This window comes from Mauremys mutica, chromosome 1, assembly GCF_020497125.1.
Source record: "Mauremys mutica isolate MM-2020 ecotype Southern chromosome 1, ASM2049712v1, whole genome shotgun sequence".
NCBI classification, from domain to species: domain Eukaryota; kingdom Metazoa; phylum Chordata; order Testudines; family Geoemydidae; genus Mauremys; species Mauremys mutica.
In genome coordinates this window covers 223900513-223972601 of record NC_059072.1, presented here as the reverse complement: position 1 = coordinate 223972601, position 72089 = coordinate 223900513, and positions in this window count along the sequence as shown.

The window sequence follows — 72089 nt, the reverse complement described above, 5'->3', positions numbered from 1 at the left end:
GCAAAAAAAGACTGGAGTGGGAGGAGGTCCCAATGACAGTCTTCAAATAGGTTAAGGGCTGTTATAAAGAGGACAGTGATCAAATTGTTCACTGAATGTGGGACAAGAATTAATCAACTTAGTTTACAGCAAGGGATAGGTTAGATATTAGGAAAACTTCCTAAGTGTAAGGATAGTTAAATGCTGGAATAGGATACCAAGGAAGGTTGTGGAACCCCCAGGACAAACATCTGGGATGGTTTGGGTAAACTTAGTCCTTCCTCAGCATAGGGGGATGGATTAGATGACCTCTTGAGGTCCCTTTCAGCTTTAATTTTCTATGATTCCGTATGCTAGGAGAGTACCACAATAAAGCAATAGAAATAGAGATTCTCTAGGTTTCTAGGTTTTAGTCAGGAGGAAAGGATAGAAGAGGATAAAGTATGGGCCAGATAAAATGAGAAACATTCACATAAAAAAGAATCTGACACATCAGAAAAGGGCAGACAAATAAACAGGGACAAGTTTTTAAAGTGAAATGCTAGAAGTCTAAATAATAAGATGGGTGAACTAGCGTGCCTCATGTTAAAGGAGGATATTGATATAATCGGCATCACAGAAACCTGGTGGAGTGGGGACAATCAATGGGACACAATCATTCCGGGGTACAAAATATATCGGAAGGACAGAACAGGTCATGTAGGGGCGGAGTGGCACTATGTGTGAAAGAAAATGTAGAATCAAATCTTAAATGAATCCACATATTCCATAGAATCTCTATGGATAGTAATTCCATGCTCTAATAAGAATATAACACCACCTGACCAGGACAGTGATAGTGACAATGAAATACTAAGGGAGATTAGAGAGGCCATCAAAATAAAGAACTCAATAATAGTGGGGGATTGCAATTATCCCCATATTGACTGGGAACGTCACCTCAGGACGAAATGCAGAGACAACATTTCTCAATACTTTAAATGACTGCTTCTTGGAGCAGCTGGTATGGGAACCCACAAGGGGAGAGGCAACTCTTGATTTAGTCCTGAGAGGGGTGCAGGAGCTGGTCCAAGAGGTAAGTATAACAGGACCACTTGGAAATAGTGACCATAATATAATAACATTTAACATCCCTGTGGTGGGAAGAACATCTCAACAGCCCAACACTGTGGCATTTAATTTAAAAAAGGGGAACTATGCAAAAATGAGGGGGTTAGTTAAACAGAAATTAAAAGATTCAGTGACTAAAGTGAAATCCCTGCAAGCTGCATGGATGCTTTTTAAAGACACCATAATAGAGGCCCAACTTAAATGTATACCTCAAATTAAGAAACACAGTAAAAGAACTAAAAAAGAGCCGCCATGGCTTAACAGCCATGTAAAAGAAGCAGTGAGAGATAAAAAGGCATCTTTTAAAAAGTGGAAGTCGAATCCTAGTGAGGTAAATAGAAAGGAACATAAACACTGCCAAATTAAGTGTAAAGTGTAAAAAGAAAAGCCAAAAAGGAATTTGAAGACCAGCTAGCCAAAAACTCAAAAGGTAATAACAAAATATTTTTTAAGTACATCAGAAGCAGGAAGCCTGCTAAACAATGGGGCGCCTGGATGATCAAGATACAAAAGGAGCACTTAAAAACAATAAAGTAATTGCAGAGAAACTAAATGAATTCTTTGCTTCAGTCTTCATGGCTGAGGATGTTAGGGAGATTCCCAAACCTGAGCTGTACTTTGAGGAATTGTTCCAGATTGAAGTGTCACTAGAGGAGGTTTTGGAATTAATTGATAAATTTAACAGTAACAAGTCACCGGGACCAGATGGCATTCACCCAAGAGTTCTGAAAGAACTCAAATGTGAAATTGCGGAACTATTAACCATGGTTTGTAACCTGTCCTTTAAATCAGCTTCTGTACCCAATGACTGGAAGTTAGCTAATGTAATGCCAATATTTAAAAAGGGCTGTAGAGGTGATCCCGGCAATTACAGGCCAGTAAGTCTAACATCAGTATCGGGGAAATTAGTTGAAACAATAGTAAAGAATAAAATTTTCAGACACATAGAAGAACATAACTTGTTGGCAAAAGTCAACATGGTTTCTGTAAAGGGAAATCACGTCTTACTAATCTATTAGAGTTCTTTGAAGGGGGTCAACAAACATGTGGACAAGGGGGATCCAGTGGACATAGTGTACTTAGATTTCCAGAAAGTCTTTGATAAGGTCCCTCACCAAAGGCTCTTACGTAAATTAAGTTGTCCTTGGATAAGAGGGAAGATCCTTTCACGCACTGAGGACTGGTTAAAAGACAGGGAACAAAGGGTAGGAATAAATGGTAAATTTTCAGAATGGAGAGGGGTAACTAGTGGTGTTCCCCAAGGGTCAGTCCTAGGACCAGTCCTATTCAACTTATTTGTATATGATCTGGAGAAAGGGGTAAACAGTGAGGTGGCAAAGTTTGCAGATGATACTAAACTGCTCAAGATAGTTAAGACCAAAGCAGACTGTGAAGAACTTCAAAAAAATCTCACAAAATTAAGTGATTGGGCAACAAAATGGCAAATGAAATTTAATATGGTTAAATGTAAAGTAATGCACATTGGGAAAAATAACCCCAACTATACAAACAATATGATGGGGGCTAATTTAGCTACAACTAATCAGGAAAGAGATCTTGGCATCATCGTGGATAGTTCTCTGAAGACATCCACGCAGTGTGCAGTGGCAGTCAAGAAAGCAAACAGGATGTTAGTAATCATTAAAAAAGGGATAGAGAATAAGATGGAGAATATCTTATTGCCCTTATATAAATCCATGGTATGCCCACATCTTGAACACTGCATACAGATGTGGTTTCCTCATCTCAAAAAAGATATACTGGCATTAGAAAAGGTTCGGAGAAGGGCAACTAAAATGATTAGGGGTTTGGAACGGGTCCCGTATGAAGAGAGATTAAAGAGACTAGGACTTTTCAGCTAGAAAAAGAGGAGAATAAGGGGGGATATGATAGAGGTATATAAAATCATGAGTAGTGTGGAGAAAGTGAATAAGGAAAAGTTATTTACTTGTTCCCATAATATAAGAACTAGGGGCCACCAAATGAAATTAATGGGTAGCAGGTTTAAAAGAAATAAAAGGAGGTTCTTCTTCACACAGCGCAGTCAACCTGTGTAACTCCTTGCCTGAGGAGGTTGTGAAGGCTAGGACTATAACAGGGTTTAAAAGAGAACTAGATAAATTCATGGAGGTTAAGTCCATTAAGGGCTACTAGCAAGCATGAGTAAGGAATGGTGTCCCTAGCCATTGTCAGGGGGTGGAGATGGACGGCAGGAGAGAGATCACGTGATCATTACCTGTTAGGTTCACTCCTTTGGGACACCTGGCAGGATACTGGGCTGGATGGACCTTTGGTCTGACCCATTATGGCCATTCTTATGTTCTTATGTAAGCAATTTGATTTGAATATTATCTATTCCTCTATGTGACACCAGAGGCTCATTTGTGGTTCATGGAACTGTGTTAGCAGCTCATGTCAAGCTTGACATAGTCACTATGACACACACACTGTTGTCATAATCTGTATCTAAAAGGTGGCATATAAGATATCATTGGAAAACTAATAATTCACTGATTATTAACATTCTTGTATGATGTATGCAGAGGATGTGGTACACAAAGTTAGAACTCTATTCTTAAAATGTATTTGGCAAGCAATACATAAACACAGTCTGCCTTAGACAAAGGAATGTGGGTTTACCTCAATTTACATATAAGTAGTAAACGGGATTATCAAACTAACAAGAGGTGGGGGAAATTGCAGGAAACAGAACAATTTCCATTTTAGCAAACCCTCACGGGGAAAGAAAGAGCACGGAGCTTCCTTTACCACCAGACTCCTTGTTGCCTTCCTCACAGCTTGAATTAACTTTCCTTTGAGATCTAACCTTCAGAAGAGTCCATTTCAAAGGTTTACTGGTCTATAAAGACACAGGAGGCTGAACATCAAGTGATAAGCAATTGAATCAACTGATTCTATACAATATTACTCCATTATAAAAGTGTTTAGAGGGAGGTCTTTTCTAAAAGCTAATACACTGATGATTTAATGTCATTGTGAAGTGTATGCATTAACACTATGAGGAAATATGGATACTTAATTATGATATGCTTTAAAGCCTGTGACCAAATAGGGAGAAACTGGTCTCTCCCAGATAGAAAGGGAACGTCACAGCTATCTACCTGTCCCTATGTAAATTAAGCATGATGGAATCAAAACAATGGAAACCCCATTTACATACAAAGGGATGGGAAGCCCACAGGAAGAGAAGAACAGCTTGAGGACATCCTGCTTCTTCAAGCAAGGCCATTGAATTTCAGAAGATATAAGCAAGGACAGAAGCCATCTTGGCATCCATCAATAGACATACACAAGAGGCTAGAACTCCTGCAAGCTCAGAAAGATGGGTCCTTCAACTAAGGTTTACCTGGGGAAGGTTGAAGTCACTGGAAACTGAAGATAGGTGAGAAACTTGCTTATAGAAAGATCTTTTCCTTAGGAAGACAAAGGAAGCCAGCATCTTGTACTTCTGAGGAAGGTCCTGACTGAGGGAATTAGAGAGAGAGAAGAGGAGTGAGGTACTATTTTTTACTGGCCCAATTTCTGTTGGTGAGAGACCAGTTTTCAGGCTTCAACAGCTTGTCTCTCTCACCAACAGAAGTTGGTCCAATAAAGGATATTACCTCACCCACATTGTCTCTCTAATATCCTGGAACCACCACGACTACAACACCACCACATTCTGACAGAGGGAATGCCAGCCATAACTGGGAAGAAGAAGAATTGCTGAGATAAGCCATCTTGAACAAAGTCTGTACTTTGCTAGATTACGTTTTAGACTTTAGATGCATGTTTTCACTTTTATTTGCTTTTGCAACCCTTGCTAATGTTTATTCTTTTTACTTGGCGTCACTTCACCTATGTTCCTGTTTTTAATAAATTTGTTTTATTTTTACTATAAACAATCTAGTGCTGTGTTTGCAGGGAAGGGTGTGTTTACCCCAACTAAAAAGCTGTGATGTGCTTTTGTCTCTTTAAAGGAACAAAATAAATTTCTTATTTCTGTAAACTGCCCAGGAGAGGGATGGACATTACAGAGCACATGGTTCTGTAAAAAAATTGGGACTTGGAGTGTGTTGGGGTTACCCTGTTGATGGTAACCCAGGCTGGTTGAAGCCAGAGTGGGGCTATGGGGCTGTAGAAAGGATGTTGGGGGTCACACCCGCTGAAGCAGGGCTGGCTGCATAGCACACAGACACTCAGGGTGTGACCTGCATGCTTGTAGGCTGACTAGGAGCATCCTAGGCCAGCAGCTACGGTACCAAAATATAGTGAGGCACTCAGGGTTACAGGGTAAGACCCTTGCTAGTCTGGATTGTCCCCTGAATCATGTGACACTCCACTGAAGTATTGCTGACAGAAATATGTTTGGCCAATGGAAGCTTCTTTGGATGAATTTTTCCAGGCAGCATCTGAAGGAATGACAACCATGTGGGATAAAAACATTACAACCTTTTGTTTTTGGCTCAGTTAAACAGCTCCCAGATGGATTAGAACAACAAGCTCACACGGTATTACTTGGTGCCATATTGAGTAGCCTGGGTTAATTCAGCTCTTCCAGATGTTCCTGGGAAATGCTCTCAGCCCTTTTTTTAAAAAACAACAACAACAACAAGGTCCTTACTTTTTTTTTATGATGAGGACAATCTCTTCACTCAAATCTGAAATTAGAAATGTCAGTTTCCTAGAGTTCATGCACTCTGTGATATTTGGATAATGCCAAAAAAAGGTTTCATTACCATGCTCTAGCCTTGGCACAGCTTCAGGAAAATACACATGCCATATTAGAGTGCACATCTGCTCCCCTTCCATTTTCTTTTAATGTACTACATCAGAGAGGAATACTGTTTCCATTGAACATCATTGTTGTGGTGTGATAGGTAATAACTTGCCTTAATCTTTGTGGTATCTGTATGAATTTTTTACTTTGTATTAAGTCCCTACAAAATTTTAAACTCAAATCCGAACACTTTATTGAACATATGGTAACTGCCAGAGAACAGACCAAAGTAAACTCTTCATTTGCATGTTAAATTCTTTCCAGGAATACACTCATCAACAATATGGAGAGATAATTAATTGAAAAATATGCAAAGGCTCTTGATTACTGGAAGAAAGAGATATGATAGGATTTATTATATGTAAACGTTTAAAGCTCAAAGAGCCCAGACGATATGGACTGTCCTCTTCCCTAGACTAATGTAATTTGGAAATAGCTCCACTGAATGGAGCTCTGGGGAAGTGAATGGATCTCAAACAATGGTCAACCTATTTATCCTCTATGAATACCGAAGGCCTTGTCTGAGGGAGCATTCAGCCAGATCCCACTGGAGTCAATAAAGTAAGGTACTACTCAAAATTGCCCCTTAACAAATAGTACATCTGGGCTTGAATCCACTGGAGTCAATGGAAAGACTCCTATTGATTTTGATGGACTTTGGATCAGGCTATGTGTGAAGTGAGATAATGTCCCATACATACATAAATAAAGGACTGAATTATCAAGGAAAACATAACAGAGTGAATATCCAGTATGTATTTTGGAATCATGAGAGAAGGGAATTTTTTTTTCTTCGAATTGCTTTCAGTGGGTTGTCCTTGTGTAACACGAAGCAAAATTTGATTTTTCAGATATCTACCTGCTTTGGAGTTACAGTAATTCACAAAAATTACAATGTTCTTATTTCTTAATTCCAAAATACATATTGGCCATTCATTAAAATGCATCTAATCATGCTGGTTCAGCTCAGACTAACCAGTTCACACCAAAACTCCAGTTCCAAAGAGCCTTGAACTTTGGAGTGTTTGAAATATAGATCTGAATTTTGCAGGCTATTTCTGTCCCAGATATAAACCATCAGAAGAGTGCAGAAGCAAATAGCTGACAGTGAATTTGTAAACCAGGTGACAGGTGTTAAGTGAGAATCCCCATCAGTTTTAAAACAGAGAATGATGTTAGTGTTGGAAATCTCCCTTATACTTTTTCCTCACAAGTGGTTTTGTCCTCATGAGTTGGCGTCTCTGTTTTAAGTGTTGGGTGGAAAGTGACTATATAAGATGACCTAATGAGTCAACAGTGTTCCTTATGAAAGTCACCTGATATCTTCTGTGTCCACAGAGTAACTTATGTCCCTCTTCAGTTATCTCTTTGGAGCAGAGACCACAGCACTTTCTATGGCCACAACTCACCTCAATTCATAGGTTATCTCCTAAAATTTGGTGCATTTGGATCCAAGATTTTGAGTGAAGTCCATTGCTATTTTAGAGTATTTGAATAAATTTGAAACCTACTGTAGAACAACAATTGATCTTGGCATTTAAACAGCATTTCACTTTTTTTTCCTGAATGCAAACTATTTATTTTTTTAAAACAAGGATAAAATACACAATAAATACTCTAAATACTAAATAGACCAAAATATTCTAGATAAATATTTCCCTTGCTGTAATGGGAAAACAACAAGAATATATTTTAATTACTACATGAAAATATATGGTAATCATAAAAATGTCTTTGGCACTGAAAATGTAAAATCCTGCTTCCTGGAGATGTCAGTGTTACCTTAAGACAGGGGTCGGCAACCTTTCAGAAGCGGTGTGCCGAGTCTCCATTTATTCACTCTAATTTAAGGTTTTGCGTACCAGTAATGCATTTTAACGTTGTTAGACGGTCTCTTTCTATAAGTCTATAATACATAACTAAACTATTGTTGTATGTAAAGTAAATAAAGTTTTTAAAATGTTTAAGAAGCTTCATTTAAAATTAAATTAAAATGCAGAGCCCGCCCCCGCCCCCCCGGACTGGTGGCCAGGACCCAGGCAGCGTGAGTGCCACTGAAAATCAGCTCACATCCCGCCTTTGGCACATGTGCCATAGGTTGCCTATCCCTGCCTTAAGACATGATTCTATTCATGTGTCAGGATTCAGGAACTGATCAGAGAACTGAAACTGCAATGGAAATTTCTTATCCGAGAGTTGTGATCAATAAAAACACATGCTCATAAATACAGCAAAGCTTCAAAAGTTTAAATTACTGCTTTTCATTCTGCATTCTCACAAGGAACCCTGAAGTAGCCTATGCCAGGGTGACTGGTGATGGCAGGAAGATGTCACTCTGAAATTAACCTCAATTTAGAAAATGCTGCTGCTCAGTAAGGTTGCATGTAACTAGAACGTACAAGGCACACTGCAATGAGTTGCAGTGCTAGGAGGAATCTATTCATAGTTAAAAACTTCTTAGCAAAAGTGGTGTGTTTACAAAATGTCCATTGAACCCAAATAAATTTGCTAAAAATTGAAAATGTTCAGACAAAATGTGGTAAGGACAAAGCTTCTGCTTTTAGGATGATTTATATTGTGGCACTGCCTTGAGGGCCCAGTCAGGAATCAGGTCTTCACTATGCTAGGCTAACACAAACAGATGAGGGAGAACAAGATAACGGTGAGATTGTTCCGATTAGTGTAATAAGAAGTGATTACAGCACAACTGTCACCTAAGAGTGTTTCTGGGTCTGTCAGACTTCCCTATGTGATCAGGAGAATAAGCAGCATCCCCCTGAGGTGCTGTGCCCCCTGCTGTCAGACACAGGGAATGAGAGTTCTGGGTTAATGCTAGCACTGAGGAGTAAGCACAAAGAGGTCATAGCTAAGTGCCTTGTTTACATGATGAGCTTCACTTTTACATCCATTTTCTCAGATATACCCATTCTCTACACCCTCTTCTGCCATGTGCTCATGAGAGTAAGGGAGAGGGTGTGAAAGGGGCTTAAGGAGCTTCAGATTTTTATGGCTCATTATGGCAGATTGCGCATAGTGTGTGACTCAAACATAGTCTGTATTCACATTTGCACTCCCTGCTGCCCAAGGACTGGGAGGATCAAGATAATAGTGATTAGAATAATGGAGTATCTTTACCAAACAACGCTGGCACTTCCAAGGTCATTTAGGTCCCTCCAGAGCAGTTAAGCACATGTTTACTAGTAGAGTCTATTGACTTCAATAGACCTTTGTTCTCCTGGTGCCACATCCCCTTTGTCATTTCTTGGTGACAACTCCAGTTACCTTAAACAAAGGCAGAGCTTGTTGGCATGATCAATGATAACTGTAAATAGATGCATATAACTGGCTACCACAACACAAGCACCTCAAGATGAGCCAAAGTTTGTTACACAGTATGGGAACACTGAATATGGTGCAGATGGACAAAGTCTCTCTCATCTTGAAGGTGGTCTGGCTTTGCCTAATTTGTCTTGCAATTGTGTGATGCCCTAGATTGTTGTTCTTCCTCGGTTGTCTTTGCATTGAATTCCTTTTCCCTATGATATGACGATTACCCACCCCGGTACATCATTCGTACCATCAATATACAGTAATACTGTGCATCCCTTCCTTGTGCATAATCAAAGATTATCTCTTCAGATAGAACAGGTGTTCTGCACATATTGCTTTATTTTGGCTTCTTCTTTCTTTTCCTGTGTAAGTGTTTACAAGAATACTAATCTGCATTTAATAACCATTTCCCCAGTTTATCAGATAGTTTATATAAAGCCTCATTAACTTGTAAATTGCCTTTCCCACCTCTCTGAGAGCTGGGTTTGTTACCATGCTGGTTTGCATAGCCCTTATTTCCAAGCAGACTAATTGCTACTTACCATAACATAAATAACACAATAATAAACTTCAAGATTTCTGCAATGCAAGTCATATCGAACAGGCAAGACGCTGACTGGCACACCTCAATGTTTCAGTCCTGTTTACCTTTAAGCTAGTTTTTAATTGGCATTTGCTCCTTGTAGTGGGTTGGCTGTCATCCCTCCCCCTCTGGCTTGGAGGGAGGCCACTCCATGTCAGTGGGTCACTGTGGGGTCAGCCAGTCGCAGGGGGAATTAGCAAATCAAGGGCTGCTGTCTAGGAAGCCCTGGGTCTTAAGCAGGGCAGAGTGGCAAACAGTCTAGGGAGCTCAGGTCCTCAGGCAGGGTGAAGCAATAGGCAGTTTTTTGCCTGGCCTCCTGACTCAGGCAGATGGTAAACAAATGCAGGCTTCTTGTCCTAAGGTCCGTAGGTGGCCATCCCAGGGGTGGGGCAGCTGCAGGGAGTGAGGGGACCTGGGCATCCCTACTCCACTGGGTCCCAGCCCAGCGCCCTGACAGTGGCAGAGGGCTCCGCCACTGGGTCAGCCGAGATCCCACTGAAACATGCCGACCTGAGCACCGACAGCAAAACTGGACTAAAGTCTGGTCTCCCTGGGTTATTTCCTACCACAATCCCTGAAAGCAAGGGGTCTAACTTGTCTCTGCCCACCGAGGCACAGAGGGTGGTCCCTCCCCCTCCAGCTCCAAGGGAGGCCACTCCACCTCACTACCCCCCTATACATAGCACAATCAGATCAATGACAAGCACTGGTGTCACCAGCGTAAAACCAATTTTAGGGATGCTATACATCTCCATTGCCCAGACCTTGGTGCCCAGTGGAAAGGACCAGCGATGATAGCTAAAGGTTATATTCTCTGAGCATTAGCTTTGAAACATTATATTTCGGTCCTGTAATTTAGTGTATATAAGTGGTGGGGTGGCATAGGCACTGACTGCGTGGGTGCTCCGGGGCTGGAGCACCCACGGGGAAAAATTAGTAGGTGCTCTGCACCCACTGGCAGCCAAGCCCCCCGTCCTGCCTCACCTCTTCCTCCGTCTCCTCCCCTGAGTGAGCTGCATCCCCCCTTCTCCGCCTACCTCCCAGCGCTTGCCACCACCAAACAGCAGTAGCAAGCTCCGGTAGGGAGGGAGGGAGGAAGGGGGAGGAGCGGGAATGTGGCATGCTCAGGTGAGGAGGTGGGGAAGAGGCAGGGCCTGGGCGGATATTTAGGGAAGGAGTTGGAATAGGGGCAAGGAGGGGATGGAGTTGGGGTGGGGACTTTGGGGAAGGGGTGGAATGGGGGCGGGAGGGGGTTGGGCAGGGGTGGAGTTGGGGCGGGGCCGGGGACAGACGGGGGTCGAGCACCCACTGGCGCCAGTAGAAGTTGCCTCCTATCCCTAAGGGTGGAGAACTACTAATGAACATTTCAAATGCAAGGCACTGGTGAGTGGGTGAGACACACAATAAGGGGCGAGAGAAGAAGTTTAAAGCAATGTCCATTAGCGTGGAATGTTGCTCCTGAGAGAGAGAGAGATGATTCGATTTTTTTTCTAACTTTTTTGCAAACTGTATGTTCAGTCTCTGTTCTGACCTGCAGCCTCGTTGCTTGGCTTTCTTTTAAACATCTCTTTTTGCATTCAAAATTTTAGAATGTAATCATTGTAAGAGCTCCATAGTTGTACGAGTCATCTTTTCTAACTACATTAAAGACACAACTCCCTTTATAATCACTGTAAGAATTCCATTGGGAGAAAAGGACCTGGGAATGAAAGAGCATGTTTCTTACTGGTATGCAGTGAAGGAAGGAGCAAAAGCCTCGGAGCTGCATGGACCATGCTGTTCAGAGTTGGCAGACGGGGCAGATGAGGTCATTTACCCCAAAGCCCACTGAATGGTTTTTGGAGCTGCTCTGTAGAGGCTACTTGAGTCACCTATCATTGTCCCACCATGATGGACATAGCCTACAGAGTACATTGCCAGATTTCAGGATAGTGAGGATATTATACCCAGCAGTAATGCAAGAGACCTACAGACTTCAACCTGTGATACATTAGCTTATGCAGTTAGCTTACACAGTTAGGCCTTTGAGCTTTAGCATAAGCAATTTGACCCATAAGAGGGCATTATATTTGTAGTTTTGCCTATTTTGCAATATGTAGTTTTGCTGAGTTCTTGCATAAAATGCTGACAGGTAACTGCAAGAAGTCAGCTGATACCAGTTTAGGATATTTGGAAATGGGAACATCAGCAGATATACAACTGCAGGGTTGCCATATTAAAAGGTTGACACGCATGCTAATAAGTTTGGGATAACTAATATACTAACGTATAGAATAAGAACATCTCAACATTATTAGGGTGAGGAAGTTAGTTATAGACAAAGGAAGCAGAACACTCCTATGAATATTCATGACAGCCACCAAACCCTATAAGCCGCCCATGCAACCATGATGTAGGCAAAAGACCTTGACCCTTGGACTCACTTTGCATGCCAGAAAGACAGGCTAGGACCCCTGTGGACCACCAGTTGCCTTCCAGACCTTAGTCCATGAGAATTGTAGGAGTATGCATACGGGATGATGTGGGACACCAGACTGATACTGCACTATAGGACTGAGAGACTTCTGTTTTTATTAACTGTGTTGATAAAAATATTAAAAGCTGTGCTTTGCCTTCAGTGAGTACTGCCAATGTGCATGTTAGGATCCCCAACCAGACAGTAATTGTGAATCTGTTGTGCCTGATTTGACCAAATCTCAGAGGTCTAATTGCTTGCTAGATGGGGATTTTAAATAATCAATATAATCAATAAATTAGGCAATATGGATTATTCACACTTCAACCCACACACACTTAGTAGAATTACAATGGTTCTGCTGCCAGGGTGACCTCCATGACTGTTGAGATGGGGGCTGGATTTGCCCCTGTAATAAACTGGTCATCAGTAGGTTAACTGTGTTACTCAGAGTATTATGACTTGAAGCCATGCTCCGCCCCTCCCTTACTTCCTGTTTACTTAGTGTGTCTCCCCCACCCCCACTCTCCTCACTGTTATGTAGTGGAATAAAGCAGCACATTACTTATCAGACTGTAGGCTGGGAAAGTCTGTTTCTTGTGCACTAAACGGTCCTATTACAAAAGCCTCGTACTGCACACTGTGTGACCTAGCAAGGTTGCTAATATGGCTCAACAAGGTTCAGAGTATTGCTGAGGTGTAGTTCTCCTTAGTGCTGTCTTCCTCCTTCTGCACAGATATTGGCAGATGGGTGTTTACACTCAATTCAGGTTGACACAAAATACAGATTTAGAGCAGCCTTTGTTCTGGCTGCTGTAATGCTGTGGTTTGGGGCCTAGCTTTAGCTTTTTTAGTTTTTAACCACTATTTCATGGTTATACAAATTTATAAGAGAAGTTTTAAGTGATGGTCCCAAAGATTCCATTCCTAAACTAGACTCCCATATTTTTAGCTTCTGTGACAGACCCAGACCAGTGGGGTACAGGAGTCTGGTAGAGGGCAAATATACTGACCACTGGATAAGCAGTTTTCTGTTCCCTGAGTGACCAGAGCAGGGGCTGCACTAGAGTAATCAGGAACCTGCTAGAACCAATTCAGGTAGACAGGCTGATTAGATCACCTGCAGCCAATCAAGACAGGCTAATCAGGGCACCTGGGTTTAAAAAGGAGCTCACTCCAGTCAGACAAGGGGGAGCCAGAGGAGAGGAAATGCGTGTGAGGAGCTGGGAGTAAGAGGCGTAAGGAGCTGAGAGGGAGAGGGAGGGTGTGGGTGTGGGTGTGGGTGTGCTGCTGGAGGACTAAGGAGTACCAGCGTTATCAGACACCAGGAGGAAGGTCCTGTGGTGAGGATAAAGAAGGTGTTTGGAGGAGGCCATGGGGAAGTAGCCCAGGGAGTTGTAGCTGTCATGCAGCTGTTACAGGAGGCACTATAGACAGCTGCAATCCACAGGGCCCTGGGCTGGAACCCGGAGTAGAGGGCGGGCCCAGGTTCCCTCCCAACTCCTGATCAGACACAGGAGGAGTTGACCCAGACTCTGGGGAAGATCACTGAGGTGAGCAAATCTGCCAATAAGCGCAGAACCCACCAAGGTAGAGGAGGAACTTTGTCACACTTCCCAAAATTGTCACATTAGATTTAATCAGTTTCTTCAGCTGGAAGCAGTGAAAATGCCTATCCAATTTAAAGTCATTTTCTAAAGTGCTAAAGAGGGTTCAGAGAAGAGCCACAAGAATGATTAAAGGATTAGAAAACATGCCTTATAGTGATAGACTCAAAGAGCTTGATCTATTTAGCTAAACAAAGAGAAGGTTAGGGGGCGACTTGATCACAGTCTATAAGTACCAACAGGGGAACAAATATTTGATAATGGGTTCTTCAATCTAGCACAGAAAGGTAGAATGCGATCCAATGGCTGGCAATTAAGGCTAGACAAATTAGGTTGGAAAATAAGGCATACATTGCCCAGGGTCATGGTGGATTCTCCACCATTGCCTACTTTTAAATCACAATTGGATATTTTTCTAAAATATTATTTTGGGGGAGTTGTATGGTCTGTGTTATACAGACTGGGTGATCACAGTTGTCCCTTATGGCCTTAGGAACGATGAATAAATTAGAATACACTTGTCATGGTTACAGAGGTAGTTGCACCTGCTCTGTCTGAGTGCGCCCCCTCAGGTGTCAGGCCTTGTGAAATTCCACAGTTCTCCCACTCTTAGACCAGGCCCTGTGTGTCAACTGGGATTACCCCAGTAGGCCCAACTGAATTTGGGTACCTGCAGTTCTTCCCTTTGAGGGGGTTTGTGACCAGTGGTGTACAGTGATCAGACAGTGTCTTAAAGACCAAGGTTTTGTTTAATCTTAACAGCACGACAAAGCATAACATAATAGAAAGACTGTTTTAAAAGAGTCTATCTACCTTCCTATCTTACCGAAAGGCTTTACCATCCTTTGGGAGATATCCTAGGCAAGCCTCACTTGCCTAGTCACCCCTAACCTCTGGAGTCTGGGTGTCAATCTGTTACCTTAACTCTTCCCCCACTCGCCCATGCGCCTGCTTAAGGGAGCACCAGGAACCGTTTAAATCTCGTCAGGGTCTTTGTTAACCAGTGTTCTCCTCTCAGGGCTTGTCTACACTGACAGTTTACAACGCTGCAACTTTCTCGCTCAGGGGTGTGAAAAAACACCCCCCTGAGTGCAGCAAGTTTCAGCGCTGTAAAGCACCAGTGTAAGCAGTGCACCAGTGCTGGGAGCTACGCCCCTCGTGGAGGTGGGGTTTTTTAGAGCGCTGGGAAGAGCTCTCTCCCAGCACTGTGCCACAACCACACAAGCCACGTTAAAGCGGCGCTTTAGTGTTGCCAGTATAGCCTAGCGCTTAGTAAGCTAGTCTCCTGAGCACTGCAGGGGGTCAGAGGTGGAACATAAAAGCAAATGGCTCTTGCATTGTCCCTTAAGTTTTGGGAAATGGGTCATTATCTTGGGCCATTGTTCTGTTTCTGCTTAGTTTTTCAAACAGCCTGCTATTAAACTAAAACAATACTGTATATTTATACAGTAAACCTCCCACAGCAAAATGAAGTTATTTACCCAAAGTCACACAGCAGATTCATTATACAGCTGGGAATAGAAGCTAGGTCCTAGACTGGTGGCCTTTCCATGCACCATGCTCGTTCTTGTCTCTCGTGCATATTATTAGTTACCTCAAAAACTGAGCTGTTGTTCAATATCAAAATCAAATGCTGTATGAAAACAACTGTATGTTATGACTAAAGATGTGTACAATAAATGTTTGTCGAAAATATTTACATATTAGCAAGTCTGGATTTAAAAACTCTATTTAACTGCACTGTGGAGATAAAGGTATGGAAGAAACTGTATATGTTTGTTTCTCAAAAAGAGAAATTCAGTAATTGTCAGAGCTGATATGGTCTGATCTCCTGTGTGTACAATCAGTACAATTTGAAGGTTTATATGTAGGCAGCAAACTTTATATTTTGTTTGGCTTACATATGCCTTCCATCTCGGAAAGATACGCTATGAATAGTAGCTTTTCTTCACTAGCTTAACCAAATGTGTATCTCTTCACAGTTGCAGTGTGCCTCTGACACTTGATTTATCTACACTGTCAAGTCATTATTTGTATACAAGATGCTACTGTATCAGAGGGTTCCATTCTATGCATCCGAAGAAGTGAGCTGTAGCTCACGAAAGCTCATGCTGAAATAAATTTGTTAGTCTCTAAGGTGCCACAAGTACTCCTGTTCTTTTTTTAGAAGGAATCCTGACATTTCCACTGATGGATGTATACTTGTAGCTCAGAAAAATGATGGGAGATTGTATATGGTCAATCTTTAAATAAGTCAGTCCCACTTTCATGCATAAATGCATGCATGTTTAGCCATATATATGCAAATATACTGTATAAATACATACAGGTATGTTTTTAGATGACTACCCTTTTGTTCATTTGTGCACAATCATGGTAAAATCTATGCACAAATAGAGGCATGCAAGTGTGCAAACATTTCTGCATATGAACCTTGGGCCTGTGTCTTTGAAAATGTGGCCATTTAATCTTTTTTGTAAAGATGCAACAGTGTCATGCTAAGCTCTCAGTCCTATCATTCAATCTACATTGGCTGTCTTAAGAATTAACTGCCGTGTTGCTGTGTCTGAGTTGAGTGGATGACTTTCCAAGACATGTAATGATGGCAGGACAAGTCTTATGTGTCTGTGTTAAGAAACTGTATTTTTCTAATGATGAAATTAATGCTGAACTTTTTACAGCATTAACCCTTTAAAGATTGTGAACATCTATATCCTTAGTATAATTTACTGGGAGTCAGAAAAGGCCAGCACGTGGAGGTGTTAAAGCAATACACAAAGAATCTCTACTTTCCAAGCTCCTAAGCCTTCAGTACTCTTCACAGGTACCTTGTAGAGCATAATATTTGACCGAATGACATACACCAGATTGAGCTTCTCTTAAAAAAACAAATGTTCCCTGATTCAGCAACTGCAGATAAGTATGTCTGTGCCACGATGAAACAAATTCTATTATTACCCCTGTACTGGCACCTCACAGCAGGGAGGAAATGATTAATATTATTTGCCAGCAGAAAGCAAGGTATGTATGGTACTGTAGGCATCTTTCATTTGTGGAAGACATGACAAGAGAAACAGATTGTTTCCAATCCCGTTTCAGTACATGAGTCCCAAACTTTTATTTCTAAGATTTTTTTTACATGCTATAGCAAAGAAAATGTAGAAAATATATGGTAATAGATGGATCGTTTATTTCAGAGATGTGGCATATAGTGAGTAAATTGGAGAAGTTTGCTAATTGACAATTCAAGTGCTATGAAAGGACATAGCATCAGCAGTCTTATATGAGAGCCGTGGACGGTTCCTGTCTTTTGAGTCACTTTACTGCAGATTATGATAGATTATGATAGATTAATTCCATCATTACGGCAAGAGTTGAATGCAAAAAAATCTGCCTTAAAGGAGTTTCGGGTACTTTGTGGGGCTAGAAGAGAGACCACTGAAACATTCTTCGACAGCTTAGGCTAATGAGATGTATAAATAAAGACCTTAGATATATTATTTAAAATCTCCTGCATTTACAGTATTAATGAATATCTATTAAGGAAAACACTAACACAAGGAACAGACTTCTCTTTTCTCCTGTTGATAATATTAGCTTGGTTAAATGTAACTGTGGCCCCCCCCTTATTAAGGACTTGCCGGATGTGAGTACTTTATGGTGTTCCAGTTATACTGCAATGGGAAATTTTAGATAGCCAAGAACTGATAGACAAACTTTTTCATGACTCTCATCCCTTACAGCTAAGATTTTTTTTGTTATTTATTTGACAGCTGAGCCTAGAGGCCCCAACTGAGATCAAGGCCCCACTGTGCTAGGCACTGTACAAACACATTGTAGGTGACAATCCCTGCCCCCCAGAGAAATTACTGTTTAATCAGGCAAGATGAAAAAAGGGGAAACAGAGGTTGAGGTGACTTGTCCGAGGTCACCTAGCAGACCAGTGGCAGAGCTGGGAAGTGCACCTGAGTCCCAGTCCAGCACCCCTTCAAGATTACTTTGCCTTTTTCACTCTTTTTTTTTAAGCACTTGTTTAGTAAAAGACAATGAAAAGGTGACTTTTTTGTTTTTTTTTTGGAAATTGACTTATTAAAGGTCCTTTAGAAATGGCCCACAGAAAAGAAAAGAATTGAAAACTCATAGAAGTAGAATATTATCAGAAAGATTTATAGCTTTCTGAAACTGACTGTAATAGAGTTGGCAATGCAGTTATTTAGTGACTCTATTTCCTGTGGGTTAGAAAACACAGAAGAAGTTTTTTTCTACTTTGATAAAAGTTAATAAAATTAACAGCATCCTCTCACGCAGTTGCTGAGAATCTGACAAAGAGGCGGAATTGTTTTTTTATTTCATACACTGCCACTGGTATCTCCTTATAAACAAGGTCTTCCATGGAACAGGAGCTATATCTATTCACACCAGCTGAGGCTCTGGCCCCATATGCCTTGTTTCTTTTGGTTTCTTTTAACCATCAATTGCTCTTGTACATTTTCTTAGGCCCTCATTAACGAACTATTACATGCAATGAGGTAAGAAAATAGGAGACAAAATCGTGAGCTTATGTTTTAGGCTCCACATAGGTTCACAGTATGTGGCCTACAATGAATGAATAGGTGAGAGATGCTCAGTGCAGACAACAGTAAATGAAGCAGTGAGGGATCCTGAACTAGTGACGGACAACCCTCCACAAAATATAAAAAAGTTCCAAGTACTGCTTTTGATAAATGTCCAAATGCTTAATTGCTTATCTGAATTATCCACCTATCTGACTGTCTGCCTCGATCTTCTGGGGCAACTACCTTTTTGAGGAAACAGTTGAAAAATTTGCTCACTATTTTGCAGGAACACCAGCCAGTTGACTCACTTCCAGCTAACACTTTCAGTGACATGCTGTTTGGACCGAGATTCTGCAGCTGTGGATCCCAGGAAAGCGTTGCTGGATTCTGTTACTCCTATTGCTCCTGGTGCCTTAAACATCTAAACGATTAAATCCTGGCAGAAACTCTGTGATAGGACTGCACTTCACGCCATCCCAAATGCAAGGTGTCACTTTAAATAATATCATGGTGGGAGTGGGGGAAGTGAAAGGCTATAAGCCAGCCTGGGCTGAGAGTCTTACATGGCTGGAGTATTCAGGTTTGCTTTTATTTTCTTTCTGTTCTATAACTTATAGGGTGCCAGTTTCAAAATCAGAGTCAGAATTTCCTAAAATTGACACATGATTATTCCCTCCCCCTTGGGTCATATACATTCTGTCCCTTGCCTGGCATTGAATATTTGAGAAATTCAAGGTTTATCGAAGTTATGATTAGCATTGAGAGGCCCCAGCTCAAATCAGAGTCTCAGTGTGCAAGGTACAGTTGCTGGCTGAAAATTTTCCAATGAAGCAGTTTTCTATTGGAAAATTCTGATCTGGCGTTCTGTGGCAGCATGTAGGTCCTGTTGAAACTTTTGATGGAAATCAGGTAGGCTGGCTGCCCAGCTTACCTGCTCCCAGGCTGCCTTGTTGGCAGAGGGGCAGGCTGCTTGGCTGGTTTGCCAGCTGTACAGCCTCCTGGCTGACTGGTGGGTAGGCTGCCCAACCAGCTGCCTGGCATGCTACTGGCCAGCATGCTGACTGCTTGACTTCCCAGCTGTTGATGGGTGGGTGAGCAGGATACTTAGCCAGCTCCTCAGCTGCCTGGCTAGTGGGTAGGCGGGCGCCCAGCCAGTGTGCCACTGCCCAGCTGGCCAGCTGTATTTTTTTTAAATGTATTTTATAACATTTGTTATATTATACCTCTTCCAATAAGAAACTGAAAATTATCAATTAGAATATAAATTACAATGACCAGTTAAAACACCAATTACCATTGAACAAACCAGTAACCCATTTCCGTAGTAATTTACCATTACCAAGTAAAAATACTAATTTTCAATAGCCAATTGCAATACCAATCACCATTTTCTTTTATAGGCCTTGTCTACACTACAAGACTATTTCGAATCAACTTAGTTCGAATTTGTGGATTCGACCTTATGAAGTCGAATTTGTGTATCCATACTAAATACACTAATTCGAATTTCTGAGTCCACATTCACGGGGCCAGCGTCGACTTTGGAAGCGGTGCACTGTGGGAAGCTATCCCACAGTTCCCGCACTCCCCGCTGCCCATTGGAATGCTGGGTAGAGCCCCCAATGCCTGCTGGGGGGAGAAATGTGTCGAGGGTGGTTTTGGGTAAGTGTCGTCATTGAACCGTCAATCACAACCTCCCTCCCTCCCTCCTTGAAAGCGCCTGCGGGCAATCTGTTCGTGCACTTTTCTGGTCAGTGACAGCGCGGACGCCACAGCACTGCAAGCACGGAGCCCGCTGCGATCATCGCCGTTTTCTCCTCCTCGCACTTTATCGTCCACCTCTTCCACAGTCAGCTGCTGAGAAATTGGGCTACTTTTCAATGGTGCTGCAAGCACTGGGGGACCATTGGGGACGTTTTACAAACATCAACGTCGGGTGGCCGGGCAAGGTTCATGATGCGTGTGTTTTCAGGAACTGTGGGCTGCTCAGACGCCTGCAGGAAGGTAGTTTCTTCCCGGACCACGAAATAACTGTTGTGGATGTGCAGATGCCTATAGTCATCCTCGGGGACCCAGCCTGCCCGCTAATGCACTTGCTCATGAAGCCCTATACAGGCGCCTGGGACAGCGACAAGGAACTCTTCAAATACCAGCGAGCAGCGAGCAGCGTGACCTGTGACTGTTCAGTTTCTTTACAGAGAAGCTGAACCTGCCCCTGTTTCTTTACCCAGTTACTGTTGACTCTCCTCTTCGGTTACATACCCCGTTCACCCCGTTACCCCCACTTCCAGCACACGTGTAAAAATAAAATACATGTCCCATTATTACTTAACAAAGGTTTCTTTATTCATGACTTTTCGTGAAAGGGTTGAAACTGGGACGCAGGCTGTGCTGGGTAGGGTGTGCGGTGATGTAAAGACCGCCTCTAAACTCAAGGAATGACAGGCTCCTGCTCCTAGAGCGGTCCGCAGTGCCAGAATGCTTCTTTCAACGGAGCCTGCCATCCCTCTTTATGGAATTCTGTGTGCGGGCGGATATGTGACCTTGTGGTGGAGGAGGACGGATACAGATTCCTCAGCTGCGTGACTCAGCGGTCCAGGACAAGGACCGCTGTATAAGATCTGTAACCGCCCTCCCCCGCTGCAAAGTCACATCTCCCCCGCCCACACAGATCCTGGAAACCACCTCCAAAAACCGACCAGGTTGCCTACTGACTGCACCGTGTGTGTGACCCGCTGCTGATCCTGCCCCCGTGTCTGTACCCTGGGAAAGGTGACTGTCCTATGCAATTAACCACCCCCTTCCCCACGCCCCCCATTCAAACACAGTCTTCTTTGAAAAAACATAACGGAAACAGTAATTAACAGCAAAGCATTTTTATTAATTAAGTAGACAGTTAGGGGATGGGACTGGGATTGGGACTACTGTGAGTCTTGAAGTGAAGGACTTCGGCAAATATAGGGTATGAGAGCTTTTGGGTACTTGAGCACTGTGCTGTGGTGCAGTGACAGTATTCACGTCCCCGGCTGCCCCTCCTCCTGATTATTTTCGGTGAGGGGGGTATGGGACTTTGTGGCGGGGGAGGGCGGTTGCAGATACACTGCAGGGGGGCTCTGTCCTCCTGCGGTCCTGCAGAACATCCACAAGGCGCCTGAGCGTGTCCGTGTGCTCCCTCACTAGTCCAAGCATTGTTTCAGTCGCCTGCTTGTCTTCCTCACACCACCTCTCCTCCCGTTCGCTGTGTGAGCGCTGGCACAGAGAGACGGTCTCCCTCCACTGGCTCTGCTGGTCCGCCTCTGCTAGGTAGCAGCCCATACGTTCCTCGAACATCTTGTCCCTTGTCTTTTTCTTTCGCCGCCTAATCTTCGCCAGCCTCTGCGAGGGGGATGCTGTGGCAGGTCTGGAGACAGTGGAAGCTGTGAGATGGGAAACAGGGAGTGAATTCCTTGCAAAGATACATTTTTGCGAACAATTAACTGAGTCTAGGCTGTCTCTGTGAATTCTGGGTTGAGACCCCTGTGCCTGCTGGGGCAGAAATCATTTTCGCGGTGGATTCTGGGTAAATGTCGCCAGTCATTCCTTCCTCCAGGAAAGCAACGGCAGACAATCATTTCAAGCCCGTTTTCCCAGAATTGCCCTGGCATACGCCATAGCGTGGCAACCATGGACACTGTTTTGCCTTTTGTGTATGTCACCGTATGTGTACTAGATGCCGCTGACAGAGGCGGGCCAGCAGCGCTACACAGCAGCATGCTTTTGCTTTTGCATGACAGCAGAGATGGTTACCAGCCATATTGTACCATCAACCATACCATAAATTGGTAATAAGATGGTAATAAGATGGGCATGGTTACCTGTCCTTTTGCACTGCCCCGTTTGGGGCTGTCATAAGTGCCCCTGGCCGAGCAGCCAGGGGCGCAAAAGCAAAAATTGGGAATGACTCCCTGAGTCAATCCCTCCTTTTTGGTACCTAAAAATAGAATCAGTCCTGCCTAGATTATGGGCAAGTGTACTAGAGAACCACTGTATCATAGAACCAGAGAGCACAGCTGCTCTGTGTCCGATCCTGCATAAATTATGAGCTGTATGCTATTCACAGGGGGTGCTCCTGCAACAACACCACCTGTTCATTCCGTTCTTACCCCAGCCTTCCTGGGCTACCATACCATTGTCCCCCCACTTGTGTGATGAAGTAATAAAGGATGCAGGAATAAGACACAGTGACTTGTTTGTGAGAAATGAGTGGAAGGAAGCCTCCAGCTGCAATGATAGTCCAGGCAGGACATTAAGGAGTGTGGATGAAGGAGCCCATCATCCCTGTGCTAGTCCAGGGGCAATCGAATCTTTTATTTACAATGAAGGGTGGGGGCTGATGGAGCTCAGCCCCCTGTTGCAATGATGAGGACGGTTACCAGCCATATTGCACCATCTGCCATCAAAAATTAGGGACAGGCGCCCTTGATCGACCTTACTGATGCTAGTCGGCATGGTTACCAGCCCTTTTGCACTGCCCCATGTGCCAATAGGCTGATGATGAGGACGGATTTCCATCGTTTTGTACCATCAGCCATCCATAGCGTGGGGGGAGCAAGGATGTTGGTGTTGAGTGCTGCACCATCGCGTCTATCTGCAGCATTCAGTAAAGATAGGGTGACATGTAAAAGAGTCAACAGAGGATTGTTTTCACTTCTGGTGGTGGGTGGGGTGTGTGCGCAAATTGCCAAACTATGCCCTGACCCACCGCAGACACTGTGTTTGACCCTAGAAGCATTTGGAGCTCATCCAAGAATGCAAATACTTTTCGGAGACAGCAGGAACTGTGGGATACCTTGCGTCCTCATTCCCCCCTCCCTCCATGAGCGTCCATTATATTCTTTGGCTTTCCGTTATGCTCGTCACGCAGCTGCGTGCTGAGTCTGTGCTATGCCGTCTGTCCGTAGATTTTTTAAAAATACTTTGGACCAGGCGTAAAATTACAGTAATTACCCTAATTAGATGCAGGAGTCTCCGAGCGAGATCACCCTGAGGAGGGTCACTGAAGGAGATAGAGAGCGCATGCTGCGTGAAAGCTAGCACGAACCAGGGCCCGATACAGCCGTGCTCGGGGAGGCAGTGCTCCCTGAGTACCTCATGAAAGCCTTGCGCGGAAAACTGTGCTACCACGGAGCACCCAATAAGGCAGCTCTCCTCAGGAACCTCCTGCTGATGCTTTTCAATTAATGCAAGGAGAGCTTCGTGGAGATCTCCAAGGATGATTTCTGTTCTATCCCCATATCTAGAGAGACCTCCTTTTCACACAGTTAAGATTCCTGTTATATTAAGAATAAAAGTTAACATGGTTAAAGCACTTACCGACTGCTCCTTCCCCTGATTCAGGGTCCGGGTTAATGGCCGGGGAGGGTTGTTGGGTGATCTCCGTGACGGTGATGAATAGATCCTGGCTGTCGGGGAAACCAGCGTTGTAAGCGCTCTCGCCTGCCTCGTCCTCCACAAACCCTTCCTCATCTTCACCGTCCGCGAACATCACCGAGGAACTGGCCGTCAACACTGTCCCATCGTCAGAGTCCACGGTCACTGGTGGGGCAGTGGTGGCAGGCTCCGTAGCGTCCGTTTGCCGCTTTGATTTTTTGGTAGCCTTGTCTGGGGTCCTTGATTTTCACGCGGCGCTGCGTTGCATCCCGCCTGTATCCTCTGTCTCTCATGGCTTTGGAGACCTTCTCGTAGGTCTTCGCATTCCCTGTTTTGGAGCGCAGCTCCGAAAGCACAGACTCCTCGCCCCACACACCGATCAGATCGAAGAGTTCCCAGTCAGTCTATGCTAGGTCCCTCTTTCTATTCACAGATAACATGAACTCCTCTGCTGGAGAGCTCTGCATCGTTGCAGGTGCTGCGGAGCTCGCCCCAATGTCCAGCCAGGACGTCAGATTCAAAGTGCCCAGACAGGAAAATGAATTCAAATTTTCCCGGGTCATTTCCTGTATGGCTGGTCAGAGAATCCAAGCTCTGACTGCTGTCCAGAGCGTCAACAGAGTGGTGCACTGTGGGATAGCTCCCGGAGCTACTAAGTTCGATTTGCATCCACACCTAGCCTAATTCGAGCTAGCCATGTCGAATTTAGCGTTACTCCACCTGTCGGGGTGGAGTACCAAATTCGAACTAACGAGCCCTCTAGTTCGAATTAAATGGCTTCCTGGTGTGGACGGTTGAGCGGTTAGTTCGAATTAACGCTGCTAAATTCGAATTAAAGTCCTAGTGTAGACCAGGCCATAGTTTTAAATTTTAAAGTAATTATAATTTTAAAGTAATTTAAATATAATTAGAAAGTATAAAATAAAAACTTTGATAATGTAAGTCAAAATGTTTGACTATGTCACATTACAGTAGTTGAAATGCTTAAACTAAGATAATATATATAGAAAGTCAAGTTAATAAAGTCAAATACAAATGATTTGACTTTATTGACCGGAAATATTTTGATAAGGTGAAAACAAAATGTTTGTTAGCCCTAAATGAAATGTCAGATTTTCATACCACTGGAAATTTCAAAATTTAAATTTTCCACTCCTGTTTGGAATGAAAAAAATGTGAACTTTCCCACAGAACAGGAATTCCAGATCCTGACCAGCTCCAGTGCTAGGTACTAAATGTGCACATAGTGACAGTTCCTATCCCAAAGAGCTTGCTTTCTAAATAGATAAGACAGACAAAAGGAGGGAATCTAAATAAAATTAACCCTCCCCTTGGGTTCATTGATATGCAAAGATGGGGACATATCCTGTGTTGTGTTGCCTTTTTTCACATGTCAGTCAGAATACCTCCTTAGTACACAACAGCAGAGAAGAAGATGGGCTTGGTTAATGCATTGCCCATATAGTATATCCTTAGTGGAGCTTGCTTTATGGAGCCCTCCCAAACTATCAACAGCAAGCACTAGCCAATAGATGGTGGGCATGCACCACAGGGGAATAGAAAAGTGCTCTCCAGAGTGCAAAAGGCTGACCTTCTCTGTGTTGTGTCTTGGCTAGCAGAAACCTTAGAGTAAGTCACTCATCTGGCACTCTTTCTGTTCCCTGGTGCTAGATTTGGCCCATAGTATATATGTAATGAAATACCTCAGTGGTGATGTCATTTATTTTTGTAATATTCTTTATTTGTCTGATAATATTCTCCTTCCCCCCCCCCTCACTTTGGTAGCATAACAGGGTCTCCATAGTGCCCCTGCATATCCAGCCCCTTGGCCCTGCTCCTCAAAGACTCAGGGACACTCCAGGCTGGTGCAACTCCAATGCTCTTTATTTATGTCCATTTCCCACCACTAGTTTTCTACTATATACAGGCTATTTACAATAGCTTGGCCTAACACAGATCTGGTCAGCAACAGAGTAGCAGGCTCAGGTCTCTCCCTGAGCCTCCCAGCCTTTTAGCTCCTACCTAATAAGGCTGGCAGGTGCAGTCAGTGATTAGGCAAACCTAGACTATTTACCCAGCCCCAATCCATTTCCTCTGATTGGGGCTGGAGTGGCAGGAGCTGATTGAGGCTCTCCCAGCAGTGCTCTGCCACATGTAGCTTCCTATTGACTGCACATTGTTGTTTTTTAACCCCTGGGCTTGGATTTTATCTGTTTCTCTCTTTCTGTGGGGAGCTTCTCTTTTGCTTCTTTAGCACAGACACTGTGATTTTTAGCAATTCATCCAGTTTCAGACTAAAAAAAGTATGTCACCCAGAAATATCAGCTCTCTTAGTGTGCCCAGAATTAATAATTGTATTAGAAGACCCATGATTTTTGAGTGAAGAAAGTGAACATCAGTGTCTTAAAGGAGAGGCAACTTGTACTGGGTGAGGCAGGTAACTTGCAAAGAGAAGAGTTAGCACTGCTAATAGCATTGGGGGATGAGGTCAGTAGACATTTTCACCAATAAATCCTTGGGATGTGAAGGAACAAAACGTTTTATGAGAATCACGGGATAGGATTGCTCTGATGGCATTAATCTTTTAAGTAGACAATTCTGATTTATTATGTTGTTCTTAACTTATGATGGGCACACTACTGATACCTTATATATTCCAGGGTGCATATGGGATACAATTCCAGATCTGGTTCTCCAGACCTCTAAAGGTTCTGAGATAGGAGCATTCTGTATGCTATACAAGATGTTGAAACTATTGGATATTATTTATGAGTCCTTATTGTACTAGGGCATTGTCAAACACACAGAAAAATTCACCTAGAGCAGAGAGCCAGTGAACTCACACACACTGGTTGGAATTTCACTCTAGAAATATAACCCATTAAAGAACCTATATTTTCACTTGACATGTAATTCAATTTAATATTCAATCTCATTTTACATAATAAGAAACTTGTGATTAAAGAAGACTAAATGGTTCTATGAAAGGACAGTGAGATGTTCTTTCTGTGTTCAAGGGTGAACAAGATCAGACATATCACTATTTCATTGGAACAGATCTGACTGGGAATCAATAATTCTGCAGCACAATACCAACAATTGCTTCAGAAATGCTGTTTGGTGTTCAGACCATGATTCGCTGTTTGGATTTAGCTGAACTTCACAGGCTTGGATCCACAGTGGTCATTAGCAGCTATTTCATTACCCCCAAATGCTTAGCCTTGTCTAGCTTGTTTTCTACATTCTCTTCCTCCTATTCTCCATTAACTTGTTTACATTTTCAAAGTTAAAAAAATGCAAGTTCAATTTTGAGATTACTATCATTCTTGTTTGTTTATCAAAGCAAGCATACAACTTTCATATTATTGCTAATTTTGCTTGGAACTGCAATAGCTCATGTGTAACAGTCATATAAATCAAACTGGCGAGGGGCACAATCCCGCCACCCTTCCTCACATGAACAAATCTGTTGACTTATGTGGCAACTCCTTGAATGAGCTAGGGGTGTGATGTAGCATTGGTCCACACCCCTTTTTATTTTTAAGGGTGCCTTTTATACATTCCCACTTGTATCTTTGCAAAGCAAAATTCATTTTCTAGTACGAGTGATTTTGTTTTAATCTGTTTCCTTAGTCTGCTTCACATGAGGCTATGATGCAGCATATCAGTACCACCTATTGATTGGCCCAGTTCTGCTACAAGGATCTCTGCAATACATAGCTCCTACCAAACGTGGCTATGGTTCAAATGGCTGGTGCTGTTACAAGATCATTTTAGCTTACTCTTTTGGATAACAGCTACTCTGCCGAGGAACTTCTTGCCCGTCATGCCAACAGACAGGAACTGGTCATCAACACAGTGATGATTTGGGAAGAAGCAGCTCTCTCGGGAGTTCTAGGCCCAGTCTCTTAAATCCAGTAGAAATTATTAGCAAAAGCAACCCATCAGGAATGTTCATACATGCCACTCTAGACTGTATGTTTTGTTAATGCTTTAAAAATATTTCCATGTTCAAATGGTCCAGATCACTTTGCTGTGAACAATCTGTTATTCATGCATTAGAATTTCTCTGAGATGACATTTCCCTAGGACACCAGGAACTAGCCATAAAATGGAATATATAAAAAGTCTCAGACAGAAACAACAAGTAGACGCGTTTTGCTATAGACTGGGAAGAAACATACGGTAACAAAGGTAGGGTAATGTGCAGTAAAATTACTTGCCTTTGTGAGCTGGCACAAAATATAATTAAAATAAAGAACTGACATCTTATGTGACAGAACCTGAGTAGGCAGCACAGCATTTATCACCTCCTGTTCACTAGCTTTTCTCTTTTAAAATTAGTGAGATTTATCTTATATGACGCCTACTCATAGGTCTTGGCATAAACTAAAAACAAAAAAACCTATGGTGTAAAATAGAACATTAGCCTCCTTTGCCAAGCACACAGTGTTGACTTAAACCAGAAGGGACAAATTTATCCCTAGTGTCACTTAAATGAAGTTATACTAAGGATGAATTTGGCCCCCATAGTTTTTTTTTTTCCCCTGGCCATTCTATTTCTACTGGAAATAAGCAGAATGTGGGAACTACGCACTATAATAAGCTGTTTGCCGGAGAATTAGAACCATTTTTTGATCTGTTTCACTGATGTAAATCCAGAATAATTCCACCAAAACCAGTTGAATTATCCTGGGTTTATGCCAATGTAACCTTAATCAGAATATCTTCCTTGGATTTCAGTGAAGAGGGACCTGTGACATGTGGAAAACAGAAATAGATGCTGCTGTCTGGCTCTTAGGCTGTGCATGCTGATTTGCCTGGTTCTTTGTGCTGAGTTTACCTGATTGTTTGTTTGTTTCAGCCAGTTGCTACAAAAGAGACCCATGGTATTTCCACCCCAGAGCTCCCTGGTCTGGTCTGATTCTGAAAGAAGCGCTATAAAATCATTATGGGGGGGAAATAAAAATGGCAGGAATTGTTAATTGAGAGATTTTGTGATACAAGTGCTGATAACTGTCACTGAGTAGGAGGGCTACAGAAGAAGAGGAGTTGTTTTATAAACATATTTATTAAATCAGAGCTCACAGTAGAGATCAGGTAACAGTACACACTGTACAGTAGCTTTATTTACCATCTTAAAACCCTCTCTTTACATGGGGGAACTGGTGAGAATGTGCAGCTGGGCTGAGTCACTTTAAAATGCCCCTACTGCCACCACAACACAACATCAAATTGGGAGCTCTGAAAGCAGCTGTGAAGTAGGAACAAACATGCAAGGTGATAATGTGCCCATTATGAAGCTCTCTGTATCCCAGATATAAGGACCAGTGGCATGAGCACACCATTTGTCTGCACACTGAATTATGTACTGTACAGAGTGTCCTTTTGCATTTTAGTAAATAAAACACAGTAATGACACATGGCTGGGCAAAGCAAAGATTGCTGATGTTAGGTCTCATGGTGGAGAGAATGTAGCTTGTAAACAGCTGCAGTGAATATTTGGAATAACAATTCCTGGTGACAGGCTCTACATTCAGGAATTAACTAGGGGGTTTGATCCGGCATTGACTTCAATGAGAGTTTGGGGTGAATGAGTACTATGTGATCAGCCTACTATATTTTATGCAGATTATTTGTCCTATCTAATCTATTTAGTAATTTATTAAAAACATAAGAATGGCCATGCTGGGTCAAACCAATGGTCCATCTGACAGTGGCCAGTGCCAGATGCTTCAGAGGAAATAAACAGAACAGGGCAATTATTGAGTGATTGATCCCCTGCCATCCACTCTCAACTTCTGGCAGTCAGATTTAGGGACACCTAGAGTATGGGATTGCATCCCTGACAATCTTGTCTAATTAAATAACCATTGATCGAACTATCCTCCATGAATTTATCTAATTCTGTTTTGAACCCAGTTGTACTTTTGGCCTTCACAACATCCCCAGCAAGGAGTTCCACAGGCTGACTGTGCACTGTGTGAAAAAGTACTTCCTTATGTTTGTTTTAAACTTGCTGTTTGTTCATTTCATTGGGTGACCCCTGGTTCTTGTGTTATGCAAAGGAGTAAATGACACTTCCTTATTCATTTTCTTCGTACCATTCATGATTTTATAGACCTCTGTCATATCATCCCTTAGACCTCTCTTTTCTAAGATGAACAGTCCCAGTCTTTTTATTCTCTCCTCATATAGAAGTTGTTCCATATCCCTAATCATTTTTGTTGCCCTTGTCTATACTTTTTACAATTCTAATATTTTATTTTTGAGATGGGAGGACCAAAACTGCAGGCAGTATTCAAGGTGTGGGCATACTATGGATTTATATAGTGGCATTATGATATTTTCTGTCTTATTACCTACCCCTTTCCTAATGGTTCCTAACAGTGTGTTGGCTTTTTTGACTGCTGTTGCATATTGAGCAGAGGTTTTTCAGAGAACTATCCACATTGATGCCAAGATCTTTCTTGAGTGACAACAGCCAATTTTATATGTATCATTGGGATTATGTTTTCCAGTGTGCATTCCTTTGCTTTTATCAACATTTATTTTCATCCGCCATTTTGTTGCTCAGTCACCCAGTTTTGTGCAATCCCTCTGTAATCCTTTGCAGTCAGCTTTGTACTGAACTATCTTGAGTAAATTAGTAGTACTCTGATTATTATCTATTTGTTTTGTGGTAGCATCTAACAACCACAATCTGGAATAGGAGCCCCATTGTGATAGGCACTGTACAAACATAATAAAAGTGCCTGCCTTCATAAGAGCTTACAAACTACTAGGCTGTCAAGAGAGAACAGGTGAAGAAACACGTGGGCACACACACAGTGGGAAAGGACAAGGCAACAGTGAAACAATCATTTTAAGATCAGCAGTCACAGCACATCAACTGCCTAGCCATTGTTGAGATTTTTTTGGCCTCATGTTCCAGTAGATGGAACTTTTTAAGAGTGTCCATAGTAGTTACATATTAGTGATACTCAGTGATCAGCCTCAAATACAAGTTCATATATATGCATAGTTTTACCGCAAATGAACAATGGTACATAATGGTACACTCACTCACTATTACGTATAACAACATTATTCCCAAGAAACACCAATAACAAGAAGTTTACCAACAATTTGCACTCTCAGTTGAGATGTAACCAATATAGCCCACTTAACAGTGTCACTTATGACAAAATGTTTAGATCCCAAATCAGGATAATAAGACTAATACATTTTAAAAAGTGCTACATTGTTCTGTTTCATTGAAATTTGCATTTCTTTGTAGTAGATAAGAATAAGGTTGGGGAGAAATCATGAAGAAAGGAATGTCATTTGAACATGAGCTTTAAGCACAATGTAGAAGTGTATCCTAAAAAAGGCCTGAACATATTAATTGAAATCTTTCATACACTGGGGATTCCATTGGTAAACCAACCTGGCCAAAACAGTTAATTGAATAAATTTGTATGGTGTAAAACAGGAGTAGGCAACCTATGGCACACGTGCCAAAGGCAGCACACGAGCTGATTTTCTATGGCACTCACACTGCCCAGGTCCTGGCCACCGCATTTTAATTTAATTTTAAATGAAGCTTCTCAAATATTTTAAAAATCTTATTTACTTTACATCAATAGTTTAGTTATATATTATAGACTTATAGAAAGAGACCTTCTAAAAACATTGAAATGTATTACTGGCACACGAAACCTGAAATTAGAGTAAATAAATGAAGACTCAGCACACCACTTCTGAAGGGTTGCTGACCCCTGGTGTAAAAGCTACAACTCCAGAGTGCCATCTCCATCTGTTGGTGTTATTTTGATAAGAGAATAGGTATACTTTGATAAGAGAAGTGATCAATAGGTAACTTGTATCCTGGTAACCTACAAACAGTGGAAAAATTTTAGTGACAGTGTTCTGTAACAAGATAAGTGTGTTTAGCTTGAAGCTATGCTTCATATATACATGTTTTCATGTAAGCACGTAAGGAAATGAAGTTCCAGGAAAAAGAGTAAATATTTCAAGATCACTGATGAAGTATTGTTTTCTGCTCTCATTTGGGTCATGAAAGAATGATGGATGGTGTTCCCTTTTCTTTTCTGGGCCATATTTTCAATATCCACTCTGCTCTCTATTTTTAATGTTCTTTTTCCATATTTTCACTACTTTTACTCATCCTTTAACTTCTAAGGTTATCAGATATTCAAATTCTGCACCATTACTTCAGATTATATTCTCTCATCTTATTATTTTTTAATTTATTATGACAGTACTGCTATCAGAGAATGGTGGCTGTGCTCCCTAACAACCCATGTGCAGTGCAGGAAGGTTTCTTGCATTCTCTCCCCAACTTGTGTACTCATGTAAGGCTAGCCACCAAGCCCCAAATCTAAAGCATTTGACAGCATGTGGTTAGGACAGACACTACATAACAATTTATGGATTATTATCAATAATAGTATTTCCACCTATCGCTCTTATCTTCGCACCTTTTCCTTGCTGTGCCTTATGCATAGAAAAGTGTCCTTCTTTCGCATGCCAATTAATTGCCTCCTCTGCATTGAAATCCCTCCTCACAACACACTCAAAACCTTTTCGTTGCTAATCTGCCAAAGAAGGGAAGTATAATAAATAAATAGATAGATAGATAAATAATCCCTGTATTATGAAATTGGATCTTATTTGGTCCACCAGTGGATTATGTGTCTGATCTATATCACTTGTCTAACTTAAACTCTAAATCCTTTGGAGGCAGGAGTTGAATCTTCTGTTTGTAATGTGCAGTGCTGAACACATGGCTGACGGTTAACTTATAATACAGGGGTAGGCAACTTATGGCAGGTGTGCTGAAGGCGGCATGCAAGCTGATTTTCAGTGGCACTCTCACTACCCGGATCCTGGCCACCAGTCTGGTGGGGGGGCTCTCCATTTTAATTTAATTTTAAACAAAGCTTCTTAAACCTTTTAAAAATCTTATTTACTTTACATACAACAATAGTTTAGTTATATATTATAGACTTATAGACAGAGACCTTCTAAAAACGTTAAAATGTATTACCGACATGCAGAACCTTAAATTAGAGTGAATAAATGAAGACTCAGCACAGCACTTCTGAATGGTTGCCAACCCCCGTCATAATACATCGGCTGAACTATATTATGCCTAACATCCAATGCCACCACAGAACATTATCTTGTGGCCTCTGGAAAAAAATGCCTTAAGTTTGTAGATTTGAACTATGGACAGGACATTCTGGTTTTTTTTCATCATTCTATTTCAAGTTCACATATACAGTGTCTACCACCGAGCTGTGAGAAGGAACTTCATGGATTTAGGAGAAATGTGTGGAACAACTCTGGCCACTGTACAGTCTATCAATATGGATGTTCAAAAGCATGTCTATTCCATTGTCTCAAACAATGCTGCCTCTGCTGGTGATGCCTATTCTCTCAGTTGGGAGCGAAGAAAAGTACACACATAGGGACCCAACCACCTTTGCTGGTCACTGGAATTGGTCCTTGACAAGGGCTGTGCATAGTTTCCAGGGGCAACAGACTGTTTGCCAGTGGTGTAGTGGTACCACAAGAAGTTGGTGAACTAAGCTAAATGAGAAGTGAGTAAACTGTTTAACTGCGTTTACCTTTCACTACACGACTGCTGTCTTCTGCTGCTGGATCACCCCAAGGTTCATAGAGAACGTTTAAGACCTCCAGCTATGCAGCATCTCTGTTAGGTGTGAGGTTTTCAGACTCACACAACTCTCATTAATTTCAGTGGAAGTTGTGTAGCTAAATCTGCACCTGTAGTTCTTAGAATTATTTTCTTTGCACAAGTTATGAAAACAAATTTGGGGGGGTGGGATAGCTCAGTGGTTTGAGCATTGGCCTGCTAAACCCAGCATTGTGAGTTCAATCCTTGAGGATGCCACTTAGGGATCTAGAGCAAAAATTGGTCCTGCTAGTGAAGGCAGGGGGCTGGACTCAATGACCTTTCAAGGTCCCTTCCAGTTCTAGGAGATTGGTATATCTCCAATTATTACCTAAATGTTTGTCAGATTTTCATGCCTCACTGATGTGGTGACTACTCTCCCATTCCCCTTGGCTAATTCTGAAAAAGGGGTTTTCCCCTTTTCTCTGCCTCTTTATGACTGTCACTTATTTTGGGATCAATGATCAGCTGCCACAATTGGTGAGCATTCCCAGTACATTTCAGGTACCCATAATAGCTGCCAGCAGCCTTTCTGGGGAGGTGCTATTTTGAAAAGGAGATAAGGTCCAGAGCAGGAAGGAGATTGCAATCAAGATGTTACCTACTCCTTCCTAGCTCTGCCATCACTGAGGCTGGAGTATTTCTCTTCAAGGTGCCCATTAGTGGCAATCAACTATTTTGAGACTCCGTTCCAGATGTCTTCCACTGGCAAATTTCAGAAAAATAAAACTATAAAATAGAAAAATGCCTTAGAACAATGTTCCTATACTTGCTGCCGGGCAGGCACTAAGGCTTATGCTATTAAAAAAGAGCCAGCGAACGTACACCGCTATGGGCACCCGCATGGCCCCACAATATGCCAATATTTTTATGGCCGACCTTGAACAACGCTTCCTCAGCTCCCATCCACTCACGCCCCTTCTCTACGTACGCTACATTGATGACATCTTCATCATCTGGACCCATGGGAAGGAGACTCTGGAAAAATTCCACCACGATTTCAACAGCTTCCACCCCACCATCAACCTCAGCCTGGACCTATCTACATGGGAGGTCCACTTCCTAGACACCATGGTGCAAATAAGTGATGGTCACATTAACACCACCCTATACCGAAAACCTACCGACCGCTATGCCTACCTTCATGCCTCCAGCTTCCATCCCGGGCACACCACAAGATCCATTGTCTACAGCCAAGCACTGAGGTACAACCGCTTCTGCTCTAACCCCTCAGACAGAGACCAACACCTACAAAATCTCCACCAAGCGTTCTCAAAACTACAGTACCCGCACGAGGAAATAAGGAAACAGATCAACAGAGCCAGACGTGTACCCAGAAGCTTCCTACTGCAAGACAAACCCAAGAAAGAAATCAACAGGACTCCACTGGCCATCACATACAGTCCCCAGCTAAAACCCCTCCAACGCATCATCAGGGATCTACAACCCATCCTGGACAATGATCCCACACTTTCACAGGCCTTGGGTGGCAGGCCAGTCCTCGCCCACAGACAACCTGCCAACCTGAAGCATATTCTCACCAGTAACTGCACACCGTACCATAGTAACTCTTGCTCAGGAACCAATCCATGCAACAAACCTTGATGCCAACTCTGCCCACATATCTACACCAGCGACACCATCACAGGACCTAACCAGATCAGCCACACCATCACCGGTTCATTCACCTGCATGTCCACCAATGTAATATACGCCATCATATGCCAGCAATGCCCCTCTGCTATGTACATCGGCCAAACTGGACAGTCTCTACGGAAAAGGATAAATGGACACAAATCAGATATTAGGAATGGCAATATACAAAAACCTGTAGGAGAACACTTCAACCTCCCTGGCCACACAATAGCAGATCTTAAGGTGGCCATCCTGCAGCAAAAAAACTTCAGGACCAGACTTCAGAGAGAAACTGCTGAGCTTCAGTTCATCTGCAAATTTGACACCATCAGCTCAGGATTAAACAAAGACTGTGAATGGCTTGCCAACTACAGAACCAGTTTCTCCTGTCTTGGTTTTCACACCTCAACTGCTAGAACAGGGCCTCATCCTCCCTGATTGAACTAACCTTGTTATCTCTAGCTTGCTTCTTGCTTGCATATATATACCTGCCCCTGGAAATTTCCACTACTTGCATCCGACGAAGTGGGTATTCACCCATGAAAGCTCATGCTGCAAAACATCTGTTAGTCTATAAAGTGCCACAGGATTCTTTGCTGCTTTTACAGATCCAGACTAACACGGCTACCCCTCTGATACTGAACATACATTGGTAAACATGTGAGTGGCTGAGTGGTAATGAGCAAAGAGCTCATTTGATTTTATTTAGTTTTATTGATATCGCTCCACTAAGAGTGGTAATCTTAATGTAACTACAGAGCAAGCAACAATATTTTCCTTCATATCTGTCTAATGGTTTGTGGTTGCTATTATACCAATCAGAATTCAGGCTGGATCAAATATGAAAAGTTTAATGAACCAGGGACTTCTTTAACATTTCTTGTTCCACATCTAGCCATTGGATTAAAAGAACTTTCATGTTCTTCTAGAAGAAAAAGTGTCAACCCTCCATAAGACTTACAGCAGCCTGAGGATCCCAATTAGACTCAGTACCAGAGGGCCAAGATTATACAACACAACAGTCTTTATCTTAACTTTTGCTTGCATCTGCACTTCAAAACAAAATACAATGATTCACAGCTTTGTGCTCAGCTGAATAAATTGAATGTTGGTTTTTTATGCTGAAAGTGCTGACTCTAAATGTACTTGGAATTCTCTCTCTCTACTTTGTTACCCCTTTAAAAATAAAAGTAATAAAATAAATATTTGCTCAAGAATCTTAAGATGATAGAAAACATTTGGTTCTAACTCTAAACTTAAAAAAACCCCAACAACCCAGATTTCAGCTTCAGTCCAGTCTGATAACACTTCTCTCCAGAATGTGTCCAATAGCAAAGCTCGACCCCAGTCCTTCCCTTGTATGGAATAGTCCTGTGTTCTCCCTAGGCCCACTTTAGTCTTTGAGGTGATGGGGTGTCTGGTTTCCATTTGGGTCTCCTCAAAGACACATTCCTGCATCCAGGGGATATTACTGGTCTACTAAAATAACATATGCAGCAAACTTTTTTTCCTAGATTTAAATCAATGGGACTATTTGCAGTTTAAGGTGCTATTGAATGTTAAGCGTGGCAGAGCCTGGTTCATAATTTGCTTTAGCAGATCTTTTCCTTCCAGATAGTTACTTTCTCTGTTACACCCGTTACCCTACTGCCCACAACTGTGGCCTACTGGTAAAGTTCAGCAACATAGCAGAATCTGGATCGCACAATTGGCTGCATAATTTAATTTGTTGTTTGTCATTGAAAAAATTCCTGAGATGTCCATGAGCTTCAAAGGGGAAAATGCCCACATCATAAACTACAACGAAAACATGGGTATTATACAACTCCCCCTGGCCCCCACTCCGCACCATGTCAATCCCTTGAAAATATAAGGCAAGTCAGATTTAGAACTTTTAATGAGAAAAAGTACATTGTGTGAAGTTTCTAATAAAAATCATAATGATCTCAGAGAAACTGACAAAAATTACTCATGCTCTCATGGGCTTTTAAAGAGAGACTTTTCACAGTCCTAAATATAGTGCTTTTCAGAAATGTGTTTGGGTGAAGGAAAGTGGGCTAGTGGCTGCATGGCTGCAAAGAGGCTGGTTTTATACCATGTCTACAGTAGAAGAAGCTTGGGAATTTCCCAGAGGACTAGGATTTAATTAAATGAACTTGAATTACAAGAAAGTTCTGTACCGTATGAAGGAGTACATACATATATCACAGCTAGCACAAGCTAACATTAGATATGGTAATTAAATTCAAGGGCTTTAGCAGCAGGACAAAATGATAAGAAAAAAACACCTTATTGTACTGTACTTTCTTCTTTCACATATCTGGAAAGATACTTTGCTACTAATATTCAGAGATAAGGCTACCTGGATGCATTTGCATGATTTCAGTAAATTTTTCCAAAGCATCTAATGGTCTTCACTACACAGGTCTCATTTACAGAAGTGATTTAGGAACTTAAGAGCCCAAATTGCTTTGGCTTTCAATGACACTCTTGAATTAGAGTATAGCTGTCGATTAATCGCGGTTAACTCATGTGATTAACGAAAAAAGTAATCACAATTAAAAATATGAATTGCAATTAATCACACTGTTAAACAATAGAATATAAATTGAAATTTATTAAATATTTGTGAGTGTTTTACCACATTTTCAAATATATTGATTGCTATTACAACACAGAATACAAAGTGCACAGTGCCCACTTGATATTATTATTTTTGATTAAAAATATTTGCACTGTAAAATGAAAAATAAAATAAATAGTATTTTTCAATTCACCTCATACAAGTACTATAGTGTAATCTCTTTATCATGAAAGTGCAACTTACAAATGTAGATTTTTTGTGGTTACATAACTGCACTCAAAAACAAAACTATGTAAAATGTTAGGAGCCTACAAGTCCCCTCAGTTCAAAGTGAGCTGCAGCTCACGAAAGCTCATGCTAAAATAAATTTGTTAGTCTTTAAGGTGCCACAAGTACTCCTGTTCTTTTTAAGACAAACAAGTTTGTTTACATTTATGGGAGATATTGCTGCCCGCTTCTTGTTTACAATGTCACCTGAAAGTGAGAACTGGTGTTTGCATGGCACTTTTGTAGCCAGCAATGCAAGATATTTACATGCCAGATATGCTAAACATTCATATAGCCCTTCATGTTTTGGCCACCATTCCAGAGGACATGCTTCCATGCTGATAACACTCATTAAAAAATATGTTCTGCCATATATTTCATGTTATAGCAGTCTTGGATGATGGCTAAGCACATGTTGTTCATTTTAAGAACACTTTCACTGCAGATGTGACAAAACGCAAAGAAGGTACCAATGTGAGATTTTTAAGGATAGCTACAGCACTCGATCCAAGGTTTAAGAATCTGAAGTGCCTTCCAAAATCTGAGAGGAACGAGGTATGGAGCATGCTTTCAGAAGTCTTAAAAGAGCAACACTCCGATGTGGAAACTACAGGACCTGAGCCACCAAAAAAGAAAATCAACGTTCTGCTGGTGGCATCTGACTCAGATGATGAAAATGAATGTGCATCGATCCACACTGCTTTGGATCGTTATCGAGCAGACCCCATCATCAGCATGGACACGTCCCCTGGAATGGTGGTTGAAGCATCAAGTGATATGAATCTTAGCGCATCTAGCAAATAAATATCTTGTGACACTAGCTACAACAGTGCCATGCAAACACCTGTTCTCACTTTCAGGTGACATTGTAAACAAGAAGCAGGCAGCATTATCTGAACATGTAATCAAACTTGTTTGTCTGAGTGATTGACTGAACAAGAAGTAGGACTGAGTGGACTTTTAGGCTGTAAAGTTTTACATAGTTGTATTTTTGAATGCAGTTTTTTGTACATAATTCTACATTTGTAAGTTCAGCTTTCATGATAAAGAGATTGCACTACAGTGCTTGTATGAGGTGAATTGAAAAATATTTTCTTTTGTTTATCATTTTTACAGTGCAAATATTTGTAATAAAAATAATATAAAGTGAGCACAGTACACTTTGTATTCTGTGTTGTAATTGAAATCAATATATTTGAAAATGTAGAAAACATCAAAAAATATTTAAGTAAATGGTATTTTATTATTGTTTAACAGTGTGATTAATCATGATTAATTTTTTTAATCACTTTGACAGCCCTAAATAAGAGCAGAAGTCACTTTTGAAAATGAGACTTTTAGAAACTTCTGAAAATGCTACCCTCTCCATTGAAGCAAGCAGGTCTGAAGGAATTGACTACATGTTAAAATTCGTTCAACTCTATGACACAGCCTTGTACCAAATTCCCACACAAACAGTCATCATAGTGAGTGTGAAGTAAAGAAGTAATACTTCTACAAAAGTGCATATGTGACACGTGCTACTCCTGACTGAAAAAAGTTTGTTTCTTTATTTAGTACTTGTCTATCGGGGGTGGGGAGAGTGTGTAAATCTGCAGCTAAAAATTAATGTGCAGTATATGCAAGTGCAGTAATAGTGTGCCCATGGGACAGTGTGCCCTCTGTCAATACACATCATTGTGTGCACACATGCTGTGAGCTGAGGGTGTGGCATTCTTGGATGGTATCCCATGCTCCTTTGCCTTACTGCAGAGCAGTGTGCATTCTGGGATTTTTCTTGCTGTGCATTGTGGGATGTATAGTGGGTGTCAGGCTTGTTTAAATTTTTTTTTAAATCCCATGATTTATCTGACTCCACCCTGCACTTCCTTTAAGGGCATACTAGCATCATTTCTGAACTGCTGTCAGCCAACATGTACTCAGCAATGCTCTGTGGCTCCACGTTGGCAACCTTGAATATGTAGAGGCTGCTTGGGCTGTATTTCAGCATCCAAAGCCAGATGAATTTGGCTTTGGACTTCACCTGCTGCACCAGCAAGTGGATGATGTGGTGGTGGCAGTGGCGGCAGTAGCAGCAGCAATAAGATCTTCAGTGATGGTGGAACCAGGAGGTGGCTGAGGAAGAAAAGGAAGACACCGAGTAACTGATAGTAGAGGACCAATTCCTGGAGCAGCTTCACAGCATACAGTGCTGTTTCTGCACTTGGCAGGCCAGTGAGTCTTGGTGAGAAAGGACTGTTCTGCAGACCTGGGATGACCAGCAGTGGCAGGAGAATTTCTGGGTTGGAAAGAAAATAATTTAGGAGATAGGTGCTGAGCTGACCCTGGAGCTGCAGTGGCAGTGTTCTGACATATGATGCCCCATACCTGTGGACAAACAGGTGACAATTGCCAGCTGGAAGCTGGCCACCCCAAATGCTACTGCTTCATAGCAAACTAGTGTGGCATGGGGATACTGACCATTGGAACCATTGTCATTGTCGCAATCCGTTGCACAGTTATGGCTATGTATGGCCACTTGTCGGTCCATGGCCATCTTGTCCTATTAAAAGGACAAGGCAGCCTCCATCTTGGACCAGGTTCTTGTTGTATAGGAGAGGGCAGAAACTCAATCCTGCCCAGCAACACTGGCTGTGTATGCTCTCCTGTGTTTTTGTTTTTTTCTCTCTCCTGCTGGGCCATCTAAAGGTCAGGCTAGTTCTGTGTGTGGAGGCCTGATTCTGCCCAGCAACCTGTTTTTTTTGGGTTGGTCGTCTGGAGGTCAGGTTAATTCTGCCCAGAGACTCACTTTCCCGCTCTTTTTGAACCCAGTCATCTAAGGGTCAAGTTTGTTTACTTGTCAACTCCAGTGTGCCGTGTGCAAATCCTTCCGACGTGGGGTGGCAACAGCTCGAAGCCTGAAGGGAGGAGGGACCAGGGAGCCAATCAGATGTTGACACAAGGGAGTGAGACCCTTCTATAAAACTAGGTTTCCCCCCAAAATTTGTGTGGAGCATCCGCGTGTTAGCTGAAGGACCTGATCACTCTTTCGGCCAGGGTCTCCTCCCGGTAAAGCGCGCTCGTGTCGTATCGTTTGGATTCGTTGTCGTTTGGACCCGATCCCTGTCAGCTCGTCATGCTTCTGGTGTCTGTTCTGCTGGTCAGCTGCGCCTGGAGTGCGGTATTTGCTTTTTGATATCTGACAGTTAGCTTATCTAGCCTCTTATTTTTTCCCCTCCCTAACTTGGTACCAAATATCTACTCAGGATATCAGGATTGTATTAGTGAGCTCAGAATTGCACAATTGTTTAGCTAGCTTGTATAATTGTTCTAGTTGGTATTGAATTGTTAATTGCAAACTGCTTTATGTGTTTGAATCACTGCTCTGTCTGTGTCCAGTGTGTGTGTGTTTAACTGGGGAGCTGCCTCTACTTAGAGGGTAGCTGACCAAGGGGGTCCAGTCCCCGCGGTCTGAGTGAGTGGAATCTGCCCAGCTGCAGCTGCACCACACTCTGGATTTATCCTCTGTGTGAACGCAAGGGTGGCTGAGGCAGTGGCCCGTGGGTCTCTTTTCTGTGTTGCACCGGGCATCGCCCTGACGAACCCGATTCCTACCTTGAGAGATTGGTGTGCCTGTCTATTTGGTGGTGTGGCGAGCAGTATACAGTACATTGTTATTGGTTTGAATTTGCTTGCATTGTTTATCTGAGTCCCAGTTGGAAATTGCCTCCTCCCCCGGCCCAAGGTGTAAAGAAATCCCTAAATAAACGCAGCCACTTGGCTTTTCAGTGTTACCCTGGTCCTGCCTGTCTTTTCCTCACTCAATACCAAGCTTGAACGAACCCCCAGCTAATTCAGACAGTCATGTATATGGATAAGGTACTGTTGCACCAGGTCATAAAGGGTTGTGCTCAGGAGATTGGCTTTGTACGCTTGGGGTTTCCAAACTGAATTGGGACAGGTGATGGAATTCTTGTGCCTATTATTTCCCCTCCTGCTCTACTCTCCCTGCCTGCCAGGGCTCAGAATTCATAAACAGAAAGGCTTGTTGACCACCATAGCAGGCTTACAGACATAAATGCTGGGTAGCCCGGAAGGGTCCATGGTGCTAGCATCCTTTGGAACTCAGCTCTATATAAGGATTGTTTGCCCCCAGGACCATGATGGACAATAATGGTGTAGACATTGCTCTGGTTATCCTGGGAGACCCAGTTTATCCTCTGCTTCCTTCATGGATGCAGCCATTCATGGGCTGCTTGCACAGAAGGAAGGAACTGTTTAACTACTGCCCCTCAGGGCCGGTGCAAGGATGTTTCGTGCCCTAGGCCCCCCCCACACCCTGAGGGCCCCCCCGCAGCAGCTCCCCCTCTCCGCCCTGAGGCGCCCCCCTTGCAGCAGCTTCCCACCCCCCACCCTCCGCCCTGAGGCACCCCCCCACCCCAGCTCACCCCTGCTCCGTGCATGAGCACAAGCACAAGCACCCCAAGCACGCAGTCGCTGCTTCACTTCTCCCGCCTCCCAGGCTTGTGGCGCCTAAGCTGATTGTTGGCGCAAGCCTGAGAGACAGGAGAAGTGAAGCAGCTCACCCCTGCCCTGCCTCCTCCTTGAGCACGCCATGGCAGCTTCACTTCTCCTGCCTCCCAGGCTTGTGGCGCCAATCAGCTTAGGTGCCGCAAGCCTGGGAGGCGGGAGAAGTGAAGCAGCCATGGCATGCTAGGGGAGGAGGCGGGGCAGGGGTGAGCTGGGGCGGGGAGTTCCCCTGCATGCCGCCCCCCCCTTACTTGCTGCAGGTGGCCCTCCCCGTGCTCCTCTGCCCCAGCTCCCTCCGCCTAAATGCCGGCAGCGACTGGGGTGGCTGAAGATCTGGCCGCTGCGGTCGCTGCCGAAGAAAATGGTGCCCCCCAAATCCCAGTGCCCTAGGCGACCGCCTAGGTCACCTAAATGGTTGCACCGGCCCTGCTGCCCCTCAGTATTTGAAGAATGGTGGTAGAGTGAGCATTTGGCCATTTGAAAGGGAGATAGCACTGTTTGTGGAATAGATTAGGAGCAGCAAAACCACCAACCCCTCGCCCCCCAAAGCCCTCCACCAACATCACACAGATTATAGCAGTATGTTGTGTTTTGTACAATGTTTATGAGGATAAGCACAAAAGCCTTAGCGATGAGTGGGAGGCTGAGGTAGAGAGACTTAAGCCTGGTCTACACTAGGCGTTTAAACCGGTTTTAGGAGCGCAAAACCGATTTAACGCCGCACCCGTCCACACTAGGAGGCACCTTATATCGATTTTAATGGCTCTTTAAATCGGTTTCTGTACTCCTCCCCGACGAGAGGAGTAGCGCTAATATCGGGATTAACATATCGGAATAGGGTTAGTGTGGCCGCAAATCGACGGTATTGGCCTCCGGGCGGTATCCCACAGTGCACCACTGTGACCGCTCTGGACAGCATTCTGAACTCTGATGCACTGGCCAGGTAGACAGGAAAAGCCCCGCGAACTTTTGAAATTCATTTCCTGCTTCCCCAGCGTGGAGAGCTCATCAGCACAGGTGACCACGCACAGTTCATCTGCACAGGTAACAATGCAGTCTCCTGAGAGTCGAAAAAGAGCCCCAGCATGGACTGCACTAGAGGTACTGGATCTGATCGCTATATGGGGAGAGGATTCAGTGCTAACAGAACTGTGTTCCAAAAGACGAAATGAAAAAGTATTTGAAAGAATTTCTAAGGCTATAACGGATAAAGGCCACAGCAGGGACTCACTGCAGTGCAGAGTGAAAGTTAAGGAGCTCAGACAAGCCTACCAGAAAACCAAAGAAGCAAACGGTAGGTCCGGGGCAGGTCGAAAAACATGCCACTTCTATGCTGAGCTGCATGCAATTTTAGGGGGCTGCGCCACAAGTACCCCACCCCTGACCGTGGATTCCGAGGTGGGGGTTGTAATCTCTGCCATGTCTGAGGACTTTGCGGACGGGGAAGATGAAGATGAAGAAGAGGAGGACGACCTAGCAGAGAGCACACAGCACTCCGTGAGCCCCAGCAGCCAGGAGCTTTTTCTCACCCTGACGGAATTACCCTCCTCCCAGCCCTCCCAAGCAACTATCCCAGACAATGACGCCATGGAAGGGACCTCTGGTGAGTGTACCTTTGCAAATAGCAAACATTGTTTTTTAAGCAAGCGTTTTTTAATGATTGATTTGCCCTGAGGACTTGGGATGCATTCGCAGACAGTATAGTTACTTAGAAAAGTTTGTTAACATGTCCGGGGATTGAGCGGAAATCCTCCAGGGACATCTCGATGAAGCGCTCCTGTAGGTACTCCAGAAGCCTTTGCAGAAGGTTTCTGGGCAAGGCAGCCTTGTTCCGCCCACCATGGTTGGACACTTTACCACGCCATGCATATAGCAAGTAATCAGGTATCATTGCATGGCAAAGCATAGCTCCGTATGGTCCCGGTGATTGCTGGCATTCAAGAAGCATCCGTTCTTTATCTTGCTGTGTTATCCTCAGCAAAGTGATATCGTTCAGGGTAACCTGGTTAAAAATCAGGAATTTAAGTAAGGGGGATGGCCATTTTCCTACTGGGTTCGTGGACTGCAGCAGCTTAAAAAAAATCCTTTCCTGCACGTAGCCAAGCGGGGGGAGGGGAGGAGTGACATGCCGATGATCTTTTTTGTGTTTGGTCAGCGGGGATCTTCCCCAAGCTACCAGCCACGCAGTGGGTGGGGGGATGGGAAGGGTGTTGATTAGCAGGGAGCTAGCGTGGTATTAGCCATGCATTGGGGGGAGGGGTAAATCACTACAGAAGCCGAAAGACAGTGGCTTACCATGGCCGCATGCAAGCTGAATTCTGATGCCCGGACCTGTGTCTGTGAGATCTGTAACTCCAGAGCTGCAGGCACTCAGTATTAAGATGAAAAATGCGACCTTGTAGGGAAATCACATGTGCTATGTAAGGTGAATAGTGCTGTTCACTGTGAAAGAGTATAACCATTGTTCTGTAAAATGTATCTTTTTAAATATTTCTCTCCCTCATGCAGCTGCAAATTTTTCAAGCGTCCCTCATCCATCCCAAAGGCTAGCACAGATAAGGCGGAGGAAAAAGAAGACGTGAGATGAAATGTTCTCGGATATTATGGAAGTTACACGCAAGGAAAGAGCTCATCTGAATGAGTGGAAGGACGTGGTATCAAATTACAGGAAAGATGCCAGTGAACGTGAGGACAGAAGGGACACCCGAGATGAGAGGTGGCGGCAGGAAGACCGGCAGGAAAATCAGCGGTGGCGGCAGATCAGCGGTGGCGGGATGCAACTATGGGGCTGCTGCGTGATCAAACTGACATGCTCCGGCGTCTGGTGGAGCTTCAGGAATGGCAGCAGGATCAGAGAGTGCCACTGCAGCCCCTGTATAACCACCCTCAACCCTCACCATGTTCCACATCCTCCTCACCCAGACGTGTAAGAACGCGTGGGGGGAGGCTCCGTGCACCCGCCCACTCCACCCCCGTGGACAGCCCAACCAGAAGGCTGTCATTACTGTGAAATTTTTTTAATGGCCGCCTCCATCCCTCCTATCCTCCTCCCAAACCACACCCTTACTTCTCTCCCTCTTTTTATAATGAATTAATAAAGAATTCATGATTTTTATACTATAGTGACTTTATTTGCATAAGTAAGCTGTACTCGAAGGGGGAGGGTGAGTTGCTTACAGGGAATGAGTCAATCAAGGGGGGGTGGGTGTTCATCAACAAACACAGCAGTCACAGTGTACCTTGGCCATTGATGAAGCTCGTTTTCAAAGCTTCTCTGATGCGCACCACTTCCTGGTGTGCTCTTCTAATCTCCCTGGTGTCTGGCTGCGCGTAATCAGCGGCCAGGTGATTTGCCTCAGCCTCCCACCCCGCCATAAAGGTCTCCCCCTTACTCTCACAGAGATTGTGGAGAATACAGCAAGGAGCAATAACATAGGGGACATTGGTTTGGCTGAGGTCTGAGCGAGTCAGTAATGTGCGCCAGCGCGCCTTTAAACGGCCAAATGCACATTCCACCACCATTCTGCACTTGCTCAGCCTGTAATTGAACAGATCCTGACCACTGTCCAGGCTGCCTGTGTATGGCTTCATGAGCCATGGCATCAAGGGGTAGGCTGGGTCCCCCAGGATAACGACAGGCATTTCAACATCCCCAACTGTTATTTTCTGGTCTGGGAAGTAATTCCCTTGCTGCAGCCGTTTAAACAGAGTAGTGCTTCTGAATACGCGAGCGTCATGAACCCTCCCTGGCCATCCCACGTGGATGTTGGTGAAACATCCCTTGTGATCCACCAGTGCTTGCAGCACCATTGAAAAGTACCCCTTCCGGTTTACGTACTGGGTGCCCTGGCGCTCTGGTGCCAAGATAGGGATATGGGTTCCATCTATCACCCCCCCACAGTTAGGGAATCCCAGTGCAGCAAAGCCATCCACGTTTGCCTGCACGTTTCCCAGAGTCACAACCTTTCGTAGCAGCAGCTTAGTGATTGCTTTGGCTACTTGCATCACAGCAGCCCCCACAGTAGATTTTCCAACTCCAAATTGATTCCTGACTGACCGGTAGCTGTCTGGCGTTGCAAGCTTCCACAGGGCTATCGCCACTCGCTTCTCAACTGTGAGGGCTGCTCTCATCTTGGTATTATGGCGTTTCAGGGCAGGGGAAAGCAAGTCACAAAGTTCCATGAAAGTGCCCTTACGCATGCGAAAGTTTCGCAGCCACTGGGAATCGTCCCACACCTGCAACACAATGCGGTCCCACCAGTCAGTGCTTGTTTCCCGGGCCCAAAATCGGCGTTCAATGGATAGAATCCGCCCCATTACCATCAGGATCTCCAAAGCGCAGGGGCCCGTGGTTTGAGAGAATTCTGTGTCTACGTCCTCATCACTGTCATCGCTGCGCTGCCGTATCCGCCTCCTCCTCGCCTCGGTTTGAAGGTCCTGGTTAACCATATACTGCACGAGAGTGCGCGAGGTGTTTAAAACATGCACGATTGCGGTATTGAGCTGAGCAGGGTCCATGCTTGCTGTGTTATGGCGTCTGCACAGTTCACAAAGCAAAAAAGGCGTGAAACGGTTGTCTGCTGCTTTCAGGGAGGGAGGGATGAGGCTGTACCCAGAACCACCCGCGACAATGATTTTTGCCCCATCAGGCACTGGGATCTCAACCTGGAAATTCCAAGGGGCGGGGGAGGCTGTGGGAACTATGGGATAGCTAAGGAATAGCTACCCACAGTGCAACGCTCCAGAAGTCGACGCTAGCCTCGGACCATGGACGCACACCACCGATTTAATGTGTTTAGTGTGGCCGTGCGCACTCGATTTTATACAATCTGTTTTGCTAAACCGGTTTATGTAAAATCAGAATAATCCCGTAGTGTAGACGTACCCTTAGTCTGTGATCGGAGCAACCAGCAAGGCATCCCATACAAAACCGCAAACAGCCAAGGTAATACTGTCAGGGATGCCTACTGCTCTTATTTTGAATCGCAGACCTGAAATTATGCAGTGGTTCATTAGGCGGTTAACCTGTGGAGGGGGATTTGTGCAGTTCAGTGTTGTTTATGGGCAGTGGAAGTACAATGTTGTGGCAATCCCTATTGCACCTTATATCTTTGCCTACATGTGTTTGTAAAGCCTTATGAATTAGTGAAAATGTAATAATGTTCTGTGTGAAATGAACTGTCGATTCCTTAGGAATGAAGTTTTAAAGGTTTTTATTATTAAACAATCTATGTAACAAGCTCAAATGATGGCTTTTAATTATATGGAACAATATGTTAAAAACCAATCTATTGTCTAACTACAAAGAAACTTTCCATTAAACTGGGAGTGAAACAAAACAGTAAAGTGCAACAGTGCAGGGCACAATGCAAAGAGCTAGTGGGTGTACAGGCACAGTCTGCCCTCTCACTTCCTGGTTCATCAGACTGCTGGTGTAGTGCAGAGGTACAAAGTTATCCGGGGTGACAGAGGGCTCAAAAGAGCTGGGGTCTCAAGTACACACTGTTTCTCAGTGCCCTAAGCTAGGAATCCATCTGCATCTCCCTTCCCATATTGCCTTTGGCCATGCAACACTTTCCCTTGGCAACTGCCACACTGTCCTTTGCCAGTACAGCAAGCTCCGTGGAAAGCTCCTTGTCAGATTCCCTCTCAGCCCTCAGATACTGCCTCCACCTCTCCTCTATTTTCAGTTTTCTGGGGACTCTAATGATGTCTGAAAACATTTTGTCACGAGTTTTCCATTTTCTCCTCTTCAGGTTTGCCAGCAGCTAAGCCATTGATAAGGGCCCTGGCCTTGAGTGCTGTGAGGGTATTAAAAATGACAAGCAGTTATTGTTCATATTCTAGGGAGGCTGTGATAACATTTCTTTTTACATCTCTGGCTTTACCTGCTTGCGCTTTTTCCTAATCTGGGGAGAAACCTCAGAAATGGTAAGTGATGTGTGAGTTGGGATTTTTGTCTGTGCAATATATGCTGTGTGGCTTTGCTGATGTGCTCTGGAGGCTGGAGGGGTTGGGGTGGTTTGGGAATTATGTGCCCACTCTGGGGATGGGGTAGGAATTATGTTCCTGGTCTGACTTTGCAGTTTTGCAGTGCTGTGGAGGTGCGTATGTGGTGCCCAAGGGGTTAGTGGGGTGAGCTGGATAGTAATTGCTTATATATCCACTTTAGGCAGTCCTGACTCTGGATGATGTTACTCTGAGGCAGATGACTAGGTGGCAGAGAATGGCCATATTCACCAAGGCAAAGGGCAGACCAGTGAGATATGCTGTGAAGTTATTCACCAAGATGTCCCCACCCCAGAAGAGCTCCCGGAGTGGGAGCAGCTATGTCTTTGGAGAAGGCTTTGAGCTATTCCTCTTACTCTCTGAAGAAAAATGGGACAATTTCTCAGCCTTAGATTTTGCTTTATCTCCCCTGCAGATGTGTTGAAAGTGCAGAGAAAAACAGATAGGGTTCTGCAATGATTGCCTGAAGCATTTACTGTTACCAGTCTGTAAGAATGAACGTTACATGGTTGTTATAAGGAGGAGGGAGAAAAATTGTTCTCCGTAACCTCTGAGGATAGGACAAGAAGCAATGGGCTTAAATTGCAGAAAGGACAGTTTAGGTTGGACATGAGGAAAAACTTCCTGTCAGGGTGGTTAAGCACTGGAATAAATTGCATAGGGAGGTTATAAAAATCTCCATCATTGGAGATTGTCTAACCTTCTCTTAAAAAACACCTGTCAGGGATGGTCTAGATAATACCTAGTCCTGCCATGAGTGCAGGGGACTGGACTAGATGCCCTCTCAAGGTCCCTTCCAGTCCTACAATTCTGTGATTCTGTGTTATAGGGCATTTATACCTCAGCAGGGAGCTGTACTCTTTGTAGCTCTACAGCCATGCAATGTGGATGTCCACCTCATATAAAGTGAGAACACTAACCAAACATCTCAATAATAGTAAAACAAACAACACCCCCTGCTGTCTCCATAAACTTTTCCATTATGCACAAAATAATGTATTTCATATTTGAGTCTGCCACAGGAAGAGAGTGAAGAGAGACTGCAGCTGGGCCATGATACTGGCTGCCATTTTGAGGTGGCAAATGGGGGTGGGTGGAGGTGGAAAATGCAGGGCAGGACAATTGAGGGAAGGGGCCTGAAAATGGTCCGTAGTCAGGGCTTTAGCATAACATTGTGGCCAATTGCCCAGCTGGAGTCGCCCCCATTTTGGAAAGGTGTATTGGGGGCTGACAGGACAGTGTGAGAGGAGGGAAGGAGATGGGGACTTCAGACTCAGAAAGGCTTCTAGCTCATATCCACCTACAATGACTGCACCCATAGGCCTTCCAGTACAGAAGCCAGCATAGCATAATAATAATAATCATTAATAAATTATCAAAAAAAGATAAGACTTACATGCCCACGTGCTCTAAGTAGGATCCGCCTTCTTAGTCCTAGTCTGTGCTGCTGCCTTAGGGCAGGTCTACACTATGGGGGAAAATCGATATAAGATACGCAACTTCAGCTATATGAATAACGTAGCTGAAGTCGAAGTATCTGATATCGAATTACTTACCGTCCTCACGGCGCGGGATTGACGTCCGCGGCTCCCCATGTCGACTCCGCTACCGCCGTTCGCGTTGGTGGAGTTACGGAGTCGACATGAGCGCGTTCGGGGATCGATATATCGCGTCTAGATGAGACGCGATATATCGATCCCCGAGAAATCGATTGCTACCCGCCGATACGGCGAAGTGAAGACGTACCCTTAGAATCAGGCTGGTTGCTTGAGGGCAGGGATTGGGCTTGCCTTCTGTCTGGCCAGTGTCATGTTTCCAAGTCCCAAATTGGTCCTGGCTTTACAGGAAGATCTCTACTGGCCTCCTCATGCTATAGCCTCTGATAATCTTGCTGATCATCCTTGACGGCGTGGGACTGAAGGTGGGAAGCAGTTCCACAAGCTGCCTGGGTTGGGTAGTTATGTAAACTCCTGTCCAGCTCCTCAAAATATGGACAGGTTACATGTCGTCTTCTGGACTTTCCCCCTCTCATCCCTTGTTTTAATATAGATCCTCTGTGCTCTTTTGCTCTTTATCCAGTGGTGTTCGGCATTTTGGTCATGGCATTTTGCAGACATCGGCCTACCAATTTCATAGAATTATAGAAATGTAGGGCTGAAAGGGACTTTGAGGGGTCATCAAGTCCAGCTCATGTGCTGAGGCAGGATCCAGTAAATCTAGACCATCCCTGACAGGTGTTTATTCACCATGTTCTCTGTCTCCAATGATCAGGATTCCACAGCCTGTCTTGGAGGCCTATTCCAGACCCTATCTTTACAGATAGAAAAGTTTTCCAAATATCTAACTGTAGCAGAGCGCTGACTCACCACCATGGCGCTTCCTGCTGGTCATCTGAGAATTAGCTCTTTTCCAGCACTCAGAGCGCCCCCTGCTTGCCAGCATTTCTCCTGCCTCAGGCCCCCATGTCCCTCTCGGACCTTGGTGACTCTTACCTTGGGGTTCTGCCTACAGCAGGGGATCCCCAATCCCCTATATCCACCTTGCCTCAGTGGCTACTGACAGTCGTCGTCTAGCCCCCTTTCTCTGGGGCAGACTGAAGTCTGTAATGGCCCCTCATCACTGGCAAAGGTTTTGGACCTGCTGCCTCTGCCTATCCCCGGGCTGCACCTCCATAGCCCCATTACCTCCTTAGGCCTTTACCAAGGCCTCAGGCTGGGGATTTGCCAGGCTGGCGCTCCCCAGCTCCTTTTGCCCTTCCCCAGCACTGCACTGCTTCAGGTACCCTGTGCACCAAGGCAGCTAGGTCCTTCCCACTCTAGAGAGAGACTTTGCCCTCTGGCCTGGCAGCTCTTTTATAGGGCCCAGCCTGGCCCTCACTGGCTGCCTCCCAGCCTCTTCTTATTGGCTCTCAGCCCCAGCCCTCTCCAAGGGCTGGTTTTTAACACTTTCAGGGCCGGAGCAGGGTGACTGCCCCGCTACACCAACCTAAATCTTCCTTGCTGAGATTAAGCAGATGATTTCTTATTTTACGTTCGGTGGACATGGAGGACAGTTGATCACCATCCTCTTTATAACAGCATTTAACATATTTGAAGACTGAGAAGGGGAGCTGATAAGTCTTCTTTTCTCAAGACTAAACGTGCCCAGTTTTTTTGTAACCTTTCCTCATAGGTTAGGTTTTCCAAACCTTTTATTATTTTTGTTGCTATTCTCTGGACTCTCTTGAATTTCTACACATCTTTCCTAAAGAGTGACATGCAGAATTGGATACAACAGATCAGCTGAGGCCTTACTGGTGCTGAGTACAGCAGGACAGTTACCTCTTTTGTTTTACATATGACACCCTTGTTAATACAGCCCAGAATTATATTGGACTTTTTTGCTACTGCATCACATTCAGTTTGTGATCCACAAAAATATCTTCATTCCAGTGGCTGGCCACAAAAGCTTCCTGCATCAATGCTTCTCCCCAGATGGCAGTGGGATCCAGGGACTCGGCCAGTCTCTAAGTGGCTGCTTGAGGCATGTTTTAAGGCTTCTGGAGTATTATTGCGGCTATTGTGATACAATGAAATACAGAATCAAATAGAGAAAATCTGGCTGTTCATCGATTTATAAACAGGAAAGGGAACATCTAGTCAACCTGACCCCATAGGAGAGAAGGGCACACTGCTAAATGCACAGGTCAATAACAGTGTCCCGCAAAGCAGCGTGGGATAGCCATTTGAAGAGTGCCAAAGTAGTTCCCAGCAGCATTGTGTGCACAAACAATAGACAGGACTAACTCAATTTGCAACAAAGGTTGTTCTCTTTGAAAGAAGACTCCAGAGCGTGTGATAAATGTAGAGTCAATACATTATAATGAATTGCTTTGTGTGTACCCAAGTGTTTTCTTGACTTAGTCCAGTTTAAAGTCCCTATGTAGACAAGCCATAATTCATTGCCCTGCATAGAATAAAAAGTATCTTGAATTTCTTAAATGTTATCCTCTACTGACCAGTGCTGTTTTGATACAACACACTATCATTTTTTTGTCTTCTTTTAATGCTTATTTGTTTACTTATGGTTCAGGTCACATATATTGTTAACTCATTGTCTTGTCTGGTTTCTTGAACCAGAGCATTTATAAAAGTAAATGGGAGCAGAGTCAAGCAGTTATTAAAAAAAAGTATATCGCAAATAAATATTTTCATTCATTATCTATAAAACAGTCAACTGTGGCATTTAGCCTTGAGAGTGGTGCAGTCTCCATCATCTTGAAGGTAGCACCAGAGGGCACTATGCCTCCGAATGCCTCCCAGAGCTCCCTGGTTGTGTGTGGGAAGGTTGCAATCTGTGATTCCTCCCCAAAAGTGGTGTAGCATATTCCCATCCCTGTGTGGCAGACAAGGAGTTGGAGACATGGTTCTGCATACTCCCAGCCCTCCCTACCCTCTTTTGGTGAGTTCCTGGCCCTAGAAGTTTACAATCTAAAGTAGATCAAAATCACTACAGCTAGTAACCACAGACCATAGAAGATGAGGAATGGTGAGGGTGGTAAGGAAAGCAAAACTGATTTTGGAAAATCACTTTTATAAAAGAAATGGATCATATCATTAATTGTTTCATATGATATATATCTTCTTTAAAGCAATTATACTTTTTCTTCTGTTTTTAATGAGGAGGCTTGTTGATCAACCTCAACATAGGGGGCAGGTATAGTGCATACCACACATCCAAAGTTACACAGAAAACCTCTTTCTTTATATACATTTACACATTACATTGTGTAATCATGCCAGAGTGGAGCTGAGTGTTGGAGAACAGTTAATTGGGTACTGTGGTTAGATAGACGGCACACCTAGATATATAAGCTGTCTTCACAAGTACACACATCCCAGTTTTTGTGAGTGCAAAAACTTCAGACATGAAATATTGCGGCCACATTTTTAAAGAGATATTAGCAAGCAGTGGTATCTGTGGTAGTGAGGGCAACTTGAAACATCAGCTTTTCCAACATAGTGTCAGCAAAAGAAGTTGCAACAAACCATTTAACATAATGTGTACAGATGTACTGCATATTACCTACATTAAGTTTTCCTTAAGGCTGTTCCAGTAGACTACTACAAACATGAATATTATTCTCCTGAAAGACTGATCATTCCTGGTTTATCCAGCAGAATTACAATTTAGAAAAAAAAAGTTAGTTTTGGGCTACTGGATCTTTACTGGAAGCTGCCTGGTTGGTTAGAAGGAAGACCAGAAATTCGATCAATAACTACTGGGCCATTAAGAAGAATCTTTGTTGAATGTAGAAAGAATTTTGTTGAGTTGTGTGGTGTATTGAACTGTGTTAAAATTACAAGCTATCAATTAATCACATGGGGATTTTTCTCATCCTGCTCAAAAGCTAGGGGCTCTGTAGGGAAGCATGTGATTGGAGTCAGTCTGCAGAGAGTCAGTGCCTCTCTGTTTTAGGGAGCAGACTGCTTTGTCTCTCTCTGTTTTGGGGTACTCATGTGTTATGAGTCTGATTTCTAAGAAATAAAGTAGCATTACATTACAACCTTTCAGCAAATGTATATTATGTTTTATCTAGATTCTCTATGTGTACACTGTGAACATCATAAATTAGATATTGGTTTACATGTAACAACAGCACATACATAAATCAAATAATATTATCTGCTAAGTCTGCACTCTGTTGTTCTCTCCCCAGTCCAAGTTAGTAAAAAAAATGTGCAGATCATCTGGAGATTTTCATTTAAGTGCTACAGGAAATGAGGCTGAGGCCATGCCTCATTCATTCCTCACCTTATACAAGATACTCAGAGAAGGAGGATGGAGGTTGGGCATCACACCTTTAAAAAAGGAGAAAAATACAATGCAAATAAAACAAATATGAATATAAAAAAGAAAAACAAAAGTAGTGGAATGTAGGCCTGGCTTGACATGAGCAATTGCATGTAGGGGAAGCCTCATTTCTTGGGAGATGGGATTAGGGAGATAAGTGGCTCAGCAGGCTAGAAAGAGGATGTCAGCACTAGCTAAAATAAGGGGAAACTCCCAGGGAACTATTTACAATGGACAAGAGAAGCCAGGAACCTAAGATGAGGCAAAGGTTAAGTTGTGTGTGGGCAGAGCGTGCTGGACAGGGATTGGTTCCTACAAAGTAACCAAGCCAATCCCAAAAACATGTGATGCAATGTATAGTCAATTCAATGTAATGTGCAAATGTATATAAAGCAAGAGGTTTTCTGTGTAACTTTGGATGTGTAGTACACCCTATACCTGTCCCCTATGCTTGAGGCTGATCAACAAAGCATAGATTTGCAGTATGCCAAATAAAGGAACCTAAGTAACAAGACTAGAGTCAAACAGAATTTTTGAGGAATCAAGTAGAAGAGGTCTCGGGTAACCCCAACAGTGTAGAGTTCTAACTGCAGTGGTTGTGGGAAGATTCTTGAGAGGGATTTGCAGACAAATACCAGGTGTACAGAAATAAAACTACTCTCCAAACATCTTGAGACCAAAAGAAGGGGAGTCACAAATATTTGCAGCAAATTGAACAGAAACAGAACAACATTGGATCAAATTCAGATGTCTGAAGAGTATCAAGTCATAGGGAATTTCGAAAATGGAGATGTCTGTTAATGAGGCTGGAGTTTAGAATAATTTTAATCAGGCAGCACAATGATTACTACACAGCTGCAGAATTTGAAAGCTGTGGTTTTAAATCTGCTTTTTAACTTGATTTCAGTCTTGCTGTGTACAGTATATTTATCTTGGCACTTTACAGAGGAATCAGGAAAAATCCTGTTTCATAGAAATGATTATGGGGACTAGAAATGATCACTCATCCTTGAGCTCTAGGAGAGGATTAGTCAGCACTTTGATGTATTTGACCTTGAAATATAAGAGGAGATGTAGGCATGTGTGGGAGTCAGGGAGAGCTCCATCATTTAGTCAGCTGCTCTCCACCTTGTTCTGTAGATACTTTTTATCCTGGACCTTCTGTCTTCACTTGCAAATTATTCCCTGTGTGGTCTGCTGCCTCAAAATGCTGCTAAATAACTTTGAAGGATTGAGATATGCTACAATGAGCATATGAAATGTTTATAAGATCACTTTGTTTAACTAGTAGGCAGGAGAAAAAGTTTCTTAATGGCTACTAATATTAGTTTATTAAATGCATTATGACTGACAATTACATTCATTTCAGAGTATATTTTTTCTGAGAAAGAAAGGTACCTAAAACAATATCAAGAGAGAAAACTGTTGCAATGTAAACCCAGCAATATAATCATGCAGAAGTGAATTCTGCTATGGCACCTATGGCTGACAGAATCTGTACAAAGAGGCACAAGTGGAACAGAAATATTTATATTCTGTTTCTTTTGGAGGGAAATGATACATGATATAAGTGTGAAGGGGGAAAGACAAAATTGTTCTCCTCTGGGTGTGTAATCTTATGTTCTCAATGCATCTGCCTGTGGATAGCACAGCTTTAGTCTGTAGTATCCATAACCATCTGAAATTTTATTAAATATGAAATATCCATGTGATAAAGTAAAGCCCAACCCCACCCCCTTAACTTTTAATTTCCAGCTCCTTGAACTGGAAATATTTACATAAATGGTAATGAATCCCCATTGCCATTCAGATATGATTCCTACTGTAGGAGGATCTTAATTGATGTTGTCCCGTAAGTTTGCCAGAACTGAACCATGCAAAATTAATTTAGCTGCTGTCAATATCTCATCTTGGACAAGTGGAAATGCTGGGTGTGATTTTTGTATCCTTGCAACTAAGACCAGGTAATCTTTATCTGGAATAAATTGCCTAGGGAAGAATCTCTATCTCTGGAGATTTTTAAGAGAAGGTTGGACAAACATCTGTCAGGGATTGTCTAGATAATACTTAGTCCTGCCATGAGTGCAGGGGACTGGACTAGATGATGTCTTGAGGTTCCTTCCAGTCCTATGATTCTAGGTCTACACTTAAAAATTAGATCTACATCGCTACATCACTCAGAGCTGTAAACATTTTTGAACCCTGTGTGACTTAGTTAGGTCAACCTAATCTCCGAAATAGACATGGCTAGGTTGATGGAAAGATTCTTCTGTCAACCTAGCTACTGCCTCTTGGGGAAGTGGATTAACTACACTGATGGAAAAACCACTTCTGTCGATATAGGAAATGTCTACACGATAGTGCTACAGTGCCACTATAGTGATAATGTAGACATACCCTACATCCGTTTTTACTGAGGAACATCAAGCAAGGATATATAAATGTCTTTTATTGCCTCATGTATTGACTGCATAGAGCACCTCAGTTCGACTTGAATTGATTAAGAACTGGATCATGGCTGGCCCGTACACACAACTGCCCAGGGGAGCAAGGAGCCTACCAAACCTTTCACATTCTGTGAAAGGACTGTCCAGAATAGCAGCCCCTGTGCTCAGAGGTGGCTACTGAGAGCCACCCTGGGAGCAAGTCACTCAAAAGGAGGCAGATAGGAGGGAGTAGGAAGAGCAATGGCTCCACCCCCATCCTCTGCACAGAGAGGACCTGGATGCTGTATCCTGTAAAGGGTGTCAAAGATTGCATTCCCGCAAGCACAGCTAGAGAGCTCTGAGAGACAGAATTTCTCCAGTGTCCCACCAGTGCTGCTCTGCATTCCCCTTTACTGAGACTAAATATTGCAATCTATCCCTGAGAAAACACTGTAATTGACCAGTCAGGTGCACAGACTAATGTTTCTTGTAAGAATGTCTTCATAGTTGTTTGTGATCAATACAAACCATATTGTACTTTTCATGAGCTTTTTTCCATTACTCACTAAAAGTTATTATAACTGGGTTTTTTAGATGAAAGCAGAAATATCTCTTTCAAGATTGCTAAAGCCTTAAGTGCTGTACTATCCCAGGAGAAGACAAATGTTGTATACAGCTTTTACACTGGAGTAAAGGGAACGTATGTCGTTAGACTGTAACAATTTATATTTTTATTGTAAAATAAAAGCATTGATGTTGGTGATGGGCAGTGAAATAGCTGCACTTCATTTTAATATGTCCAAGAGTTATACCTTCCCTTACTACCACCACCACTGGCACTGTACATATTCTGTGGTATTTCTTTGAATTAATTAGTCTTTATCCTTCCTATCTGAAGGCAGACAGGGGAACTTAATATATTATTACTAACTAATGAGAAATTCTACTTTCCGATGATTAAATTTTCAGAAGTAATTTGAAATATAGCCTGTATTTCCTTCACATTGAAACATCATCAGATGGACTTAATTAATTAATGAACACTGTCTGGTCAGTGCTTGGAATGGCTACATACATGCTAACTAATATGACTATGATTATTACTTGTTGAGTTTACATTCCTCATTGTTTCTCACCATAGTAGCCTAGGACTTGTGTTAACTCCAGTTATAGATCTGGTGGTCCTATTGTGCAGACGCAGGGTAGCTTCTCTTGAGTGCAGCGTGTCCTCCAATACCTTCCCCTAAATCCCTCGATGTGTCTGGAAGGAACAAACAAGCTCTCCCACAATTCACTGGGAAAGAATTCATGACCCTTTTGTGCAATGGTGGGCAACCTGCGTCCTGCAGGCCGCCAGACCGTTTGTTTACATTTGCACGGCCGCCCGCAATTCCCAGTGGCCGTGGTTCGTCATTCCCAGCCAATGGTAGTTGCGGGAAGTGGTATGGCCCGCAGGACGCAGGTTGCCCACCACTACTCTTTTGTGTCTTAGTGCCACACATAAGTAAGTACAGCACCAATGTGGACACAGCAGCTCAAGTGTTCTTTTGCATTGTGACCACCCTCACTGGAACTAGGCGAACTCAAGAGGAGAAACTTGAGTATGGATAACTCTGTATAGAAGACATAATGTTAGTCTGTGTCTTCCTTATATGACTGTGTAGTGCAGGAGTCAGGAACCTTCTCCTTTACTCATGAATAAAGTGCAGCCAGAATTGCAGTCCCTGTGTTTGGGGGAGTATCACATTCTGGGGTGCAATCCAGGGCCGGTGCAACCATTTAGGCGACCTAGACGGTCGCCTAGGGCGCTGGCATTTGGGGGGCACCATTTTCTTCGGCAGCAACAGTGGCGGCCGGATCTTCGTCTGCCCCGGTCGCTGCCGGCATTTAGTCGGAAGGAGCTGGGCAGGGGAGCACGGGGAGGGCCGCCTGTAGCAAGTAAGTGGGGGTTTGGGCGGCATGCAGGGGAACTCCCCGCCCCAGCTCACCTCTGCCCTGCCTCCTCCCCGAGCACTCCGTGACTGCTTCACTTCTCCCGCCTCCCAGGCTTGTGGCACCAATCAGCTTAGGGGGGGTGCCTGAGGATGGGGGGGGGAGCTGCTGTGGGGGGGTGGCGCCTCAGGGCAGCGGTGCGGGGGGGGAGGGCGCAAGGTGGAAGTTTCGCCTAGGGTGCGAAACATCCTTGCACCGGCCCTGGTGCAATCCAGACCAGTTAGGCGCTGTGTCACTGCTTGTCCTGCAACCTAGGATGTCTCTCAGTACTTTACTGTTGTAACTCCCAACTTGGGTTGCTCACAATCAGCCTGCCACCATGAAGCTCACACCCTGAGTGCCTGTGTATAGTCACAGGCCTCAGTCCAGTAGCTCTGACCCCACCAACCAGGGTGAAAGACAGAGAGAGACACAGAGAGCGTGAGAATATGTGGGGTGTTTTGCCCCTCTCTCTTATAGTGCAGTCACCCTTTGAAATGCATTTTTCAGAGGGTTACCCCCAGATAGAGTTCCTTCCCACAGTGAGTACGGAGGCGTGGTGAAAGAGGTTCCATGTTGTTTGTTAAAATGCAGATAGATCTGTTTCTGCCCCCTTCCGTTGCCAAAGAATGGCCACTCCACTTGCCGATCCACTTTGATGACACCTAGCTAGAGGCATCATCTTGTCCTTTTTCTTTGAGAAACAGGTTTACCCTCTCCCCAGACTTGTCTGGTAAACATGTTTCAGTCATAATTCCAGATTATGTTCATAACTTTACATATAATGTTGCCACACCCATTTCACCATATTATTAATCAGTGAGTTATTAGTTTTCAAGTGACACCTCACAAGGCATATTTTGTACAAAGATTATCACGATAGCATGTAGGGTGTGAATACTGGGGTACACTCAGTCACAGGAAGCACAGTGTTTGATGTTGAAAAACTCCTTCCTGGACAGTGAAGAGGGGCATAGCAGAGATTAGTTGGGCTTTGCTCCCTCCCCATGTTGTCTGGCAGAGGGGAATATACCACCACTCTTAAAGGGTAGACACAGATTTGTGCTCCCCCCATACCTCCAAGCTAGTAGAGGCTGGCTCCAGATTGGCACTGGAATTTTTAGTGACATTTACGACATTTTTAACATTTTTAACTTTTGTCTGCTTTATAATTTGCAATGTATTACATTCATACAGGGGCATCAGTGAGGAGGCAGACACACTGCTGGTAAAGCTCTCTCTCTCCCATACAAGTCCATGTACCAGCATGGGCTTAACTACCTCTACTACATTAACTATCTCTTAGGAAGACAGTTGAAGGGAATTCACTGCTGTTGAGTAATTTCTATGTCTATAAATCATTTTAAAAATTCTTATGAGTTAATAAAGGCAGAAAAAAGACTTTGAGTTAGAAGGTTTGGAACCTCTACTATCTGCTTGTTCTGTGACCTTTGATAAATCACTCCATTTCTCTGTGCCTATTTTACAAATGAGGAAACTAACATTTGTTTGGAGGCTATGAGGCTTCATTCGATGGTGGTAAATTTGTATTAGGGCACTGTGAATAAAGTTCAGACCAACTGTCGTACTTTATCTACAGAACAGGTATAGACTGGGCCAGCAGGGACAACCATGGGCAGGTGTCTCCCAGCTCCCTCTGAATCTACACCACGTAGAATCAAAGCTCTCTTCCTGTCTGGGATTTGGCTTTATTAACAGTGTGATAACAAAGTTCACCTTGAGCTTTTTCAACATGTTTAGGGGCTCCTAGGGTTCCTACCTCAGGACTGCTCAAGTCACATCCTGGATTCTCTGTCGCTCCTTGAGAAAGCCACTCCTGCCTCCTTTATATCTAGGTGGGATATGTTAAACCAGCCGCAGCTAGTAGTGGGAGCGTAGCTTATTTCTTCTCCCTCCCTGCCCCAGATCCGACACTGGCCGCTAAGGCACAAATTATATACTTACTTGGAGAACTAAGACAATGTTTTGTTAAGGAGTCCAAATTCAATGTGAAATATTCAGCATGGAAACAATAACAGGCCCTCGGTCATATACAATCACAAATGGGGGATTGGATGCCAGAACAGATATAGAGCTAGTTCAATAGAAGAAATTTCATCATGTACATCAGACTGGATAGTACTGTGTAAGGTAAATAATGAAGATAAAGAGCAATAGAGAAAAATCCCAAAGAACTCATGCATATTTAATTATTACAGAAAGAGAGAAAAGCCACCCTTCTGAAGTTCAAGGGCCATTTCCAACGAACTATTTCAAAGGTTTGAGAATGGGAATGACACATACAGTGATCACCCCTAACATTTATGGAGGTAGCTGCTATATATATCTTTATGACATACTTGGCTGACACACTCATTGAATGATGACACACTTGGTACAAAAGGCAAAACACACGTCTGCTGCACAGATCTGCCACAGTATGTGCCTCTGACACTCCAGTGAACAATGCTTCAAAGCAATGGCATGCACAGGATCCTGGAACAGAAAACAGGGTTAATGACACATATGGCCTGATTTTCAGTCCAAATTTTATCAAACCTCCCTTTTGCAGGTATACTTTTCTGCTTGCAAATGTGTCTGCATATATGTTAAATGTGTCTGCATACAGATGTGTTCAAAGTACCGCAGCCTAAGTATTTAGACTGAGAAGTGACCCAGAGGCAGCAACAAGAGTAGAGTCAGAGGAGGAAGGGACACTGAAGAAACAAGAATATGTAGAGAACTACCGTATGTTCTGTCTTTGACACTGGCACTGTTTTTATCTTCTGATGGCAAGGAAGTGCAGGGAGTTGAAAGAGTGCATACAGTTATTGTAGAGCAGGTGATGGAGAAGAGAAAATGTGTATGTGACTATGCAAAACCAACCAACGCAGCTTAGACTCTGAAACCTGACTTGATTCTGTGGACTGCCAACAACTTGAGATTTGTAGAAATTATCTGATGAGTAATTTTGAATGACAAATGCATTCAGGAAAAATCATGATCTGTTCACAGACAAATTTGCAATCAGAAGAAAAGGGGAAATTCATCAGATAAATTTTTTACAAGTTATTCCCAATCTCTATTAAGAATTCAAAAACCAGAAGTCGCTTTCACATTTCTGTTTTGCCTGAATTAAAAAAAGGGGCTAATAGGAAAGATGACACAGTAGCTGTTCTGATATTATTTAAAATAATATGATCGCCTTTAAAAAGGCAGGCATCTGAGAGGAAGTACTCCTGCTTTGCATAAAATACATTGGTTTAGCATCAATATTACCACTCTGTTATGTCAGAGCTACAGTTTTAATTTCCAAACCTTTGAAATCTCATAATTTTGCGTCATGCTATGGTAATCAGCAGCAGCTCTTTAATAATGTAGAGGTTTTAAATAGACTTCAGGTAGAAATGACTATTCGTATGGCCAGACACATTTGTCTGAATCCAGAGACACCTATTTCTGGACTCCTCCTTGAAAGTTTCAATAAATTACAGTAACTGGCTCATGCTTTGCAAAAGAATACCTGGGTATATATAAATGTCAGACAAATAAATGTAAGCTTTCCATTTTGACACAGGCAAATTGGCACATGATGAATAGTTTGATATAAGGTTTATATGGTCCCAAATAATACTGATAATTTAATTTGCCCAGTACTTTAACTAATTCTATGGCATTGTGGAAGGGGGAAAAAGGTGAGTCTATTCATCCTTCCCAAACAATTACATTTGATATATGTTTAACAGAAGGTTTCCTCAGTGCGACAGAGCAATTCATTTTGAATATTTAATTACCTTCTATTATTCTGTGCAATTTAAATCAGCCCCTAAATGGCTCCACTAGTATGGGAATTTATTTTTTCTGACTTCTGACTATTAGAGAAAGATTGATAAGTTTGTTAATTGTCCACAGAAGAAACAAGACTCCGTTTATGGAGAATATTAGACTAAATGTTTTAGTTCATTAGACAGGTAAGCCTGAGATTTAAAAATTGTCTGACAGTAAGTGCCAAAGATTGAACACCAAAGAGAATAGGGCTAGATTGTGACATTTAACCCCAGCCCTCAGCAGTGGGTGGTGCAGAGCTGCAGTGCCCTAGGGGGAGCTCTGGGAGGAACTGTGCTTTAGGAAAGGGACTGCATTGCCCTATCTTGTCAGCGTGTAGGAGAAATGAACACAAAACAGTCTCTCTGAAGTGGTGCAACCCACTTCCATCTTCACAGCTGTGCAGTCTGGGGGGGCCTGTGTAGAGGTCTAGCAGGCCTTGTCATCTCTGTCCCCTTTGGAGAAATTTATGCTCCTGGGGAGAGGCGAGGGAGAGGGAGATGGCCATGTGCCCTCCCCCCTGAGTGCAGAGGCTGTAACTGTCACCAGCCCCTGTGTGAATGACCCTGTGTTTTTCTCTCCTCTTCCCGACACCCCAGCTCATGCAACAACACCTAGGAGGGCAGAAAGAAAGAAAGGATGCCTGGTTCAGGTGCAGTGATGCTCTTTTATAGATCAGCAAAGAATCCTGTGGCACCTTATAGACTAACAGACGTTTTGCAGCATGAGCTTTCATGGGTGAATACCCACTTCATCCGAAGAAGTGGGTATTCACCCACGAAAGCTCATGCTGCAAAACGTCTGTTAGTCTATAAGGTGCCACAGGATTCTTTGCTGCTTCTACAGAACCAGACTAACACGGCTACCCCTCTGATATTTTATAGATCAGAGGACTTTGAGAGAATTCCACTAATGAGGCCTTAGAAGTTGATATGTGAGAGACCCAGATTTCATTAATCACCTTCCAAGTCAAATATTTGTGATAATGTATTATTTTTGATAAGGGAAAAGCTGCCAGCTCGCTCCAGAGCAATATAGCAGACATACCAAATACCAGGAATTCTACTTAAGCCTTTTAAACCTATCTTTGTGAAGGCATCTGAACTTTCAGTAGGATCTCTCCCTGTCCCCCAGAGAAGGATGTGTTGTATGTTTGGGGTCAAATAGGCGCAATTAGTCAAGAACACTATAAAAACATATAACTTTAACTATCTTGTAAAGATCTTTAAAATACTTTTACTGTGAAAACCGGTATGTAAAACTGTTATTTTTTCCTTCTTTACCTAGTTTCCCATTTGATCTCGATGAATGTCCTTCAGTTAAACTGTTCTCAGTGAACTTAAATATAGTAACAGAGCAAAGCTTTCAAAAGTGTGTCCTGACTACTGGTTAGCACAGAATTTACTTCCCAAGCAGATTCAATGGATGTATTCAGTACATCTCATAGACTCTAAGGTCAGAAGGGACCATTATGATCATCTAGTCTGTACCTGTGCAATGCTAAGGAGAGCAAGTAGGAATGATCCTCTGTTAGCACAGGTATGTGAGGCTGCTATGAAAGTTCAGAGAGCGGAACACAGCTCCCATTCCCTAGGCAGAGAGGTGAGCTTTCCATTATGTAAGGGTGAGGGGCCTTGTAGGAGGCATTTGAGTTATAATTTCTAGTAACCTGCAACAATAGGTGCTGGACAAGTTACATTTAGGCCATCTAGGGATAGTTAAAAGGCACACACAAAACTAGTTTTGGTGGCCAAACATTAATAACCAAGTTGAAAAGTTGGCCAAAGGACACATGGAAGCTATCAGAGATCGAATGCACCAAAAGAGACTCCTTTTTGCTCCTGGCGTGTCCATGGGTACCAAGGAAGCATGTACACACACATAGACATTTCCAGGGCCAAATAAACATTGTGACCAATGCCTATTCAGAATGATCAGGGCTGTTACGAATATCATGTAGAACATCAGCGTACATCCCTAGTGCACTATATGGCTTGTTTGCAAGCAGAGAGGAAAGCTAGCCTAGTAGGATAGCTTGGGGCTTGGGTTCAATTCCCTGCTCTGCAGCAGACTTGCTATGTAACCTCAGGCAAGTCAGTTAGGGTGACTATTTTATAAGTGTGTAAGGGAAAGATTCAGAACAGGACTTAGGTGCATAGGTGCCTAAATCCCAGAATGAGGTCCCACTGGAATTCATAAAACCCCAGAGCAGCTGCTGCCAAATCCTGTAGGTGGCCAAATTCCCTCAGTGCCTACATTTTTGCAGTAAAAGATCCCTAGGTGCCTACATTTCTGCTTCTGAGCATGTGCCCTGTTGTCCCACACCAGGTATCCAGATGCCTGAGCCCCAGTGCAACTCACACACCAGGGGAAGATAGGTGTTAATCTGCTTAACTCACCTGCAAGTGGGCTCAGAGCTCTCCTACTAGATTGGGACTCTCTCTCTCTCTCTCTCAGCTCAGTGATTAGAGTCCTCACCTGAGATGTAGGGGACCCTGGTTCAAGTCCTCTCTCCACATGAGGCAGGAAGGGATCTGGAACCTCTCTGGAGAGTGCTCTAGTCACTGAGCCTATGGGATATTCTGTGGATAAATAATTAGAGTCATTGTGCCAGTGAGAAAGAGAGCTCGATAGAACAAACAAGCATGAGAATGATTCTGTAACCAGGTAGCTAGTGCACTCACCTGGGAGACACAGGATCCAGTCCCCCTGCTCCAATGCCTTTTAAAATTATTTATTCACAGTGCAACCGCTTCAACAGGAGAAACTGAGGGAGTAGATTATCCTAGAGTCCCCTGGTTAGGGCACACAGCTAAGAGGTGGCAGATCCTTGTTCAAATCCCTTTGCCCCCTGAGTTGGAGACAGGACTTGAACCAGGGGTCAGCCACATCCCAGAGGAGTATGCTAACCTCTGGGCTATAAGGTAAATTGGGGTTCCTTTGTCTCTCCTCCATCTTGCAAAAACTGCATAGACGACTAACCCCAAGAGAAGGTTTGCAGTTGAGAATTCATGCAGCCTAAATTTAGGCACTGAACTCCTTGATGGGGTGGAGCTTGGAACACTCCCCTGGTCTTGGCCCCTTACATTGGCTAGATTAGGCAGGGAGCTGCCGAGCATGCAGGCTTTTCTGAATCCCTTTTACAGGTGCTGATCTCTCCTCCATTCACTGTTTAGGAAGCCTAACTCAGGCTTTGCGAATCCTAATAATTTTCTAGCTGCCTAAAAGGTAGGTGTGGTAATGCTTAGCGTTGCCATACATAAGTTCCTTTGTGAATCTAGCCCTAAGTTCCATTAACCTAACATCATAGGTTACAACAAGGGAGGTTGTGAATCCCCATCATTGGAGGTTAAGAACAGGTTGGACAAATGCCTGTTGGGGTGGTCCTGCTGCAGCACAGGGGGCTGGACTAGATGACCTCTTGAGGTCCCTTCCAGCCCTACAGTTCTATGATTCTATAACACAGTCAGGCAGTTTTGAAAAAAAAATTACCCTTAGTTTTTCTGTGCCTCAGTTCTCCATCTGCAAAATGGGGTTACTATACTTTCCATCCTCACAGGGAAGAATTAATAGGAAGGTGATGATAGAAACAATAAAGACTGTGAAGCCCCCATCACTGTGTTAATGGGGGCCATATAAATATCGTAGATAAATAAAGCAGCTCGACAGGGGTAGCACTCCCCAAATTGCTGGGCCTGGGTGAACAGTTCATTCAAAATTTTAAAGAGGGGAATATAGTCTGTGTAATCCCAAAAGGGCACTCAGGAAACAAACAAACAGAAACCTGGCCAACTTCTTATTTACACCCAGAAATGCCCCACACATCAACACTAGCCAGGTGCCGTCTGTTTTAGTTTTTGCATGAAATGTTCATTCTTGCCTATATATCCCAAAACAAGCCCTTTGAGGATTAGTTTATAAAAAGCAAATAAAACAAAGTCAGTGGACAACATCCATTTTATGTAAATTATACATGGACCAAAAAAAGTGGGGGAAAGCCATCCATGGAGACTCAAAATGGGCCCTATGTGCCATTCTGTCACAATGAGCTCCAGTGATATACACAGTAAAGGTCAAAGATGACACAACCTGGCATAGACATACTAATCATGTGGCAGAGCCACAGCCTAATTATAACCAACTCTCTAGAGAGACCCCTTTATTGTGACTGGCAACACCATCAACTGAGTTATAGTAACAGAGAAATTTAGCAAAGTCTACACATTTGTCCTGCATGGGGAACTGGAGCAAGAACTAACTATACGTATCCATACACCAGCTACAAAGACCATAGTTCAACACGGTCAAGGAATTGCACCTTAAATTCAAGAAAAGATCAGCCAGCAATCTTTGAAAGCCAAACACTGCTGAACTAGAAACGTATTTACCTACCCATCTTATTAACAGTTATTGGTTAGTTCAGTAATTTTCACTAGACTCACAGTGCCATTTAGTCAGCATTAAACTCACACTTTGGAGGTGAGGTGAGGTGTGTTATAGGCTTGCTAGGGTGTTTGCAGTGATGGCTGCAATGCCGGAAAGTGTTAGTGCAAACACTTTTCCTACTTTGCACAACACTTAATTAAAAAACAAATATTTGTAAGTCAAACAACTTTTATCTTGGGCATTTAATAATGATGCTATTGTTCCACCACTGGGAAACAGATGAGAATTTGGTTTCTTGCAATAGGTAAATATGCAAGATGGTTTCAGCCCAACTGTCATCCTCTTTAGCCCTGTCCTTTCACTCTCTCCGCACATCCTTTGTCATTCCTCTCCTGTCCTCATTTCATTCCTCAACAAGCCCATTTTGGGGCTGCTCAATTCCCAGTGTGCTGCTTGATTTCCACTCTGAAACTCCATTATGTCTAAGGCTCACTATGGCTGCTCCTAAAGTTTGATGGACAAAATATTTTAAATAATAAACTATGAGGAATTTAAGAAAGAAAACCAGGGTAATAGGTTCACAACAGCTAAAGAAACCTGCCCAATGAACCAGGGGAACAAAGAACTTTCAAAATGAGGGGTTTAATAGAAATATCAAAATTTGCTGCACAAATTGATGTAAATGAATATGCCAAAAGAATGAAGTTCCAAAAAGTTGTATCAGAAAACAAAGATCTAATTTCTAAAATAGTTATTCTCGGTGTAGGAACTGAATGTCTCAATCATGTGGATAGTCATGACCACATCAGGAGAATGAAAAAATAACTGTACCTTGCCAGGAAAGGTCTCAAAGTTGTAGAGCCCTGGAGGGATGGCAGCAGTAGAAGTAATGTCTATGCTTTTATTATGTGCAAAACTAGCAAACGCTTAGATCAGTTGCTGGGGAGCTGCATCTACATTATCTCTTGGCAGAGCTAGAGTGCTGAGTCATGATCTCAACTCATAAACCAAATTTCTTATATTGTTTTTTCTATGCATGAGTGTGCGTAGGCTGAATTTGTAGCTCAAGTATGAAAAGATTATTCTCACTGATAAAACATGCCTTTATCATATTGACAGGGAACAAGCAAACAGGTGGCAATGTCCTTTTTTTGTATCATTCTCTCCTCATTTGTATAGGCAGGTGCAAACACAGCCCTCAGATGTAATTGTGCAACTTAACTTCAGTGGGATTTGCTCCTGAACATCTAAGGAGAGAATTTGTCTTTAAAGCGCTAAACTTTCTGCTGTACTCACTCACTCCAAAGATACCCTGGGAATGAATGAAGACATAACATGCAAAATAGAAACTGTTCAATCAGTCCTCAGCTGAAGCTGATCAACAGAAGGAGCACAAAAGCGAGGAAGTTTGGATCTTGGATCCAAATTTTACTTATGTTTGAGGGTGTTCAGATTTGTGGTTCCAATTTGGGCCTTTTATGGACACAGATTCAAGCCAGGACATCCAGGGTATGTCTATGCTACAATTAGACTCCCACAGCTGAGCTCGGGCTAAGGGGCTGTTTAATTGCAGTGTTGATGCTTGGGCTGCAGCCTGAGCTCTGACTCTCCCACCTTTCAGGGTCCTAGATCCCAGGCTCCAGCTCAACTCAAACATCTACGTGACAATTAAACAGCCCAGTAAGCCTGAGCCAGCTGGCATGGGCCAGCCACGAGTTTTTAATTGTAGTGTAGACATATCCTTAGATCTGGAGCCAAGCGTTCCCAAAACAGAGAGGTGATTAAATTGGACCAGTTCCTAATTGTGATTTCATGGAGGCAACATTTCAAAGGCATGTTGACTAATCACCCAATTAATGGGTAATTAACCAACATATTTGTCTTGCAGTAGAAAGGAGACTCTACACTATCAAGAGTCAACTTTTCAATATTCTGTGGTTCCTTAATAAAAAGCTATTGTATTCTACAATAATCCTCCATAAGACTATATTATTATTTATATAGCTGCCATAACATGGTACTTTATGATAAGTAGCATATGTTAAATAAAGAGCAGAGTAGCTGTCCCAGACAGCTTATACCCAGAAGACACAAGTGAATGCAACACAGTGTGTCATATGCAATACAAAAGAATATAGTTAGGAATGAAATAAGCAAACAGGATGGTATGTGGTCATTGAATCTGGAATGTTTTGCAAAGCAAGGGCTCAAACACTCACAACACTTACTACCATGTACAAAGTACTCCAGTGAGTGGTCCCATTGATTTGAATGGGACTATTTGTAACAGAAGCATTCAGTTTGCTAATACACCTCTATCCCGCTATAATGCAACCTGATATAACACGAATTTGGATATAATACAATAAAGGAGGGAGGGAGAGCTCAGTGGTTTGAGTATTGGCCTACTAAACCCAGGATTGTGAGTTCAATTCTTGAGGGGGCTATTTAGGGATATGGGACAAAAATCTGTTGGATGATTTAATAGGGAATGGGTCCCCCTTTGAGCAGCAGGTTGGACTAGATGATCTCCTGAGGTCCCTTGCAACCCTGATATTCTATGAAAGCAGCACTCCAGCAGATCAAAGCAAGTTCAATATAACACAGTAACATTTTTTTGGCTCCTGAGGACAGTATTATATCAGGGTAGAGGTGTATTTGGCATGGTCAGGCCCCAAGGTACGCTGCAGTGTCTTGGATCACCTCAGTAGAATGCTCTCATATTTTTATACAGGATGCCAGTGGGTAAGAATAGGGGAAATGAAATCTGTCCACTTACTAAGCTTGTTCAACACCAGCAATTATCAGCTGCCCTGTGTATACCAATAATCTCTCTCTATTTGAGCAGCTGGGGTGGTGTTTTCCAAAGTGACTGCAGTGTAGTGATTAGATTGCAGTCTCCTGCCAGCTAGCACATTGAGGCTGCTGGCTGAATAACAACTATGGTAGACAGGCAGGGTTATTCCTAAAGTGCTTCTGAGAGGATCATTGATTTTTGATTGATTGATTTATTTTCCTCATTGCTTGCCTGCAGGAGGCTTATAATAGGTTCAGCATCGTCAACTACTGTAGGTCAAGCCACTTCAACCCTAATGATAACTTTTCTAGAGATTTGGAGTTGAGAATTTATTTAAGTCAGCTTACAACTTTCTCAGCTTTATTATTATTCATTATTATTTTATTATCTGTTGTGCTTAATTACATTCAAATCAATTTCAGGGATATTAAGCAGATTTCTTTGGATAATGTTCACAATGAACAAGATGACAAATTTATATTAAATGCTTCCTCTCTGTCTGTTCTTCACCATTCTGACAGCTGTTGATGTGAGAGTCTTGCCTGTGTTTCTTAATGTCTTTTTCTCTCTCAACTGCTCTGACTGCATTATGTAATTCTGTGACTGTATTATTTATTATATATTTAACTCCAATTCTATTCCAGTGGTTGCCACCAAGGAAGCACTTATCTAATATTGACTTTAACATGATCTATCATGCTTGTTCTTTGGAAGTAATATTGAGGCAAGATATTTTTATTGCAATAAGATCCATGTTTTCTGCACATAATTTTGTAAATTATATATTCTTGTAATATATTTGCTGAGTGCTGCCAGGGCAGAATGCCAGATTTTACACCTATTTGTACATGTTTCAATGACAGTATTGCCAACTCTCATAATTTTATCCTGAGGGTTGTGATATATGGTGTTTTTCATAAATCCTTGGCTCCTGGAGTTGTGTTATTATGGGAGAATCTCAGCTATAATTAAAAACAAGTAAGTTGCTATCCCTCATGGTTGTAGGAAAAAAATATGAACATATGAATAAAAGGGCTCAAAAAGCAGAAAGCAAACAAGAACGCCTACATTTATTATTTTGAAAAACTTTGTGGTTTTTTTGAGCCAATCTCATAATTTTTGGAGGCCTGACTTGTGATTTTCTGAATGCTTGGGGTTGGTGTTACTGAAATGGCTACACAAGGTGCAACACAGTGGAGAGTCAGGTTAGTTGTGTTTTTAAAAAGAGCCTGTAATATTTTAGATCTTTACAGCAAATCCTAGGAGGCTAGATAAATTACAGCAAGCAAATTATCTTGGAACAAATTATTTGATATCTAATTGAATCCCCTACCATGAGTCCCATAAATCTAGTGTAATGTAGACTACCTGGAGTGTATACTGCACTTGATAATTATTAAAGTTGGTGATTAATGATTATCCGTAAAACAGCATGAAGAATTTATTTCTTGGTAAATTGAAGAAGGGGAACTTAATTGTTTTTCCTTTTCAAGTCCTGAACTTTGCCAAAGGGATATTTTGGAAAATATCTGTAAAATAGGTATGACAATCCAGATCAGAAAATATTTGTATTTATCCAGAAAAATAAAAGCAAAGGCATGTTAAAGGAGCTAGGCTAATGGTGCTCTCTAGTGTAATGAAATAACAAAAATCGACTTGTAGTTTACATGTAGATTTTGTTAAGGGGGCACACCCCACTTATTATTTTTAGAGATCATATCATCTGGTCAGGTCATTTCTAATACCATTATTCCCCGATCCCACAAAGTTCTATTCTCCTCCTCTTCTCTGTTTCATCTCTCTTGGCCACAATACTTCGGAATTCAACCTTAGCAAAAACTCCAGTGCACTCAATTCTAAGCTTATGTGAACTGGTTCTAACAAAATTAGAACTGGCCCAAACTTTTGCCCCTAATTAAACAGAATACCTTAGAGTTTGAAAAATTGTGGTTTACCCTTATATTTTATTGTCTTTAATTTTTATATGTTTTACACTTCTTGGGTCTGTCTCTGAAAGTAAGCGGAAGCCCTAAAATACATCCCAGGAGAGAGATGTTTTTTCTATGTATCCAGCTTTGCAGGCAGCAGAAAATATCTGGAATCGTACAAGAGGCTCTGTGCTTGTGCAGGTTCCTTCTCAGTTTTGTGGGTTCATGAAGTTCAGCTAAAGATCTGAATTTATGGGTGCTTCTCTGAGCCTATTGAGTGTTTTGCCCATCACTAAGTGACCTCTTATCAATATGTTTTCACTGTTTCATCCTTTTCTTCACCTTTACCTCAATCCCATCAGCGCTTGGCTTGAATTCTTCAATTCATCCCAAAGCCGTTTATTAACT